The sequence below is a fragment of the Triticum urartu genome, chromosome 7 (genome assembly GCF_003073215.2).
Source record: "Triticum urartu cultivar G1812 chromosome 7, Tu2.1, whole genome shotgun sequence".
In the NCBI taxonomy this organism is placed as follows: Eukaryota; Viridiplantae; Streptophyta; class Magnoliopsida; order Poales; family Poaceae; genus Triticum; species Triticum urartu.
The window spans coordinates 475833351-475905439 of record NC_053028.1 but is presented as its reverse complement, the minus strand read 5'-3'; the positions used below and the strand labels follow the sequence as shown (position 1 = coordinate 475905439).

General features: G+C 47.5%; 1 protein-coding gene across 1 annotated transcript; it reads right to left on the bottom strand.

The window, feature by feature from the left end:
• Positions 1 to 46812: 46812 nt before the first annotated feature.
• On the bottom strand, positions 46813 to 48238 carry LOC125524539 (high mobility group B protein 7-like). The gene is made up of 6 exons (XM_048689577.1): positions 48040 to 48238; positions 47868 to 47950; positions 47619 to 47778; positions 47463 to 47520; positions 47255 to 47368; positions 46813 to 47142 (listed from the first exon to the last, which is right to left on the bottom strand). The coding sequence occupies exons 1-6, from the start codon at positions 48129 to 48131 to the stop codon at positions 46999 to 47001; spliced, it is 651 nt and encodes a 216-aa protein (XP_048545534.1). The 5' UTR covers positions 48132 to 48238; the 3' UTR covers positions 46813 to 46998.
• Between the last annotated feature and the right edge of the window lie 23851 nt (positions 48239 to 72089).

Genomic DNA, 72089 nt, shown 5'->3' with positions numbered 1-72089 from the left:
TGCGCTAACGCGCCCCCGCGAAGAAGAAGACAAAGTAGTTGCCGGGAGATCTGGCCCGACTGCTCAGCAGTCGGCCCGAATCTCGGGGGCTACACCCAGCGGGTGCGCTGGCGCGCCCCCGCGAAGATTGCAGACAAGAGAAGAGTTCTGTCCGGCTCCCCCAGCCGGCAAAAAAGAAGAAAAAGGACGTTGTAAGACGCCTCGCCGCCTGGCCGGTCGAGCCTGACCGGCCGAAACCCCCCTTCGAGCACCCGGGGGCTCAAAGGCTACACCCAGCGGGTGCGTCGACGCGCTCCGCGAGCGCCGAGTCGCGCCGGCTGTTTTCGACGACCGCGACTACACAAAAATCAATGTGAGCTCCTCACCCGCATATTTTTGCACCGTGAGAGTACGGATAACATCGAGCGATGCTCGGGGACTATCTCCGCATTTTATTACAGTTGCATCACTGTTTGCCCCGGCGCCAGCCAGAGTTGGCCCGGGGCTGGCCGCTTGGCCTGAGACGTTAGTTCCCGCAGACGGCTTAGTAGCGTGCGTGGTACCAAAGGCTCACTCTTAGTCACAGACCGCAGAGCGGCTGTCCGGCTAGCAAGGATGAATGCTGGAGGCCACCCACGCGAAAAACGTCCGGGAAGAAAAACGGTTCGGGCGACCCAGCCGTTTTCCTTTACAAGTATCTACTCGGTTGAATCGGCTCCTAGACTCTGAGTACTGTACACTCCACTTCACGGCCCACTCTTAGCCACAGACCGCAGAGCGGCTGTCCGGCAAGCAAGAGCACAGGCCAAAAAGCGGAGGGAACACGAAAAAGGTTAAGGGGGCTCAGACGAAACCGAGTCGGCACCCTCCGCATAAAACATGCAATGCTAGAAGCAAACATTTGATATATCCGCATGGACTAACTTTGTCTTTTTTCATGATCATTTCCATGAACACTCGCCAAAAAACATCCGCCCAACTTTGCCAAGTTGCCCGGAGGCTTGGGGGCTACTGTCGGAGTAATCGACCACGGGTACCCCGAGGACGGCAAGACGATATTTCAAGACATCGGGGCTAGCAAAGCCCCTCAGTCCGACTGTCCGACCGCTCCTGCCGGCTTCCCGTCCGACTGCTCTGCCCGGCCGACTGCCGGCTGCCGACTGCGCCAACCAGCCGACTGCCGACTGCGACAACCAGCCGGCTGCCGACTGCAGCACGACCCGACACCGACAAGACCCTGACACGATGGCCATACCGCGGACAAGACGGCTGTACCCGGACACTACTGAGCAATAGTGATACACTGTAGCGGGTGTGAGATGTCACATCGTTGTCTCCCAAATAGTGAAGTTGGTCACATGGGCCATCCCTTGTCCCCTGGGCTCCCCTTTATAAGGAGCACCAGGGGAGGCTCACGACCACGGGCGCCACTATGGCCTCTTGGCCATTCACTCCCACGCACGCATGCTAGCTAGCAAGATGGCTAGCTAGCTCATGCCCACATCCATCCATCCATTCATACATACATGGACTCACACACACTCACGCATGAGCACTCATATGCTCACGACCATGAGCATGGCCGGCCACTAGCATGCCTCACATACGCATATACCAGATCAGATGCACTTGGCACTGATCCCAGATACAGCTCCAGGAGCACTTTGTATTGCCCGATGTACACCCCAGATAGATACACTCAGACATGCAGCAGTAGGAGTATTATCTCTCCGGAGAGCTCCGAAGCTGGGTAAACCACCGCGTGCTACTCGCATACCCGCTCCCGGTCCTATCAGCAGCAGTCTTACCCACACACTAAGCCCTTGTGGCATCTGTCGACTCGCAAGCCCCCCGTGAGAATACCACGACAACTGCGGCACAACGACCAGGGTGACTCTCCCTTGGAGTCCTACGTGCATGGCAAGTGGACCAGGATGGTCGACGTCCCACATGTCGATGAACAAAAGTATTCTTTCCGATATCGAGGAGCAAGGAAACCGCGTGGTATAGTATCACTACTGATTTATATTTATTTTTTATTTCTGATGAATGCTAGCGTTTCAACTCTTACGACGATGGAGTGCCAAACACGGGACGTGCTAGATGTCCCACACGTCAGCGAAAAGAGTGGGACATGAACGGCGTGGTAGAGTGTCTCCACTTCTTGCACTTCTGGGTCGAAGACCACACGTAGTAGTACTAGTGGTATGAGCGATACAAAGTGTGACTCGGAGAGAAATACATGTCTAGTTGGAAGGTCTCGGGGCATACACGTAAACAAATATAAAACCTAATATGTGCCTCCAATTGATATAGCAGTAGTAGAGTACTTAGGCACGTACTCCATAACATCACCGTGCATTGCGCGTACAACATTTAGTGGTAGTAAGAGACAAATGCCTATATGCCACGCATGTTCATACTATTTGTGCCTTTCTACTTCACTTATTGCGCTACATTACTCAGGTTCGTACGTCCACTGCTAGGTACATGTCCGTCTCATAGTTCCAGTCCCACATGTTCTTCATAGATGGAACGATCCATACCTGTGGGCAACGGGAGTCCATATCATCATAGTTAGTGTGTCTCCCCACGATGGAGACTCATCCAAACTATGGCCAGCCTCGACGCGGAGCAGTCGCGTGCACCGAGAAGCGGCGCTCTCGCGGCCAGCGCGCTGCTTCAAAGCCGGCGCCATTGAGAGGTCGCCTCCGCTCTGGCCAGGCATTAATGTGGAACTGACGCTCCGGGGCGACGATGGCCATTTCACGCGGGAAGCGCATGCCGGCAAGGGGGGGGGGGTTCGGTCGGCCAGGGCAGTCAAACACGGGCGTGGTGGTGGTATTGGTTTTGAACCATTTCAGGTGTAGTACTGGTAGTTTGCAAAACTACTCAATTATTGCACTCAGTTTCCTAAGAAATTGTGGTAAAAACATTACTCCCCATCCCGCTTCCCTTCTCCTTCCTCTTCCACCGCCCGCGCACGTCCGCGGGAAGAGACCAATCAACCCTTATATAGGAGTGATATCACAAAAATATGCATGCATGACCATTAAAATTTCCAGATTAAAGCGCCACTCCGGCGGGAGTATGGCGTATGTCATTAGCTTTCGCCAGGCCATGGCTACCGGGCGACGGCGACCGGAGAAGAGGCGGCGGGAGGAGAATGAATGCAGCTACTGTTTGGGTTCGCCATCCGGCTTAAATAAATGCGCACCATCACGTGTACCCACGGGTGCACAAATTGTGACATACGTGTCCGCTTAAGGGGGCGTCACGTAACTGGTGTGTGTGTGTGAGAGAGAGAGAGAGATATTCTAAGAGATAGAGTGCGTGTGTGCGACTCTACTCTTCGGACATGTACTCGACCTTTTGCATCGGGATATAAGTATAATGGTATTACACTTTAGCTAGTGATTTTCGTGGCCATGTTAACGTGGTTGTGTAAAAAAATGTCACTTCCTGCTCGTGATTTTTTTTATATAATTACTAGCAAGATGCCCGTGCATTGCACGGGACATCACGATACATTTTTTTTACAAAAAACCTATTGTGATTGACCCATGCAAGAGTAATCCCATGTGTAAAAACTAATGATATCTCGAGAATTTATCGAAAAATGGTATCTTGAGAATTTCATCGCAAAAATGGTATCTAGATAAGGTGAGGAGGAGTGGAGCATGGTGGAGACTGGTGGTCTGACTGGGTGGAGGCATGGGGATGGACGGCGCCGGCAGGCGGCAGCGACCACCATGCTAGATTGTTCAAGAGACTTCCTTTTTTAATTGCTCAGCAATGAGGTTGTGGGAGATAAGGATGAACGAGGCAAGGCCTTATCTGTAAATGTGGAGAGAGGTGCGGGTATCTTTTGTAAAATTGTCATAGTTTGCTTTCTATCCGTCAGATATAGATCGGATGGTCTATATTACAAGATGGCAGGCACACCATCATCACCAACTCGGGTTTTTACAAGAGTAGAGATGATAAGTTTGCTAACTACTAACGTACAGTGGAATTTGTCCATGTTATACAAGTAAATTAAGGTGATTGTTTATCATACGGGTAAGGTTGGACGAAGGGTGGTAGGAACAAATGCTCCACCTAGAGCATGTGTGTGTGAGATGGAGTCTTAGTGTGTGGGTGGGTGGGTGGGCGGGTGGGTGCGGGTGTGCGTGTGTGTGATGGGGAGTCCTCGGTGGCGAATGTAATTTAAGTGTGCGTGGCTTCATCGTAGAGAGGTGATGTGTATGGCAGAGGCCACCAACGGGGGTTGCGAGAGAGAAAAGGCCCGTAGAGAGGGAAGGGAAGGCATGCACGCATGAGAGGGGTCGACATCGAGAGAACGTGTTTGTTCGAGAGACCCCGAGGAAGACTACTATATATCGATGGTGCATGTAGGAGGGAATTAAACAAAGGGATGTTCTTATTGGTTTCGGGGATATGGGGGAAGAGTGAGAGAGGGGATAGCTAAAAGGAGATTGTTAAGTGTGAGTGTGTGTTTTACCCATCCAGGCGGAAGTTATGTGCACACAAGAAGAGAACGATTCGATGTGGCGTTAGGGCTGACGGTAATTAACTATGTATGGACACATAGGAGACCTTGAACGTGCATGTGCGAGAGGTATACATGTATACGTGGGATGTGTGTGTGCGCGTGCGCATGATCAAGATAAAATAAAGAAGACATAAGTCATAAGATCAACGACATGGGAGAGATGGATCGGTATGACAATATGCATGCATGTGAGAGTGCAGGGAAGAAGGCCCGATAATTGAGCATGTGTTTTTGTCTTTAAGAGATAGTGGCGTGGGCTGGAGCATGCATCAAAGGCGAACAGAGGGAGCGAGACACATCAATTGTGCAAAAGAGATCAACCTAGCTATAGATGCATGTATGGAGGGACATATATAGTGCGCGTGATAGGAAGCAAGAGTGCGTGCGAGAAAGAAATGTTGACGGAGAAACTATAGATAGATACTGTTAGGACCCCGATTCCAAGTCACATCGATCTAGCCGGTAACACCTCATATCACTTTGTGGCCTCACGCACGGTATTCCCATGGGTGTCGCCTTACCATGGCCCGGGACCGTTTGCACCTTTTGGCTCACGTATATGATAGTGTCGCTAGCATCCATATGACAGAGAACCCGGGCCGACATGGCTAGTCGTGAACCCAAAGCGGCACCAACCTATGGGGACAGGCATACATGAATCACATCGAGCATGTCGGTCAGCAGCGTGTGAATCTGGGCTGTAGCACTGGGCTAACAGGACTCCGGGAACCTGGGCTGTAGCAGCTAGGCAGGACTCCGGATGTCACCGCATGACATTTCCCCGAAGGGACAGACACATGAATGAAGTGAAACACATGCCGGCCAGTCAAGTGCCCTAAGCAGTAGTGCTGGGCTAGCAGGACTCCGATGAACCAGGCTGTAGCGGACTACTATGGCTCATGGAAGCACTAGACTACATTTCCCCATAAGAGAGGCTGCCAGGGATAAACAACTAGATTCTCGGATCCCACACATACCAAGCATTTCAATCATACACACAATATGCTCGATATGTGTAAATACAACATGGCATCACAACATAACTCTATGACTCAAGTATTTATTCATTAGGCTCCGAGGAGCCAAGTATTACAAACATGGGTCTCATGACCCAACATACAGAGCATACAAACAACAAGCACATGCGGAAGCTTAACTTGTTTGAGTACAGACATCTACAAATGAAGAAGGCTGAGAAGCCTGACTATCTACTAGATCTTGCCGAGGGCACAAGATCGTAGCTGAGGTATCAAGCTAAACGTCGAAGTCCACACGGAACTACTAGCAAGACTGTAGTCTCTCTGCAAAAACATAAATTAAGCAAACGCGAGTACAAATGTACCCAGCAAGACTTACATCTGAACTAACTACATATGCATCAGTATCAACAAAGGGGGGTGGTGGAGTTTGACTGCAGCAAGCTAGCTTTGACTCAGTGTCTAACCTAAACTATGACTGCAAGTAACTCTTTTGAGGTGGCGCACACGAGTCCACATATTCACCATATCAATACACCACTATGGATCCGCTCCCATCTCCCTACGAGAACGCCATCCATAGCACTCACGCTTATCTTGCGGATTTTAGAGTATCCACTTTCACTTGTCTATGAACTGTATAGGCAACCAAGTAGTCCTTTACCGCGAACGCGGCTATTCGAATAGATGATGTTAACCCTGCAGGGGTGTACTTCTTCATACACGCTCTCACCACTTACCGTCGTTTACACGACTTGTACTCGGCAACCTTCAAGCAGAAGCCCAACGTGGGTGTCGGCCACGGCCTACCTAAACACTCAAGTCTCTAGTCCAAGTTTATCGCCTATCCAGGTTCCATCCGCAGGGAGTTCGGTCGAGGTTTCCACATACGGCCCCGAACGATGTGTATGGGGTTCCGAGACACCAAACGGGCGCCTGGCATGCCCGGCCACGGTGTATCTACCGCAACATAGCCCACCCCTGGGGTCAGTGCTATGCACGGCCGCCAACACATATCCTACAAACACCATAAACTAGTTGCAACTCCTGGACAGAGGACTAGGGTGGTTAAGAAGCCAAGAGGGTCAATTAAGGATCCCAATGCATGGTAGTAACTAGTTCATAAATCACACATACAGATCTCGGTGCTTAAGGACGGTTCCAATGAAACAACCCACCATGTACTCCTACATGGCCTCTCATCGATACCATTACCAAATTGTGTTCAACACACTTAGCTCACACACATTAGGACATGTTCACAACTTTCCAATTCATCCCCGATGAATCAGACCTGACACAACTCTAAGCACTAGCAGGCATGAAAAGCAAACATGAATGAGTAGGCACATCAGGGCTCAAACAACTCCTACTCATGCTAGTGGGTTTCATCAATTTACTGTGGCAACGACAGGTCATGCAGAGGAAAGGGGTTCAACTACCGCAACATGTAACAGTTGAAACGGTGTTGTCCTAATGCAGTAAAAGAGAGCAGGAGCAAGAGAGGGGGATTGCATCGGAATGAACAAGGGGGTTTTGCTTGCCTGGCACTTCTGAAGATAGTATAGCTCTTCATCGGTGTCATCGAACTCATCATCGAAACCACGTCTATCGAGAGGGGACAACTTCCGGCAATAAAAAGGAAACACAATCAATGCAATGCAACAATATGATGCATGATCATGACATGTCAACATGCTGAGATTTGAGCTAATGCAGCTAAGAACAGAAGGGTTTAAGTTGATTTGAACCAAAGGATCAAATTCAAATTCAAACTAAGAACTTATAAAGTGCATTATCATGTTTTGATCTAAACAGCAAGATTAAGTTGTTTAAACATGCATGAAACCAGTATAGATAGATAGATTAGATTTTTCTAATCATTTTTCATATATAAATTATTTGATTTGGAGCTATGGTTGAATTACTATGATTTTTAGAAGTTTTGGCTATTTTCTGGAATTTTCTGGTTATTAATAAATCCAGAAAATGTAATACTGCATCAGCATTCGGTCATGCCAACGTCAATAGGTCAATAGGCGCCAGTCCAGGTCAAACCTGACCAGTGGGACCCACTGGTCAGTGTCTCAATTAACTAACATGGTTAAATAGGATTAACTAATCAAATTAACAGGCACTGGGCCCACTGTTAGTGTCAGAAGTTGGGTAATTAGTCCTAAACTAAACGAGTCAGGGGAGGGGCCCACATGTATTGACCCCAGGGAGGTCAAACCCTGGGTCGAATGGGTCAAACTCGCCGGTGTTGAGTTCGGCACGCGGTTTGGCTCTTCAGGACGCTGGCGAAGCGGCGCATCGAACGACGATGGGCTCCGGGCCTGGGGTGGCCGGATACACCGACGGCGAGCAGTTAACACGTGAACGCGTTGCACACACGTGAACTAAAGCTCGGGGGCTGCTCTACATGAGGCTGCTAACGCGTTGCACACCGGCGCATGACCAAATGGTCACCGGAGTGTCGCCGGCGTCGAGCTTGTGCGGCGGAGCATCTCGGCTCCGGTGGAGGAGGCGGCTAGAGCTCAGAATCGGGCATGGAGTTAGGGGGAAATGAATCAAGGGCTCACATGGAGTCGGTAGGGCGGCTCAGCAAGCTCGGGGAGGTCCGGACGGCGGCGGAATCACGGCGGCGATCGTCGGGACCCGAGGATGAAGATGACATCGATGGTGGCACTCTGAGGCCTTCCAGTCGCGTGGATCAGCGGGGATGGCATAGCGGATGACGGCGGAGCTCGTGGGCCGGTCGGAGGAGCGAGGGGGATGCGCTGGACACGGCGGTAGCGAATGGCGGCGACGGCTACGCTCGGTGTGCTCGGGAGAGAGAAACAGAGGAGGGGAGGAGCACAGGGAGAGTGAGAGGGGTCGGGGGGTTGCATGGCATCGCGGAAGACGTCCAGGACGACGAGGGGACAACCAGGCAGGTAGCTGCCGACGTGGCACGCCGCGGCACCGTGGCTAGCTTCTCCTCTGCCTTCTGGCAGGAGGAAGAAGACGCCCCTGCCCTCGGTGGGCCGGCCAGGTGGCGGGCCTGCCAGGTGGGCTGGGCCTGCTGGATGAGCTGGGCCAGGTAAGTGGCGAGGTGAGTCTCTCTCTCTTTTATTTCTGTTTTCTAATTTGCAAATTTGTTTTTGATTTATTAGCAACACCAAATCACTTCTATGAATCCTGAAAATATTCTTGGACACTTGCTGAAACATTTCAGTGTCCCAAAAATAGTTCCAACATTATTTGAACATTTAAATTATTTATAGTATTTAAATGCCCAAAGTCAAATACAATAAGATTTAATTCAAAAATCCAGAATGGCCTAGAAATATGTGCATCATTTTTGGCAGAGGTTTTCACCTTTAACAAAAATCATGGACTTTTCTAAAGGGCATTTGGATTCATTGAAAATATTTTTATTGAACCTAGTTGAATTCATTTGGTGTTGGGGTTTCAACAATCCCCATTTCAATTTCAAAAGAATTTAAACATGATGCAACACATGACAAGCTAGCTCAGAGCATACTAGAACTAGGGATGTGACAGATACAGAGATAGAGATGCTAGCTAGAGGGACATCGTCTAGTCTGAGTGTTGGAGATGACTGCCGGGTGGTTCAGAGGGTGAACTTATCTGTGTGTGAGAGAAAGATAAAAAGAGGGGCCATGACTTCATGTAGAGAGAAATATATATAGTGTGTGTGATAGGAAGCAAGAGTGAGGGCGAGAAATAAGGTTGATGGTGAAACAAATAAATAGAAAGATAAAGATGTTAGCTAGTGTGTGTTAGAGATAGGAGTGGAGTGGATCAGAAGGTTAATTTATGCGTGTGGGTGTGAGAAAGATAGAGAGGGGGTGCATGTGAGTCACATACACAAAAATATCAGAGAGAAATGAGATCCCGAGAGACGGAGTTTTGTGTTTGCGAGAGAGAAAGATATTTCACGACGAGAGTGATTTCTAGAGAGACATATGAGGGAACACAAGATATCTCTAGGGAGAGAGAGTGTGTGTGAGTGACATACAAGGGAATGGTGGAGAGATATGAACCCCCGGGAGACAGAGTTTGTGTTTGTGTGTGGGAAAGAGATATTTACGAGGAAGAGTCGTAGCTTCTCATACCTAAGGAGAGAAAGACATCTCTGTGTGAGAGGGGGTGTGCGAGTGGCACACAGGGGAATAGTAGAGAGAAATGAGACCCCAGGAGACGAACTTTGTGTTTGTGTGAGAGAAAGATATTTCACATGGAGAATCATAGTTTGAGAGACATAGTAGGGAGCGAGATATACTTAAAGAGACATAGAGTGATGAAGGTCGAGGGCAAGAGTACCGTCAGTGTGTTACGAAGATAAAAGATCATTGTCGACATACAGGTAGCACGATAGATACCGGAGAGACGATGAACGCGTATAGGTCTAGAGAGATACTCCTATATAAGCATGAGTGATAGCTATATGAGACGAATATCTGGATTAAAGGGGATTCAAATATTTAAACTAGAGATCATGACATCGATAATATCATTACGCAAATTAGTGTATCAAACATGCATATTCATTTGAATTTGGGGACACGTGTAATGTTATATAGTTTATCAATATTAGTGATCCATAGATTCTTTAATTAGAGACAATGCATGGTTTATATATGTAATTAATCTCTAAACAGGATTACACTATATGTTGCATGTGTGAAACACATTATACATGTTTGAGAAGTAAAAAAACCCGCATGAAACACACATTAATTGGAGACAGTTACCAAGGAATGCATACATTGGATTTCAACATAAATTGGTTTCAAATATTTGAAAATACAAATTAAGATGGATACAGCCTTACGAATCTGAGATCATGCCATTTGTAAGCCATATTTATGTATAAAGGGTGTTTTGCTTTTGAAAGTATATATAAAAAATGATGTATATAGAATTTTATTCCAATCAAAAATGGATCCTTCCCATACAAAAATAGAATACAAACTAGATTCGAATTGAGTTGGCACGGTAAACGTGCACTCTTGCTCTGCAAAAATTTGAACGAAGCGGGGAAAGTCATAGTAACCGCCCGAAACCAAAATCTATGAGATGGAAATTACTGCCTATCCCTGACACGCAAAGCCTACCGGCTCGATTTCTATAGGTTTCGATAGGGGCAGGTTTGTAATTTCACTCAAACATGACATAACCACCTCTCACCCGGATTCATACACGGTGGGTGCCAAAACATAGTGTCTCCTCAGCCGAAATCGACTCCCTCCCCAATTCATACACGGTGGGCGCCAAAACAATCTCTTGTCAGCAAATATTCGGTGTATGCGAGATTACCGTCCTATCCCCAACCGACTAATATTGCCGTGATGTAGGAAAGTTTGAACAGGGACTAAGTTTGTAAATTTCCTCGCATTTGAGACAAGCGCGCCCTAAAGACATGGTTACCCCTTCCTCTCTCCCTCCATTTCCCCACTCGTACTCCGTGGGTGCTGAAACACCCTCTCCACCCCAGCCTCCTCCGTCCGCCACCCCATCCACCGCCGTTGAAGGAGTTCCAACAAAGAAAAATGAAGGTCAGAAAAGTGCTCTGATGCCATATGTTAGACAGAAGTTGAAAAGGCCCCTTGCTCCATTCAAGCCCATCAATGAGAATTTGCTAGCATCTGATGATATTTGGCCCATGGAATTAAGCGATGAAGAAAATCTGTAATATCCCCAGGAATCATTTCCCCTATTCCCTGCTGAGTATGGCACAAATTGTCCTACATTCTATCGGTGTTCTAGGAACCAGGGTACCCAGACTTGCATGCCTGCGGCCCATGGCGTGGCTCCATCGGTGGCCTAGTACGACCCATCTACAACAACAACAAGACAGGACCCTCGCGAGGGGCCAAGCCTCGCGAGGCGGTTGCCGCCAAGACCTCCCAAGGGAGCGGCCTCCCTAGGCTGCTCCTGAGGAGCGGAGATTTCTATGCAGGTGCCCAACCTCCTGACGTTGCGATGACGGAAGCCATGACGACCAAGGCCAGGCGGGCGCCAGCGGGCAAAGATGTCACATCCCTGCTTTTAGTCATGCATTAGGATTGGATGAACATGTGCATCATGTTTAAATTTCTTTTAAACTTGAAATGGGGCCTAATCAACCCCAACCCCCCCTGAAAATGCTAATTTCCAACAATTGGAATTTCAATGAACCCAAAATGCCCTTCATAAAAGCCCACCATTTTTGGTCTTGACTAAAACCTCTGCCAAAAATGGTCTTGCAATTTATGGAGCCATTCTGGATTTTTGAACAAGCCATAAGTATTTGAATTTGGGCATTTTAAATGCTATAAATATTTTAAAGTGCTCAAATAATCTTGGAAGCATTTTTAGGCAGTTGAGAATATTCTCAAATGTGCCTCTAAATATTTCCAGAGTTTTTGTAAATGAAATAGTATTTATTCAATTTCAATACACAGAGCAGGAAATAAATAAAAGAGAAAACAAAAAGGACCAGAGACTTACCTTGAAGCCCACCAGTCGGCCCACCTAGCTGGCCCGGCCCAGCAGCCGCTCCACGCAGCTGCTTCGCCTAGCCAGCGAGGCGAGCATAGGAGCTCGCCACGCCACCTCTCTGCCTGTCCGCCATCGCCCGCGCCAGCGCGATGCCTCGAAACGCCTCCGCGGCGCCGCCCCGACCCCCTGGACACCTCATTCCTCCCCCCTGCTCTCTCCCTCGCTCCCCCGAAGCCATGGCCGACGCTGCCGCAGCCACGCCACCGTAGTTCTCACGTCCACCGTCGTCCTCGCACCGCCCCGCCGTGTCCACGAGCTCCACCACCATCCTCTCCGTCGAGCAGCCCGAGCCCCGAGCGCTCGCGCACCCTGCTTCGTCTTCTTCGAGCTCGACTCCACCGAGCACCGCCGCAGATCCCCATCGCCGTCGCCGCCGCATCAGCTCGTCCCCGACCGCGTCGTCTGCTCCTACATCACCGCCGTGAGCTGCTGAACCTCCCCATCCTCCCCGCTTGCCTTCTTGTGCACCACAGCGACCACACCGAGCTCGCCCGCACGCGCCGCCGCCTCTGCACGTCGCCGTCATGACCACAGCCACGCTGGCTTGATTCCGAGCACGCCATCGCATTCGTCGCAGCCCAAGCAGCCCGTAGCACCTTTCCACGCGCCTCGCCGTGCCCCGCAGCCTTGGTTTCGACCTCGCCCGAACTCCGGCAGCCGCCAAGGTCGTCGCCGGCGACGTTTCCGGCCACCCTAGCTCCACCCACTGCCACCACTCGATGCGGCTCGCTCCCCGCGTCACATAGCTGCTCTCCGCGGTCGATTTGGTCGCCGGAGACGCAACCGAGCCCCTCCGCCGCGTCTGGCCTCGCCGGCAGCTATACGCCGGCGGGTTTGACCCGTGGACTTCACTGGGTGGGTCAGGTTGACTTCCCCCTGAGCCTATGACAGGTGGGGCTGGACTGTTAATTAGTTTAGGATTAGTTCTAACTAATTTTAGTTAGTTTAGGTCACTGACATGTGGGCCCAGGCCCCACTGACAGTTAGTACTAACTTAATTCTGTTAGTTAGCTGAGACACTAACAGACGGGGCCCACCAGTCAGGTTTGACTGGCCCTGGCGCCTTTGACTCGCTGACGTCACAGTGACGCAGTGCTGACGCAATTATTCATTTTCTAGATTTATTTTTATATAGGAAATTCTAGAAAATAGCCTAAACTTCTAAAAATCATAGAAAATCAACCATAGCTCCAAATCAAACAAATTATATATGAAAAATGATCAAAAAAATTCAATCTATCCATCTGTAATGGTTTCATGCATGACAAACCACTTTAACTTTGCTGTTTAGGTGAAACAAGCTAACACACTCATTATGCATAAGAACTTTAACCCTCATTTGAATCTTTGATTCAAATGGACCCATTTCAACTTGTTTCACATTGTATTAGGCAGGACACATCATTTTGCCATGTCATAGCATGCATCATATTGTTGCATATTGTCATGTGTTTATTATGTTCTGTGTGTCCTTTGTGGTAGGTCATGCCTCCGAGGATATCTTCGAGTATCCAACTGAAGGGCGGTACCCTACTACCACTCCATCAGGCAAGCAGCCCCATTGATCATATCGATACAATCCCATGTTCTCGCCTCTGCTCTCATTTACTGCATTAAGACAACATCGTTTCAAACTGTTGTGTGCTACGGTTGTTGAACCCTTATCCTCTGCATGACCTGTCATTGCCACAGTAACTAGATGAAACCCACTAGCATGTGTAGGAGTTGATTGAGCCATGTATGTGTTTCCTACCTTGCTATGTCGGCTATGCTTATAGTTGTGTCAGGTCTGGTTCATCTGGGTGATGGGCTAGAGTGAAATGATTATGTCGGTAATGTGAGGAATGTGTTGAACATGATTTGGTAAAGGTATCGATGAGAGGCCATGTAGGAGTACATGGTGGGTTGTTTCATTGAGGCCGTCCATAAGAACTGAGATCTGTATGTGTGACTTAAGATTCAGTTACTACCATACATTGGGCCCGAAACCAATGGACCCTCTCGGCTTCTTAATCACCCTAGTACTCTGTCCAGGAGTTGCAATTAGTTTCTGGTGTTTGTAGGTTACGTGTTGGCGGCCGTGCATAGTGCTGACCCTAGCGGTGGGCTATGTTGCGGTAGATACACCATGGCACGGTGTACCGAGTCACCCGTTTGGTGTCTCGGGAGCCCTGTTCACATCGTTCGGGGCCGTATGTGGAAACCTTGGCCGGACTCCCTGCGGATGGAACCTGGATAGGCGATAAACCTGGACTAGAGACTTGAGTGTTTAGGTAGGCCGTGGCCGACACCCTCGTTGGGCTTCCGCTTGAAGGTTGCCGAGTATATGTCGTGTAAACGACGGTAAGTGGTGAGAGCGTGTATGAAGAAGTACACCCCTGCGGGGTTAACATCATCTATTCGAATAGCCGCGTCCGCGGTAAAGGACTACTTGGTTGCCTATACAGTTCATAGACAGGTTAATGGATACTACTAAAAGACTCAAGATAAGTGTGAGTACCGAGGATGGCTCTCTCGTAGGATGACGAGGGAGGATCTCCGGTGGAGTATTGTGTTGGTGATTAGTGGACTCGTGTGCGAAAACTATTTGACTAGTGGTGTCCCGTAGGATAGCTTAGCCAATAGTCAAAGCTGGCTTGCTGCAATAACTCCACCACCTTCTTGAGAATGAGCATGTATAGTAGGTTCTCATGTAAGACTTGCTGAGTACCTTTGTACTCATGTTTGCTTAATTACTGTTTTCAAACGACAACACCGCCCCCTCCGATGGGTTTTATGTAGATCTCGATGTCGATGAGTGACTTGCCACCCAGGTGGTGATCCTGGCCATGGAGGGCCCTATGTAGATAGACAGGCTCCGAGAAGCCTTCTTTCTTTCTAGTGTCTGTACTCAGACTATTTGCTTCCGCATGTGCTTGTATGCTTGTATGACTTGAGTGTCGGGTCATGTGACCCCTACCTGTATGAACATGTTATGTATGGCTCTTTGGAGCCTTTAAATAAAGTACTTGAGTTGTAGAGTTTTGTTGTGATGCCATGTTGTATTTGCACATATCGAGCATATTGTGTGTATGATTGAAATGCTTGGTATGCGTGGGATCCGACAATCTAGTTGTTTATCCTTGGCAGCCTCTCTTATGGGGAAATGTAGTCTAGTGCTCCTTGAGCCATAGTAGTCCGCTACAGCCCGGTTCGCCGGAGTCCTGCTAGCCCAGCACTACTGCTCAGGACACTTGACTGGCCGGCATGTGTTTCACTTCGTTCCTATGTCTGTCCCTTCAGGGAAATGTCACGCGGTGACTTCCGGAGTCCTGCCTAGCCTGCTACAGCCCGGGTTCCTCGGAGTCCTGTTAGCCCAGTGCTACAGCCCGAATTCACTCGCTGATGACCGACATGCTCGATGTGGTTCATGTACGCCTGTCTCCATAGGTCTGTGCCGCTTTGGGTTCACGACTAGCCATGTCGGCATGGGTTCTCTGTCATATGGATGCTAGCGACACTATCATATACGTGAGCCAAAAGGCGCAAACGGTCCCGGGCCATGGTAAGGCGACACCCGTGGGGATACCGTGTGTGAGGCCGCAATGTTATATGAGGTGTTACCGGCTAGATTGATGTGACCTGGAATCGGGGTCCTGACAAAAGAGGAGCCAGTTTCCTCTTTGGTTCTAAGGAGGCAAGCGCAGGCGCGGGGTCTCGAGGAATTAGGGAAAGGTTTCCATTCTCGTGCAACGAGACCAAGACCGCCAGGCTGGATGTCATCGCTGAGCCCATGATAGTCACGACCATAGGCTTTGCAGGAGAAGACCACCTTTCATTAGGATAAGATGTACTACTTGTCCCCTTCCAAATTGGCCACTTTGAGGATGCCTTCCCGCCTACGTTTTGGAGGAAGAGGACCAATGCCACTATAAGTATAGGCTAGCCACCACCGAAGCAAAGGGTCCATCTCCCTTTCTCTCAGAAGATCCGATCCCCTTAGCTCATTCACTCACTAAGACTAGACCTCACAAGGTTGTTCTTCCCTTGTACTAGGTCATCCTCAGCCCCTCGTGAGGCTAATCTTCCCCAAAGCAGGAGTAGGGTCTTACACCGCAAGGTGGCCCGAACCTAAGTAAACTGTCGTGTCCATCTTCTTCCTTGTTCATCGAGCTAAGCCGTGGGGGCGATGAACTGTTGGCTGGAGAGGTTGAGTTCTTCGCACACGCCCCAGAGTTCGAACCTTTCTTGGGTTAGTGGAGCCTTGAATCTGACATTTGGCGCGCCGGGTAGGGGGCGTGTCGAAGGTCAGTCTCTTCATCAACTGTGCTCCACCCGTGCTGTGTGGTTCCCATGGCAAGCGCTGCCCCCCTCCGTTGGGCTGCGGGTGCGTTCGGAGGCATCGCGGGACTTCGAGCTTTATCCCCTGCCTTACGACTAGTGCAGTGGCCGTCGATGTTCAGGCCGGAGTTGCCCCGACGGTACATCGGTGCGGCGGAACCCACGAAGTTCCTCCGGGTGTACGCGGAGGCCATCTAGGCGGCGACCGGTGACGGCAAAGTCATGGCGAACTGGCTCCCTATGGCTCTCATGGGGGTGTCGCGCTCCTGGCTGCTCAACCTACCAGAATCTTTGGTGGCCTCTTGGGAGGATCTGTGTGATCCGTTCGTTGCGCGCTTCGCGCACCGGCGCCCCATGCTGTTGTGGCCATTCTCGGCGGGTCAAAGGCATCGACCTTAAGCCGCCACGTCAAGCAACTCTTCCGGCAGGTGGGGCCACCCAACCATGGCAGGGGGCTCCTCCAGGCCGGGGGGCGCCCGAGGTCGACATCACCTTCGATTCCATGGATCACCCCAAGACCACAACCGGCGCCGGTGCACTGCCCATGCTTTGCACGCCCACCATCTGCATTGTTGGAGTTACCAGGACCCTCATCGACGGTGGTGCCAGCCTCAACGTCCTCTCCGTGGAAAGTTTTGACCAGCTTCACGTGCCTTACGACCGGCTCCTCCCTGCCAAGCCCTTCTCAGGGGTGGTCGACGGCTCCACTGTTCCTCTAGGGCATATCCGCCTCCCTGTTACCTTTGGCACGCGCTACAACTACCGCACCGAGCTCATCGACTTTGATGTCGCCCGCATCAGCCTCCCGTACAACGCCATCCTCGGGTACCCGGCCCTTGCCAAGTTCATGGCGGCGACGCTGTCAGATCTGGGGTTCCGGCAGACCCTTGAGGTTCGAACACTAGGGTGCACGTGAAGGTTTTCTCCCTACCGATCCACGCCCTAGCTCTCTAAGATCTCGCAGACGAACACGACGAACTCTCAACACAGGAAGACACAAGATTTATACTGGTTCGAGCCACCGTTGTGGTGTAATACCCTACTCCAGTGTGGTGGTGGTGGATTGCCTCTTGGGCTAATAATGAACAATACAAGAGGAAGAACAACCTCCTGAGGTCGAGGTGTTCTTGTGTTTGGTGAGCTTGTGTGTGTGGGGATCGAAATCAGCTACCGACTTGTGAGGGTGTCGATCCGATGCCCCTCATTGTGGTGGCTAGTTCTACTTATATAGGCCCTGGTCCTCTCCCCAAATATTGAGCGGGAAAGGATACAACAACGGCCAATTCGAAAGGGGACAACTAGTACAGGCCATCCTGACAAAAGGTGGTCTTCGCCTACAAAAGGCTCTGGTGATGACGCCGTCTTGGGCTCCATGGTGACCTCCGTCTTGCCGTCCTTCTCGTCCAGGTCTCGTTGCACCAATATGGAAAGCTTTGCTTGATGCCTCGGTACTCCGCGCCTGCGCTTGCCCCCTTAGCACCAAAGAGGAAACAAGGACGCTGCGCGCGCTGGCGCCCGCCTGGCCTCGATCGTCATGGCTGATGCCACAAGGGGCCTCACGAGGTTTGCCTTGCCTTGATCTCTCTGTCCCTCGTGAGCCTGCCTGGCGAGGCCGCTCCTGAGGAGGTCTTGTGGCGTCCGCCCCGCGAGGCTTGGCCTCTAGCGAGTTCTTGAATGTCTTGTTGATGAAGATGGGTCGTACGAACCTGCCAGCCCAACCACACCGTGGGCCGCAGGCAGGCATGTCTAGGGACCCCCGTTCCCAAAACACCGACAGTAGCCCAAGGGCCCAAGGCGTGCTCGGGCTTAGCTTCGAGGCGAAGCCAAAGGGTCAAGCGCGTAGCACCACGAGCCCCAAAAGCCTGCGGCCTCGATTGCCGTGTGGCGGTTGATTGGACATGGGCATCTCCGCTTCCCCATGCTGCCTCGGCAACTGCCTGACTTGACAAGTCCCTGCAACATGCAAGGAAATCCATCATTACCTATGATCGTGGGGGTTCTGGTTGGCCTTCCTCTGCTATAAATGGGGAGGGGGGCAGAGCCCCCATCGTCCTTCTCTTCCATTCCGCCTGCTTCTTTGTAACACCCTCGATGCGGCTATATCTCCCACGTGTCGGAGCACGACTTAGAGGCATAACCGCATTGAAGGCAATGTCGCAAGAGGGGTAATCTTTACACATCCCATGTACAGAATAAGAAAGAGGTACAGAGTTGGCTTACAATCGCCACTTCACACAATACATGAATAAAGAATTACAATCATCCAGGTATAATCAAGGTCCGACTATGGAACCAAAATAAAAGAGGACTACCCCTAATGCTACAGATCCCCGATCGCCCCAAGTGGGCTCCACTACTGATCAACTGGAACGAAACTACACAATGAACAAGATCTTCATCGAGCTCCTCCTTGAGCTCGGTTGCGTCACCTGCACGGTATCAACGGCACCTGCAAACTGGTTTTGGAAGGAATCTGTGAGTCATGGGGACTCAACAATCGCACACCCTCACGATCAAGACTATTTAAGCTTATAGGTAGGGAAAAGGTATGAGGTGGAGCTGCAGCAAGCACTAGCATATATGGTGGCTAACATACGCAAATGAGAGCGGGGAGAGAAGGCAAAGCGCGGTCGAGTATCTATGATCAAGAAGTGATCCTAGACTACTTACGTCCAAGCATAACTCCAACACCGTGTTCACTTCCCGGACTCTGCCGAGAAGAGACCATCACGGCTACACACGCGGTTGATGCATTTTAATTAAGTTAAGTGTCAAGTTTTTACAACCGGACATTAACAAATTCCCATCTTCCCATAACTACGGGCATGGCTTTCGAAAGTTCAAAACCCTGCAGGGGTATCCCAACTTAGCCCATCACAAGCTCTCACGGTCAACGAAGGATATTCCTTCTCCCAGGATGACCCGATCAGAATCGGAATCCCGGTTACAAGACATTTCGACAATGGTAAAACAAGACCAGCAAAGCCGCCCGAATGTGCCGACAAATCCCGATAGGAGCTACACATATCTCGTTCTTAGGGCACACCGTACAAGAGCCGACGTAACCCAAGTTGCCAAGGGATGGCCCTACACGGTGCTCTAGTTTGGACCAACACTCAGAGGATCACTGGCACGGGGGTTTAAAATAAAGATGACCCTTGAGTCTGCAGAACCCAAGGGAAAAAGGCTTAGGTGGCAAATGGTAAAACCAAGGTAGGGCCTTGTTGGAGGAGTTTTATTCAAGGCGAACTGTCAAGGGGTTCCCATTATAACCCAACCGCGTAAGGAATGCAAAATCAAGGAACATAACACCGGTATGATGGAAACTAGGGCGGCAAGAGTGAAACAAAACACCAGGCATAAGGCCGAGCCTTCCACCCTTTACCAAGTATATAGATGCATTAATTAAATAAGAGATACTGTGATATCCCAACAAATATCCATGTTCCAACATCGAACCAAACTCCAATCTTCACCTGCAACTAGCAACGCTATAAGAGGTGCTGAGCAAAGCGGTAACATAGCCAAACAACGGTTTGCCAGGACAAGGTTGGTTAGAGGCTTGACATGGCAATATGGGAGGCATGATATAGCAAGTGGTAGGTATCGCAACAAAGGCATAGCAAAAGAGTGAGCATCTAGAAAGAAAAGATAGAAGTGATTTCGAGGGTATGGTCATCTTGCGTGAGATCCTGCAAGGAAGAAGAACGAGTCCATGAAGAAGACAAACGGACGAAGTCGAACGGATCCTCACAAACGCGTCGTTATCGGAACTAACCCGAAGAAGCAACACCGGAAAGAAGCAAAAAACATAGTAAACAACCACCACATAAACATGGCATGATGCACAATCAAGTATGATGCATGTCCAGTTTAAATATGCATGGCATGGCAAACTGCACAAACAAAACTACAAGTTATGTGGAGCCCAATATGCAACGGGTTGCATATTGACGGAACACCACATCAATTATTTAGTTCACTCCCGGTTATGTACTCAACAATATTAAAAGTTGATTAACATGACAAGAGGTGAAGCATAACTAAACTATACTATCTAATCAATTTAAATGGGGCCGGATATAACAAACAACAAATCCGGTAAATCCCCATATGCATTAGCAATTTAATGCAACAACAATTTTAAGCAATTTAATTGTTGTTATCATGAAGCAGATGACACGAACAAGTTTATGCAATTTTATTAAAAGTTGTTAAGAGCATTATGAAGCATTGGTCACCGTGGTGGAAAGAAAGGGTGCCACGGCGATGAAACGGAAATGTTACCATGGCAAAATTGCGGAGATCCGGCAACTCAAATGAGATGCTAGTGCAAAGGAACAAGTGTGGGTGCGCGAAACGTGCAAGAGTGACGGGGAGTGATCCCGGATACCGGGTGTCCCACTTGTCGGTGGCAAGGCAAAAGAGGGGCAACATGCACCGACAGTTCAGACTCGAGGCGAACAAGGGTGCACCTCATACAACATGCATTTATTTGTACACGGGCGTCGTCTCGGGGTTATACCTTTCGACGCTTGCATTGTCGGAACAGATGAAGTTCATAGAGGGAAGTAGGTGTTCTCGTGACGGCGGTAGTGGAAGTAGTCGTTCTCGTTTCGTAGATGTTCACACTCCGTAGGTGTTCGGGGTCAACAAGGAACTTGCCATCCACGGGTCTTCGAGGGTTGACGGTACATGTTCTGAAGACGTTCGGACGGGGGTAGCGGTACACGTTTTCATAGACGTTCGGGGTCGTGGGTAGTTGAGCATAGTCGTTGTTGGACTTGCCGGATCCGATGCCTTCGGGCGTAGTGGTACACGTTCACGGAGCAGGTCGTACACGTCGTTAGTAGATGTTCACTAGACGGCCTTCAACGGCGGTAGTTGTTCTCATTTCGTCATGGAAGTAGTTGCTGTCGGCGTTCTGGGAACGGGGGTCCCTAGACTTGCCTGCCTGCGGCCTGCGGCGTGGCTCAAAGGGGGGCCCAGCACGGCCCATCTTCACCAACACAAACTCAAGACCCTCACGAGGGGCCAAGCCTCGCGGAGCAGACGACACGGAGCTTCCTCAGGCACGGCCTCATCAGGCTGGCTCACGAGGAGGCGGAGAGATCAAGGCGGGGTACCTCGCGAGGTGCCCATGACGCAAGCCATGACGACTCAGGGCGCTAGGCGGGTGCCAGCCCGCGCAGCATCCTCCTTTCCTCTTTCGTGCAAAGGGGGCAAGCGCAGCCGCGGAGTACCAAGGCGTCAGGCAAAGGTTGCCATTTCGGTGCAACGAGACCAAGACCAGGAGGACTACGAGACGGAGGTCACCGTGGAGCCCAAGACGGCGTCATCACCAGAGCTTTGCGCAGGCGAAGACTACTTTTGTCAGGATAGCTGATACTTGCTGTCCCCCTTCAAATTAGCCCGCCATTGTTGGCTCCCTTCCCGCTCAATATTTGGGAAGAGGACCAGGGCCTCTATAAATAGGACCAGCCACCCACATGGCAAAGGATCGACCGGTTGGAAAGAGGGAGAGAGAGAGAAAGGTGGCTGAACTCCTCCCAGCAGTTCATCGCCCCAGCCAAGAACAGACCCTCGCGAGGCTGTTCTTCCTTGTATTGTTCATCATCATCAGCCCAAGAGGCAATCCACACACCACACACTGGAGTAGGGTATTACACCACAACGGTGGCCCGAACCAGTATAAACCCGGTGTCCCTTGTGTTGTTCTTTTCATAGTTTAGATCCTAGCATGGTGGGGGGTTCCTCCGCGCCGTCCGCTCCGCTGCACCACACCCCGCCCCGCGCAGGCGACGAGGCTCCGGCGGCGCCCTGGCCGCCTCCTCCTCAAGAAGATGCCATGGCTCCAAGACGCGTGGCCCCTGGGCGGAACCCACTCCGTCAGGTGCCAGCGCGGCAAGAGCAGAGCTGCCAAGAAGTTCCTCACCCGCCAAAAACTGCCCGGGCGCTCCTTGCTCCAGCACGTCGCGACCATCCTCCTGCTCCGGCGCGTGGGGACATGCAAGACCAAGCTCTCCATCACCCAAGGACTCCCGTGGCCACAGCAGGCTGCCGCGCCTACACCACCGAGCTGCGCAGCGTCGCGTGTCCAGGCAAGTTCAAGCCGGACCTGCCTCCTCGCTACGACGGCACGGCCGACCCTGCGGAGTTCCTCCAGCTCTACGAGCTGGGCATCGAAGCTGCCAACGGAGACGAAAAGGTCAGGGCGAACTGGTTTCCCATGGCGCTCAAGGACGGGGCCCGCGCTTGGCTCCTAAACCTGGCTCCAGGCACAATCTCCTCCTGGGAAGAGATGCGCACCCGCTTCATCGCCAACTTCCAAGGTACTCGCAACCGGCCACCCGCCGTGAGCGACATGCGCCGCATCAAGCAACAACCCGGGGAGACCCTGCAGAAGTACATCCAGCGCTTCAACAACGCACGCCCCAAGATCCCCAAGGTAACTAAAGAGGCCATCATCTCAGCCTTCTCCGACGGCGTGCACGACGTCAAGATGAAGGAGGAGCTGGCGATGCATGAAGACCTGTGCACTTCTTTGGAGCTGTTCAACTTGGCGAACAAGTGCGCCAGGGCTGAGGAAGGGCGTCTCTCCCTCCTTGAGCTGCCTGCCGTAGACCCAGAAGAGAAGAAGCTCAAGGCCAAGGAAGTGAAGCGCAAGGGGGCTGCCGTGCTTGCGGCAGAACCAGACACCAAGCGGGGCAGAGATCAACCCGAACCTCCCAAGGGCAGCCGGTACTGCGTGTACCACGACCTCCACACCCACAACACCAGCGAATGCCAAGAACTCCGAGCCGTGCAAGAAGGAAGGATCGGCCGTCGCCCTGACCGCGGTGACCGGGGCTACGGTCGAGGAGGAGGAAGGAACGCAGGGTGCTGGGAAGACCGTGGCCCGCGCCAGGGGTGACGCGACCAACCTCGCGAGGATCGCTGGCAAGACCCACCTCGCGAGGGAGGCTGGAGGGATCATCCTCGCGAGGATCGCCCGCAAGGCAACGCAGGCCTCCCACCGCTGCCGCCGCAGCCAAGGAGAAACGAGGACCGCCACTAGGACAAGGTGGCTGGGGGCTTCCAGGAGCCGCGCGCGATCGCCTGCGTCCTGGGCGGAGCTCAAGCCCCAGCCTCTCAACGCATCTTCAAGCAGTTCGCCCGCCAAGTGAATGCGGCCCTCCCCAGGCTCGAAGCCACGCGCCCTCTCAGGTGGTCGGCGTGCGCCATCACCTTCAGCTCAGCAGATCAACTCAAGTGTGCAGCTACCGCCAGAGTCCTCCCGATGCTTTGTTCCTCGATCATCAGCAACGTGGTGGTCACCAAGACCCTCGTCGATGGTGGGGCAGGGCTCAACGTCCTGTCCGTGGAGACATTCAACAACCTCCAAGTGCCCTATAGCCAGCTTCATCCAACCAAGCCCTTCTCCGGTATCACCGACGGCTCCACGGTCCCGATCGGGCAGGTCCGCCTCCCTGTCACCTTCGGGGCACGCGACAACTACCGCATCGAGCTCATCGACTTCGACGTCGCTCACATCCGCCTGCCGTACAACGCCATTCTTGGGTACTCGGCGCTGGCCAAGTTCATGGCCATGACTCACCACGGCTACAACGTCCTCAAGATGCCAGGAAGCGGTGGAGTCATCACGGTGCCCTGTGAAGAGAAGGACGCGGTGTGTTCCCTGGAGCGAGCCTTTCAGGCCGCATCACTGGAAGACCCGGATCACGGAAGTAGGAGGCTTCCCGAGGCCGCCCCCAAGAAGAAGAAGACATCGTCTGGCCTGGCCCCTCAGGAGGCAGGCCCCTATGGGCCCGTGCCTGCCTAGGGGGAGCCTCCTTCCATCGCATAGGAAAGCGCACCCAGCGCCCTCCTCAGGCAGGGCTCGGGGGCTCTCCCCTGGAGGGCCATTGACCTAGCCGGGGTCACGAGGGAGGCGCTGGGGCACCACATGGAGGCGTGTTTCGAAGCACGTTTCCCTCAAGAAGGGGCAAGGCAAGGAGATCCGGACCCACAGGAGTTCGTCAGCAAGGCCATTCAGGAGCTACAGGAGTCCAGAGTCATGAGAGGCGGCCGCCGCCTACCAGCAGTGGCTCCCCATCCAGGCGAGGATGGCGGGTTGCGCGTCTGCGTCGACGTACCAGGGCTCAACCAAGTAGCCTCCCTGAAGCGCCTCTGGCCCTCGCGAGTGGGGCGCTGCGGAGGTCCACCCCACAGCTACGTTCGCATGCCTTACGGCTTGCCGAGCGCGGCTGACGCGTACCAGTGCCTCATGAGGGGCATCACGGAGGCACACGAGGCCAGGTGCTCTACAGCCTTGGCGGAGATGAAGATGGCCCGCGAGGAACCGCCAGCGCCTCCGGAGCCTCCCGAGGCCCCTGGGCCTGGGGGCTCATGAGGATCGGCTCCCGCAGCCCACCGAGCCTGCTACACCAACACCCCTTCGTCTTCAGCATCATCAGGTGACATCTTTCAAGTTTCACTTCTGGCTGGGAACGCCCCCAGGGCTGCGTTATTCCCAGGCCGCGTGGGTCCGTCCCTGCGGTGTGTATCCCTTTTATTTCGCGTTGTTGGCTTACCTTGTTGGGGGCGCCCCTCGGGCAGCATGATCCCCAAGTTGCTCGGGCCTGACCCAGTGATCTCCGCATCTATTTGAACGAATCCATTCCTTCGTGGCTAATGTGCTTTACCTAGTTGCCTGCTCAGCTGACGCCAACTAACGGAGCTGCTCCCAAACGGCCCGACGCTTGCGCATGGGTCCGTCCCTGCAACGCCGACGAACCTAGATGGCTGAGCTCTGGCCGCGGCAGCCCCGCATAGCGTCACCTCGTCAAGCCTTCAGTGCCTCACTACCCTTCAGAAGCAACCAACGGCTGACCGTCAATTGTTATGGCAACCCCTTGCTTTTTCTATGATGGACCTGCAGGACCTCCTGAAGGAGCCGTGTCAGGCGAGGCTCTTGCTGTGTCTCCTTCGCTCTCGTCCGCGTGAACCTCTTGCACGTTAAAGGGGGGGTACCAGAGCATCGTGACTCAGGGCTCTTACTGGCCCTCCATCCCTCACCCTCTGGCCTTGACCACGGCATCGCGACCTGGCATACCAGCGATGGCTAAGACTCGCTCGAGGGCCGGGATCCATGGACGTAGAGCAGAAAGGGGAGCAAAGGCAAGAGGGGAGAGACACGCGAGGACTTCGCCAAGCAACCTCGCGCCTGCCGATGCACGGACCCGGCCACACACCAGAGAGCGGCCCCTGATCCTCGAGATAAGTTATCGCCCGGAAGCGCCAGCTACCGTGGCACCATCCCTGCACCTAATGCTACCCCATGTTAGCAACGTCGCTCCCCTTTCTCACCGAACGACGGCTGCTTGGGCGCCAAAGGGGACCTCCTGAGCATCTCGACTCAGGGGCTCTTACCGGACTCCGGGTCGCTCACCTCGTGGCCTTGACCACGGCATCGCGACCTGGCATACCAGCGACGGCTGAAGCCGCCTTGGGACTGGGACCTGTCGGCGCAGAGCACCAAGCCCTTGTGAGGTTCAAAAGGGAGGATCGAGCTAAGACGGGATGAGCAACTCTCGCAAATCCACGACAAGGATTATATTAACAAAACAGGATCACAGCCACCTTACAAGCCCCCACGGGGCGCGTTTTTGGTTCCTTGCAGGGAACAGATCCTAAAGAGACACAAACTACGTGCATCGCTACAAAAGACGCCATCATCAAAAGTGGGCCGTCAAGCACCGACGCCAACCCCATCCAGATCAGAGTCGGCGGCGGCTTGACGAGCCTGCCCTGCTCCGGGAGCGGCGCCGGCTCGGGGGTTCGTAGCTATCGTCGCTCGTCTCCGGAGTCGCGAAGGGCTCGCCGGAGTCGCTGGAGCCTCCGACGTCTCCACCGCCTGAGGAGCCGCCAAGGGAGCGATTGGCGAGCCCGGTCCTCGTCACAGCAGGGCCCTGGCCGCCTTCACCGGGGCAGCACTCCACCCGGCGCCCGTCCGCGTCGAAGACCTTGAGGAGCATCACTGAAGCACCGTCGTAGTCCAAGTGGATCGCGAAGACGCCCCTTGTCCTGCAAACCCGGGCAATCTCTCTCCAGCCCCGGGTCATGTAGACCTCGCCCGGGGCGACGACCGCGACCTCTGCCTCGGTCGCGAGGGTGCTGCAGCCGGCGTGCTGCAGCCAGAGCTCCAGGGGCTCCCCTGCAGGATGACAGAGGCGAAGAAGGGAGGAAGATGGATCCAAGACTGAAGAGGAATGGCGACGTGGAGCACGAACTCTTGGGAGGAGCCCTCGGTGTGGACCCCAGGGGGGACGACCCACACCTTCATGACCCGTCGGTGCCGACGGCGGCGCCGCCCGTGGCGGTCAGCATCAGCTCCTTCGGGGTCCCCGACATGGGCGTACAATGGAAGCGGGAACCCCGGCGGCGCCCGCTCTCCCCAAGGCCTCGACACCACCTGAAGGGCCCCCTCGTCCGGGCCATGGTGGACATGCCGTTTCTTCGACGAAAGTGGGTCTGGTCCCTCTCGGGGAGCCTTTCCCTTCTCTGTCGTCAAGAACCGGCGGATCGGAGCCATCGCAGCAAGACGGAGCAAGAATCGGGAAGAAGGAGAAGCAAGGAGGGATGGACCGAAAGGGCGCGCGACGTTCCGTACTTATAGCCGGCGGAGGCCAACCGCCGACCTCCACGATCGCAGGTAATCATGACCGGTTTTGCATGCGGGGACTTGTCCGATCCGTGCAGTTGCCGAGGCGCCGTGGGGAAGTGGAGGTGCCCACGTCCAGTCAACCGCCATGCGACGCCCAAGGCCGCAGGCTGTTAGGGCCCCCGGCGCTTCGCTCTTGCCCTTCTGCCTCCTTGCACGGCCAAGTCCGGGCGCGCCTTGGGCCCGGGGGCTACTGTCGCCTTGGGCCCGGGGGCTACTGTCCCCAGACTTGCCTGCCTGCGGCCTGCGGCGTGGCTCAAAGGGGGGCCCAGCACGGCCCATCTTCACCAACACAAACTCAAGACCCTCGCGAGGGGCCAAGCCTCGCGGGGCGGACGACACGGAGCTTCCTCAGGCACGGCCTCGTCAGGCTGGCTCACGAGGAGGCGGAGAGATCAAGGCGGGGTACCTCGCGAGGTGCCCGTGACGCAAGCCATGACGACTCAGGGCGCCAGGCGGGTGCCAGCCCGCGCAGCGTCCTCCTTTCCACTTTGGTGCAAAGGGGGCAAGCGCAGCCGCAGAGTACCGAGGCGTCAGGCAAAGCTTGCCATTTCGGTGCAACGAGACCAAGACCAGGAGGACTACGAGACGGAGGTCACCGTGGAGCCCAAGACGGCGTCATCACCAGAGCTTTGCGCAGGCGAAGACTACTTTTGTCAAGATAGCTGATACTTGCTGTCCCCTCTCAAATTAGCCCGCCATTGTTGGCTCCCTTCCCGCTCAATATTTGGGAAGAGGACCAGGGCCTCTATAAATAGGACCAGCCACCCACATGGCAAAGGATCGACCGGTTGGAAAGAGGGAGAGAGAGAGAAAGGTGGCTGAACTCCTCCCAGCAGTTCATCGCCCCAGCCAAGAACAGACCCTCGCGAGGCTGTTCTTCCTTGTATTGTTCATCATCATCAGCCCAAGAGGCAATCCACACACCACACACTGGAGTAGGGTATTACACCACAACGGTGGCCCGAACCAGTATAAACCCTATGTCCCTTGTGTTGTTCTTTTCATAGTTTAGATCCTAGCATGGCGGGGGGTGCAGGTAAGTAGGAGTCGAAATCTCCGTGCGCACCCCAGTGTTCGAACCTCAAGGGTCTGCCGGAACCCGAAATCCGACAGTTGCACATCTCATAGTGGTACTTGACGATGTCGGAGACGGCGGAAGACGAACTTGGCGGTCCTCGTCGTCCTGGTACTTGGGTCCTCTCGGCCTTGACGGTGATGAAATGGATTGTGATGGACGTGGTACTTGATGAATCCAGGGAGCGATAGTCGTACACGCATTGGAGAGGAACTTGGCGCACCACTGGACTTGGCGATCTTGATGAAATGAAAGGGAATCGAGGGACTTGCACGACTCTGCCTCGGGAGGTCACCGGAGATGAATGGAGGCAGCTCGAGCTGCTGGTTGTTTGTGCGTGGTCGAGCCGCAGCTATAAGATGTGACTGGCATCGGCCTTGGGCTGAAGCAGGGAAGCGGCGGCGCACACACTGAAGACTGGCGAGGAGCAGGAGATGGCCGTGGTGCCTTGGCGTGAGACGAGGGAAGGGGAACTCGCGGTAGCCGCGCACTGCAGCAGAAGAAGCAAAGGAAGGCGCGGCAGAGGCTATGGAGGGATGGAGCAGAGCCAGGAGGAGGAGGTCGCGGGCGACGAAGCAAGGTGGTGGCGGGGTCGAGGTACGGGGACTCATGGTCGCCGGCGGGGCAGGAGCAGAGAAGCAGCCGCGGCGAGACTCGCTCCTCGAAGAAGAGCAGCAGCAGCGGGTGGCTCCAGGAGAGGGCGTAGAGAAGGAGCTCTGGTGCGGTTTCCCGTTCGTCTTGGTCGCCGGGCGGCACCGCATGAAGGAGCAGGGGGAGTGGCGATCAGGGACGGGGCAAGGGCGCGGGGAGCTCCTCTCCCTAGCGATGTGTGTGGCGGCGGCAGGAGGATGGAGGGGATTGAGGAGGAAAGGCTAGCAAGCAGGGGGGTAAGAGGAGATCGGGCAGGCCTCTTGGGCTGGCTAGGTCAGGCCGCAGCTGGGCTTAAATGGATTTCCCCCTCCGTTCTCTACTAACTTTATTTAACAAATTCTCCAAGGAGAAAAAAATAGCAAGTAAAGCCCAGGGATATAGGAGAGGAGTATTTTGGATCATCCGATCAAAATTGGACGGTCGGAGATGAATGGGTTAGGGAGTCCAAACAAGGAAACGGTGATGTTTTGTAGATGTTTGGGGATGATCCGGACCCAACGGTGACGACTGTCCGGGTCGGGTCCGGGGCAGCTTTTCGGACGCGCGTGCGAGGAGGGCCGCGGGCTGACGAGAGAGGTTAGGGTGGGCCTGGCGGTGGGATGTAGTGCAGAAGACAATGGGCTCAGAAGAGAGAAGAGAGAGAGACCCGGCGACTGTTTCCGGAGACCGAAAACGTCCGACGTTTGACCGACTATATTGTCTCTATAGTTAATCGTTGGGGCGTCAAACGAACTCCTAATGCGATGAAATTTGGCAGGCGGCCTACTGGCAACATAACAACACCGCACGCCAACTTTCATCCCATTCCGAGAACATTTTTTGGCCTCTTATAAAATACTATTTCGGACATGCCGCGGGCGCGTGCAAGTGATGGTCTTCAGTGCATGACTGGCGCCTGTCCCGAGTACCGTTGTTATGCATGTTCCATTGCATCCAGTTGGTTAAATGCTTGCATGATGACATTGTTGATATGTTCTTGCATGATATTTATTGTTGATGCTAGTGGTCATGCTATGTTGCTGAGAAGTATGTACTTTTGATGTTCATGCTAGTCAGTATGCCATGCTCAGTGGGATATGATTCATTGTTGATAGGGAAAACTTTTTTTGCCACTCTAGTTTTTGCCAACTTTGCTTATGCCACTCTAGAATTTGACATTTCACTTTTGCCACTCTTAGCTTTTGACAATATATCACTTTTGCCATTCCGTGGCAAAAGCAAAAAAAATAGAGTGGCAATTGTGATACATGTCAAAAGCTAAGAGTGGCAAAAGTGAAATGAAAAATTATAGTTTTTGCCACGGAATGGTATTTGTGATGTATTGTCAAAAGCTAAGAGTGGCAAAATTGAGATGTCAAATTCTAGAGTGGCATAAGCAAAGTTGGCAAAAACTAGAGTGGCAAAAAAAAAGTTTTCCCTTGTTGATTTGGTGGATAGTTATGTTGTACCCTCATGATTACGTTGATATGATGCTCATGCATTGTAATTGCATCATGTTATTTTATCATGACTCGGCATATTGCATTCAAGTTTAACCGGATTAAATTGAACTTGAATAATTGTTGGCTGAGTCATGGTGCCACCATATCGAGCTGACCAGTGCAACCACACTTACCTTTATGGGAAGGTCCTGGGTCTATTTCCGTGCCTCCCGCCGGTGCCTCCGACGAGGAAAGGTTATGGGCGTGCAGTACCCTGGCCTGGTAGGCAGACATAACCTTGTGTGCCCGTTGTTGTTCTACCCGGATTGTCCCCGTTTGGGACCGTTTTTCCACGATGATGGCTGTTTTGCCACGATGGTGGCCGTTGGTGCCTTTGGTAGGCACGGGGTGCTACCTCTTTGCTACCTCTTGAGCACTGCGTTGGTTTTCCCGTGAAGAGGAAAGGGTGATGCAGCAAAGTAGCGTAAGTATTTCCCTCAGTTCTTGAGAACCAAGGTATCAATCCAGTAGGAGGCCACGCACGAGTCGCTCGCACCTACACAAACAAATAAAATCCTCACAACCAACGCAATAAAGGGGTTGTCAGTCCCTTCACGATCACTTACGAAAGTGATATCTGATAGATATGATAAGATAATATTTTTGGTATTTTTATGATAAAGATGCAAAGTAAACAAAGCAAAATAAACAGAAAAGGAAATAGCTTGTTGACGGAAGATTAATATGATGGAAAATAGACCCGGGGGCATAGGTTTCACTAGTGGCTTCTCTCGAGAGCATAAGTATTACGATGGGTAAACAAATTACTGTTGAGCAATTGACAGAATTGAGCATAGTTATGAGAATATCTAGGTATGATCATGTATATAGGCATCACGTCCGAGACAAGTAGACCGACTCCTGCATGCATCTACTACTATTACTCCACACATCGACCGCTATCCAGCATGCATCTAGAGTATTAAGTTCAAAAGAACAGAGTAACGCTTTAAGCAAGATGACATGATGTAGAGGGATAAACTCATGCAATATGATATAAACCCCATCTTGTTATCCTCGATGGCAACAATACAATACGTGCCTTGCTGCCCCTACTGTCACTGGGAAAGGACACCGCAAGATTGAACCCAAAGCTAAGCACTTCTCCCATTGCAAGAAAGATCAATCTAGTAGGCCAAACCAAACTGATAATTCGAAGAGACTTGCAAAGATAACCAATCATACATAAAAGAATTTAGAGAAGATTCAAATATTGTTCATAGATAAACTTGATCATAAACCCACAATTCATCTGTCTCAACAAACACACCGCAAAAAGGAGATTACATCGAATAGATCTCCACAAGAGAGGGGGAGAATTTTGTATTGAGATCCAAAAAGAGAGAAGAAGACATCTAGCTAATAACTATGGACCCGAAGGTCTGAAGTAAACTACTCACACTTCATCGGAGAGGCTATGGTGTTGATGTATAAGCCCTCCATGATCGATGCCCCTCCGACAGAGCTCCGGAAAAGGCCCCAAGATGGGATCTCATGGGAACAGAAAGTTACGGCGGTGGAATTATGGTTTTGGCTCCGTATATGGTAGTTTGGGGGTACGTAGGTATATATAGGAGGAAGAAGTACGTCGGTGGAGCAACGTGGGCCCCACGAGGGTGGAGGGCGCGCCTGGGGGGTAGGCGCGCCCCCCTACCTCGTGCCCTCCTGGTTGCTTTCTTGACGTAGGGTCCAAGTCCTCTGGATCATGTTCGTTCCAAAAATCACGTTCCCGAAGGTTTCATTCCGTTTGATATTCTTTTTCTGTGAAACTCTAAAATAGGCAAAAAAAACAGCAATTCTGGGTTGGGCCTCCGGTTAATATGTTAGTCCCAAAAATAATATAAAAGTGTATAATAAAGCCCAATAATGTCCAAAACAGGATATAATATAGCATGGAACAATCAAAAATTATAGATACATTGGAGACGTATCAAAGCATCCCCAAGCTTAATTCCTTCTCGTCCTCGAGTAGGTAAATGATAAAAACAGAATTTTTGATGTGGAATGCTACTTGGCATAATTTCAATGTAATTATCTTAATTGTGGTATGAATATTCAGATCCGAAAGATTCAAGACAAAAGTTCAACATTGACATAGAAATAATAATACTTCAAGCATACTAACTAAGCAATTATGTCTCTTCAAAATAACATGGCCAAAGAAAGTTATCCCTACAAAATCATATAGTCTGGCTATGCTCCATCTTCACCAGACAAAGTATTTAAATCATGTACAACCCTGATGACAAGCCAAGAAATTGTTTCATACTTTTGGTGTTCTCAAACTTTTTCAATCTTCACGCAATACATGGGCGTGAGCCATGGACATAGCACTATATGTGGAATGGAATGGTGGTTGTGGAGAAGACGAAAAGGGAGAAGATAGTCTCACATCAACTAGGCGTATTAACGGGCTATGGAGATGCGCATTGTCGGTGTCAAAACTGGCGGATCTCGGGTAGGGGGTCCCGAACTGTGCATCTAAGGCGGATGGTAACAGGAGGCAGGGGACACGATGTTTTACCCAGGTTCGGGCCCTCTTGATGGAAGTAAAACCCTATGTCCTGCTTGATTAATATTGATGATATGGGTAGTACAAGAGTAGATCTACCACGAGATCAAGGAGGCTAAACCCTAGAAGCTAGCCTATGGTATGATTGTATGTTGTATATGATCTATCGACTAGCCTGGCCTTGGTTTATATAATGCACCAGAGGCCTAGGATAACAAGAGTCCTAGCCGAATATGCCGGTGGGGAGAAGTCCTTGTCTTGATCGCCAAGTCTTGTGGAATCTTCCTTGTATGCGGCAGCTGTCCGAACTGGCCCATGAGTATACGGCTATGGGGGTCCTCGGCCCAATCTAACAGATCGGGAGATGAAGTGGTGAGTACCCCCTAGTCCAGGACACCGTCAGTAGCCCCCTGAACCGGTCTTCAAGTTAGGGACGCTCTTCGATTCTTCTGAACTGTTCTTCATCTTCGGTTGTCGGTCTTGAAAACTGGTTCAACAAATCTCCTCATCTTCGATCTTGAGGATCGCCGAAATGCATTCGACGAGTTTACACATCGGGTATCCGAGGAGCCCCTGTAAGTTTCCGGCCTTTATCAATGCCTTGTTATTTTTATGCCACACCTCGAGTTTGAAATTGTTCCCGGGCGGCAGCGTCCTCTTGCGTCCGAGCTCCAACGCCGAACTGCATTGGAGGTATCTTTTGCAGCCGAGCACCAACGTCGGACTGCTTCCAAGCTCTAATGCCGGAATGTATCTGAGCTCCAATGCCGGACTATGTATCCGAACTCCAAAGCCGGACTATATCCGAGCTCCAACGCCGGACTGTATCCGAGCTCCAACGCCGGACTGTATCCGAGGTGTCGTAAATCACCTTGGTTCAAAGAAGTTTGAAGGAGTTTAGCCGAGCTTAATGCCGGAAATGCCCTCTATGGAGCCAGCCACTAGCGCCCGAGCTTTATGCCGGACTGCTTCCGAGGTGGTGCACCACCCCGAATGTGGGCCGATTTTTGTCAATATTTTTTATTGGTGCAATTTATTCTCTGGCGAGATATATAGCCAGTAGCTCTCAAGGTGGGTATCAATCTAAAACCCGAGATGCACCTGAAGGATGATGTAAGACCGCTGATCCCAATAGCCGCTGAGACTTAGGTTGATTTGCAAAATCGGCCTGAGGATCAAGTCCTAGCTCGGCAGAATACTTCGGGACACTAAAAGCGGCGTGCTCAGTCCTCGAGACTCAGGTTGGGTGCGGCCGACCAACCTGAGGATCAAAATCTCCTCGAAAACTATATTGCACATAAAATTTTCCGCATTGGACAGGCAATGCAGTAGCCCCCAAGACACTGGTCGGGTGGCAACACCAGATCAGGGGATCGATGTGCCCCTTTAATATTTGTAAATAATAAGCCCGAAGCCCGGTAGCCCCCGAGCCTTAATGCGGGCACGGTGGCCGAATTAAGTATTGATATCCATAGTAAAATCACAAATTATGTGTAATGACTCTATGTATCCAAGTACTTTACGTCATTTAATGCTCAGATCCGCATTGTACAAAACTTTGTTGACCGACCATCGGCTTCCACCTCCTCGGCCAGTAGCCGAGGAGTGTTTGTCTTACTTTATAAAGCCTTTATGAGGGCAAAGATTTACGACAAACAAGGCAATCTGGCCATACGGTTTTATAAACAAAGGTACGCAGAGAGATATGTTATATTACTGTTTAACAGAAGAAATGTCTTCCAAAGAAAATAGTCCCGCTATCAGTTCCTTTCTTTGGGTTGTCATGCTAAGCATGATCATGAAACCTCAGCTCCAATGTAAGAGCAAAATATCGAGGATTTAGTTTGGGAGGCCAGTTAATAGTCCCAGGTAGTGTTCGGCGACAGTCGAGGTCAAGCCGTAAACACTTCGGCCATTGTTATGAATGGCCCGTCATTTAACACCGTCATCGGATCGCTGACCAGTTTACGCTTATTGTGACAGTCAATTTTCGGCTTTCTCCACTGAGGTGCTTAACCATGTGAGCTGGAAGCACAATCGCAGTGGTTCTCCCTTTGCACACCTAGCCGAACAAAGCGGAAGTAGGAGGCAAGTGAAGGAGCCGGGCAACCCAACTATTGACCGAAGACACAATTCGAAACCGATGCATATATAGCAATATCCGGGAATGTTTTTGCCGAATCTCTAAAGGTGTCCGGCGTTGCACTGCGAGACTTGTGTTGAAAACACACAAATAGTTTAAAAGTGTCATAAGCTTGGAAAACCAAAAAAACGTTAGTAAAAACTTGACGTCCGAACAAGATCAAGTGTTCGGTGCCAATCCGAAAATTGGCCTTAGCAAAAGAAGTGCTTCTGTCGTGCTTTAACATGATACATCCTATCTCAAGACTTCAAGCGGGTCAGCCTATGGCTTCAACCTCCTATCCCAAGGGCGGAGTACTTCTCATTAGGCCAGTTTAGCAAACTAAACTCTAGCGGCTTTGAGAGAGAAATTAGGCTCTCCGGCTAGTGACCACACACTCGTGTCGAAAAAAGGAGTGATAGATAATAATAATAATAATAATAATAATAATAATAATAATAATAATAATAATAATAAGACTTTGCAACGACTAAGAAGAAGAACGGCTCATATAAATTTAAGAGCCCCCAAGTGACTTGGGTAAAAGAATGATTGCATGTACCGAAATACTTATATCATATCTATGTTCAACCAAACTTTAAACGTGTCTTAACCGACCGTCGACTTCTCCCTCTTCGGTCAAGGACCGAAAAGTGTTATGTACTCCATCTGTCGAGAATATCAATGGTGTTTCCAATAACCAGGCAATCAGGCCATAAGGCTGTAACAGACAAAGCGCGCTCAGGGAACTTATGCTATATTACTGCGAAGTGTAAGAAGCATCTTCGAAGAAAATAGTACCCCCACCGATACCTTTCTTCGGTGCTCATTGTTATTATGAGACTTGCGCAATAGATTTTTTGTACTCATGAGTTCCATTGTGTGCCGACCATCATTGAAAACTATAAGAGCGCTAGCTTTCGGCTTCACCCAGTCTGAGGTCCGGCTCGGATGACCCGATCGTGACAATCGCAGAGGTGCTCCCTTTACTCCCTAGCCGAACAATCGAGAACGTAGGGGTAAACACAGGAGCGAGGCAACCCAGCTTGCAAATCGCTTAAGTCAATATGGTGCATATTGTGGCGTAATACACGAACAAGGAACGAAGCCGTACAAGTATAATCATATGCAAGAGGAAAATCTTCATGAAGGAAGCCCCCAAATTAATTGGGTATTTGAATTTATGCGTCACAAACAAAGTTTTGACAAGGAAAAAAAATTACAAGCAACTTTTTTCCAAAAAAGTATAATTCTTGGTCGAACCGAACACAAGTTAGAAATTAAAGCTTTGAGCATGAAAGCGACTTAGCTGGTTAATGTGTTCGGTATTGATGACGCGGTCCGAGCTTGATGCGGGACAAGGTTCCATCCCCCAAGCCGGTCCCGAGGTGGCGGAGCGGAGAGCTCGACACGCCGAAGTGGTGACATAGCACGGTCAATGCAGACCGGCAGAGTGACGCCGAAGTCCCTGGATCATTTTCCTGTGCACAAAAAATACTGCAAACTGAAGATAATAGTAATAATGATAATTAAAAAATCGTTGCATAATAAATAATTTATGCAAAGTGAGTAATAAAAGAAATATGGCCTGACGCCGAAGTCAATGTCGATGCAGGGCGTCGGCGTGATGCGGTAAAGGCGTGGCAAAGCCTGAATTCACAGGTCGGTCCGAGTTCCGGATGCGGCGTTCGCCGGACTATGTATGGAAACTGACCGAACCACCATGCGACTGTCGTTAATGCGGCCACCATTTGATAGACCTATGTACATATGATGGACAAACCAGAGTAATAATTCCTTGGGAAAAATGAACCCAAATAAGCAAAAAATACTAGGATTAATAGCACCTGGTTTATTTGTTGTAGCAATCCGAAGGAAGGTGATTCCCAAAATTGGGACTCGATCCACACACCCATTTCCTAATGGGCGATAAAACGACGCCATGGCAATGCTGGCAAAGGTTGGCTCGCCGAGGCAAAGCCCTCGGTCCAGCTAACGTGATGGAGCTGGTCGGCTACTGACGCCGAAGTGTCCGGAGTAGGTTGATGAAGAGATGGCGAAGCCCCCGGTTCAGCCGAGATGTCGAAGCCTCGATGTCAGCCGATGAGTCGAAGTAGGTGGGCGTGATGGACACCAGCTTGAAGAAGCAATAGTGCGGCCCTGCCGATGCAGGTCGTGACATGGTCGATGCCGGCTTGATGAAGCGACCGTGTGGCGATGCTGGTATGCCCGCTCCGTGTAATCCGTGAGGCGGCGATGTTGGTGATGATTTATCCTTTGTGATGCCGGACTCTTGTTCGGCTTGCTGAGATGATGATCCGAAAAAGTTGAGCTCGGCTCAACAAAGTGACGACGTGTCTAGCGCAGGTCGGCAGTCGTGGAGCAATATTGCCGGACTAGTTTGACACCAGCATGATGTTAAAGATCATGTTCAAAAGTTCTTAAAGTTACTGGGATGTGTTCGGGAACAAAACACAATACCCCATACAAAAATTCCTTCAAAAGGGATGTCCGAAATCTTGTTCATAAAAAAGATGAACTCGGGTCGGATTCGTTTTCGCGCAGAAAACAGATCCGAAAAGTGATGCACTAATCGGAAGGTTTCCAGAGTTTGGACGGTCGGATCGAGATGAAATTTTGAGAGGTGGTAGATATAGGAATTCCACAACTAATCAACGGTTGGATCTTCCAAAGGACGTCCGAGCTAGAAGCTGGACACCACGCCCTAAACTCATCCAGATTCTCGTCCAGATTTGACAGGGCTCCGGTATATCGTGGATTGCCAGAGATTCCTCCATCGGAACTCGACGAAATTTTCCAGAGTTGTTGTAGACTCAATTCCGCACAATTCCACCAAAGCAATCGTTAAAAAGACACTTGAGGAGGCGGTGACGACGGACACGAGTTTGCTGTCTAGAAAAACAGCACGGTCGCCCGAGGGCAATGTTGACGTTGAGCCCCCGGGCTCCCTGGATGATTCCTCCATGATTTTGATAGAGATCGGAGTTGATGTTTATAAAGGCCCTCATCCGAACATGATGATCGGAGGTAGGGCACAGTCCTTTGTCAAACCAAGGTGACCAGTCAAGCTGGTGATGAAGATGCCGAAGTCGCAGTTGATCTGCAGGCGATCCATCAACCTTTTGTCGAACGCACAGCGGAACTCTCAATGAAAGCACCAATGTCGGTGTCAAAACCGGCGGATCTCGGGTATGGGTTCCCGAACTATGCATCTAAGGCGGATGGTAACAGGAGGCACGGGACACGATGTTTCATCCAGGTTCGGGCCCTCTTGATGGAGGTAAAACCCTACGTCCTGCTTGATTAATATTGATGATATGGGTAGTACAAGAGTAGATCTACCACGAGATCAAGGAGGCTAAACCCTAGAAGCTAGCCTATGATATGATTGTATGTTGTATATGATCTACCGACTAGCCTGGCCTCGGTTTATATAATGCACCAGAGGCCTAGGATAACAAGAGTACTAGCCGAATACGCCGGTGGGGAGAAGTCCTTGTCTTGATCGCCAAGTCTTGTGGAATCTTCTTTGTATGCGGCAGCTGTCCGAACTGGCCCATGAGTATACGGCCATGGGGGTCCTCGGCCCAATCTAACAGATCGGGAGATGACGTGGTGAGTACCCCCTAGTTCAGGACACCATCACCCATTAATAGATATCAATGTGAGTGAGTAGGGATTGCCATGCAACGGATGCACTAGAGCTATAAGTGTATGAAAGCTCAACAAAAGAAACTAGTGGGTGTGCATCCAACTTGCTTGCTCACAAAGACCTACGGCATTATGAGGAAGCCCATCATTGGAATATACAAGACAAGTTCTATAATTAAAGATTTCCACTAGTATATGAAAGTGACAATATAGGAGACTCTTTATCATGAAGATCATGGTGCTACTTTGAAGCACAAGTGTGGTAAAAGGATAGTAGTATGGTCCCTTTTTATTATTATTATATTTTTTAGGGCCTTCTTTTTTTTATTTGGCCTTTCTCTTTTTTGGGGGACAATACTCTATGAATGATGATCATCACACTTCTATTTATTTACAACTCAATGATTACAACTCGATACTAGAACAAAGTATGACTCTATATGAATGCCTCCGGCGGTATACCGGGATAGCAATGATGCATGAGTGACTTGTACGAAAGAATTATGAACGGTGGCTTTGCCACAACTAAAATGTCAAGTACATGATCATGCAAAGCAATATGACAATGATGGAGCGTGTCATAGTAAACGGAACGGTGGAAAGTTGCATGGCAATATATCTCGTAATGGCTATGGAAATGTCATGATAGGTAGGTATGGTGGCTGTTTTGAGGAAGGTATATGGTGGGTGTATGATACCGGCGAAAGGTGCGCGATATTAGAGAAGCTAGCAATGGTGGAAGGATGAGAGTGCGTATAATTCATGGACTCAACATTAGTCATAAATAACTCACATACTTATTGCAAAAATCTATTAGTTATTGAAGCAAAGTACTACGCGCATGCTCCTAGGGGGATATATTGATAGGAAAAGACCATCGCTCGTCCCCGACCGCCACTCATAAGGAAGACAATCAATAAATAATTCATGCTCCAACTTCTTCACATAACGGTTCACCATACGTGCATTCTATGGGAATCACAAACTTCAACACAAGCATTTCTCAAATTCACAATTAATCAGCTAGCACGACTGTAATATCACCATCTCCATATCTCAAAACAATTATCAAGTATCAAACTTCTTATAGTATTCAACACACTCATAAGAAGAAGAAAATTATTAATCTTGAATGCCTAACATAATTAAAGAAAATTACCATGCTGTTTTGTAGGACTCTCAAAATAATCTAAGTGAATCATGATAGAAAAATAATTTCTATAAAACAAATTCACCACCGTGCCCTAAAAGATATAAGTGAAGCACTAGAGCAAAAACTATATAACTCAAAAAATATAAGTGAAGCACATAGAGTATTCTAACAATTTCTGAATCATGTGTGTCTCTCTCAAAAGGTGTGTACAGCAAGGATGATTCTAAAAAACTAACAAATAAAGACTCAAATAATACAAGACACTCCAAGCAAAACACATATCATGTGGTAAATAAAAATATAGCTCCAAGTGAAGTTACCGATGGAAGTAGACGAAAGAGGGGATGCCTTCCGGGGCATCCCCAAGCTTGGGCTTTTAGGTGTCCTTATATTATCTTGGGGTGCCATGGGCATCCCCAAGATTAGGCTCTTGCCACTCCTTGTTCCATAATTCATCAAATCTTTTACCCAAAACTTGAAAACTTCACAACACAAAACTTAAAGTAGAAAATCTCGTGAGCTCCGTTAGCGAAAGAAAACAAAACACCACTTCAAGGTACTGTAATGAACTCATTCTTTATTTATATTGGTGTTAAACCTACTATATTCCAACTTCTTTATGGTTTATAAACTATTTTACTAGCCATAGATTCATCAAAATAAGCAAACAACACACGAAAAACAGAATCTGACAAAAACAGAACAGTTTGTAATAATCTGTAGCTAACGCAAGTTCTGGAACCCCAAAAATTCTAAAATAAATTTCTGGACATGACGAATTTATCTATTAATAATCTTCAAAACGAATTAACTAAATATAACTTTCCAAATAAAAATGGCAGCAATTCTCGTGAGTGCTAAAGTTTCTGTTTTTTACAGCAAGATTAAAAAGACTTTCCCCAAGTCTTCCCAACGGCTCTACTTGGCACAAACACTAATTAAACACAAAAAACACAACCAAAACAGAGGATAGATAAATTATTTATTACTAAACAGGAGCAAAAGGTAAGGAATAAAAATAAAATTGGGTTGCCTCCCAACAAGCGCTTTTCTTTAGAGCCTTATAGCTAGGCCTAAGATTTCAACGATGCTCACATGAAAGACAAGAATTGAAGCACAAAGAGAGCATCATAAAACACGTGACAAACACATCTAAGTCTAACATACTTCCTATGCATAGGAGTCTTATAGGCAAACAAATTATCAAGGTAAGAAAAAACTAGCATATGCAAGGAAGCAGAAAAAAACAATAGCAATCTCAGCATAACGAGAGGTAATTTAGTAACATGAAAATTTCTACCACCATATTTTCCTCTCTCATAATAATTACATGTAGGATCATAAGAAAATTCAACAAAATAGCTATCACATAAAATATTTTCAACACGATCCACATGCATGCAAAGTTGACACTCTTCCAAAATAGTGGGATTAACATTAACTAAAGTCATGACTTCTACAAACCCACTTTTATCAAAAACTTCATAAGATTGAACATTTTTTAAATATGTGGGATCTAAAGTTGACACTCTTCCAAACCCACTTTCAATAATATTGCAAACACTATTATCAGTCTCATATTCATCATGGGGCTTAAATAAATTTTCAAGATCAAAAGAAGAATCACCCCAATCATGATCATTGCAACAAATAATAGTCATAGCAAAACTAGCATCCCCAAGCTTAGGGTTTTGCATATCATTAACACAATTTACATTAAGAGAATTTATAATAACATCATTGCAATCATTCTTTTCATCGAAGGAACTATCAAGTATGGGTGCAATAGCAACGATCTCATGTTTAACATAAGGAACTATAGCAAATTCATCTTCATAAATATTGGCATCATGGCCACAAGTATAGAAAGCATCATGTTCATCAAGGGATATTTCAATCAAATCATCGGAATCATAATTATCTATAGATTCATGCATATCATTATTTTCTTCCGAAGCAACGGTCATTCTTTCAATAAATTCTTTGACATGGACATTATGAGCATAGTTTTCATAGCAATATTTAAGTATGTCAAAAATTTCAGATTCGTAGAGAGTAATATCATACTTTTCAATCAAATAAGCAACTTCATAAGCACCCTTAAAAGCAACAAATTCTTTAATTCGTTCGATATCGTAGTAACTATAAACACCCTTTGCATAAGAAGATAAGATTTCAATATCATTAAACTCACATAGGTAGGGGAGGTGTTTTTTAGGGTTCTTAGAGCAACAAGTAAAATCAAAACTTTCACAAAGATTCCAAGCATAACACAGCAATCTGTTTATTTGATTCCATAAGAGTCTCCCTTTTTCAGACAAACGGTGACGCACAAAATGAGCATGCTCATCTAAAGATTTCCCATCAACTAGGCTAGTTGGGGTTTCAGCACGAGCGCATAAGGATCGAAGATGATCTAAGTACAACACTTTAAGTGGATCCATATCAATAGATTTTAGCAAGCAAAGATGCAAGCAAATAGAAGGCACATGGAAACACAAACAAGGATACATACGGGAAGAAGGCAAACAAAAGAAGAGGCAAATAAAACGGCAAGGGTGAAGTGGGGGAGAGGAAAATGAGAGGCAAATGGCAAATAATGTAATGCGGGAGATAAGGGTTTGTGATGGATACTTGCTATTTTGACTTTTGCGAAGACTCCCCAGCAACGGCGCCAGAAATCCTTCTTGCTACCTCTTGAGCACTGCGTTGGTTTTCCCTTGAAGAGGAAAGGGCGATGCAGCAAAGTAGCGTAAGTATTTCCCTTAATTTTTTAGAACCAAGGTATCAATCCAGTAGGAGGCCACGCACGAGTCCCTCGCACCTACACAAATAAATAAAATCCTCGCAACCAACGCAATAAAGGGGTTGGCAATCCCTTCACGATCACTTACGAAAGTGAGATCTGATAGATATGATAAGATAATATTTTTGGTATTTTTATGATAAAGATGCAAAGTAAAGAAAGCAAAATAAACGTAAAATGAAATAGCTTGTTGACGGAAGATTAATATGATGGAAAATAGACCCGGGGGCCATAGGTTTCACTAGTGGCTTCTCTCGAGAGCATAAGTATTACGATGGGTAAACAAATTACTGTTGAGCAATTGATAGAATTGAGCATAGTTATGAGAATATCTAGGTATGATCACGTATATAGGCATCACGTCCGAGACAAGTAGACCGACTCCTCCCTGCATCTACTACTATTACTCCACACATCGACCGCTATCCAGCATGCATCTAGAGTATTAAGTTCAAAAGAACAGAGTAACGCTTTAATCAAGATGACATGATGTAGAGGGATAAAATCATGCAATATGATATAAACCCCATCTTGTTATCCTCAATGGCAACAATACAATACGTGCCTTGCTGCCCCTACTGTCACTGGGAAAGGACACCGCAAGATTGAACCCAAAGCTAAGCACTTCTCCCATTGCAAGAAAGATCAATCTAGTAGGCCAAACCAAACTGATAATTCGAAGAGACTTGCAAAGATAACCAATCATACATAAAAGAATTCAGAGAAGATTCAAATATTGTTCATACATAAACTTGATCATAAACCCACAATTCATCGGTCTCAACAAACACACCGCAAAAAGAAGATTACATCGAGTAGATCTCCACAAGAGAGGGGGAGAACTTTGTATTGAGATCCAAAAAGAGAGAAGAAGCCATCTATCTAATAACTATGGACCCGTAGGTCTGAAGTAAACTACTCACACTTCATCGGAGAGGCTATGGTGTTGATGTAGAAGCCCTCCGTGATCGATGCCCCCTCCGGCGGAGCTCCGGAAAAGGCCCCAAGATGGGATCTCACTGGTACAGAAAGTTACGGCGGTGGAATTAGGGTTTTGGCTCCGTATCTAGTAGTTTGGGGGTACGTAGGTATATATAGGAGGAAGAAGTGCGTCGATGGAGCAACGTGGGCCCCACGAGGGTGGAGGGCGCGCCTGGGGGTGTAGGCGTGCCCCCCTACCTCGTGCCCTCCTGGTTGCTTTCTTGACGTAGGGTCCAAGTCCTCTGGATCATGCTCGTTCCGAAAATCACGTTCCCGAAGGTTTCATTCCCTTTGGACTCCGTTTGATATTCTTTTTCTGCGAAACTCTGAAATAGACAAAAAACAGCAATTCTGGGCTGAGCCTCCGGTTAATAGGTTAGTCCCAAAAATAATATAATAATGTATAATAAAGCCCAATAATGTCCAAAACAGGATATAATATAGCATGGAACAATCAAAAATTATAGATACGTTGGAGACGTATCACGGGGCCACCCAAGACCTGGCCAGAGGGGAGTTGGTCGGAGTGGCCGGGAGAGTGTCATCGCAGTTGATCGGTTTTGTCGGAATGTCGTTGGTCCACCCGAATGGGAGCGAGAGGCCATGGGTTCCGTGGTGTGGGTACAGTGTACTAACCTCTGCAGAGTGTATATTAAATCTATCGATAGTCGTGCCCGCGGATAAGGGCCCAGTTCGTGTCGGTCACACTATGGGTCAACAGTAATAATAATAACTTGCTTAATAACAACCCCGGTTCGATGATGAGATAAGTTGGTGATGTGATCCATGAATGATCACTGTTTGGTTACGAGGTAACCCGTTGAGCCCAGAGTGGTTCCGTTTGTGATCCGTGAATGATCATCGTTGGGTTACGACGTAACCCGTTGAGCCTAGAGTGGTTCCGTTTGTGATCCGTGAATGATCACCGTGGTATCGAGGATACCAAGTTGATAAGTATTCGTGATGTTGTGCGAGAATCGTGGGTAAAGATCAAGCTCCTTGTGGTCATTTAATGATTACTACGGTATTGCTTATACCAAGCTTGATTTGATCCTGAGATGATCGTGTAATGTCTAAGGTGGGTAAGTGATGCATGTGATGGTTACGAGGTAACCCGAACAGAATAAGTGGTGCATGTAGTGTCATCATGTTGCATTCTAGTATCATCAGATTTATATGTTCATGCCATGCTCCTATTGTTCTAGTGATATTATGTTCATGTTGTTCATGCCATGTTATCTTGATGATCTCATGATAATTCCTGATTAACCTGTAATTGCCATGCTGTTATTTGTCTTGAATGCTTCTGGTTATTATGAGCTTGCAAGTACATTCAATGTACTGACCTGGCGTGTCATGCCAGCTTGCATGTCGTGCCTGGATTTCTTGCTTGTTTGGTGTTGTTCCTGTGTTCGCGAGTTAGGATAAACGTTCCAGCCAGAGTCCCTGCGGATTGGAGTCCATCGTCGCCATATGTTGTTCCGCTGCCAATAGTTGTTTTGCTGCCTCGATTTGTTATGCTGCTTGTATAGAACAAGCGTGGTTGGTGTGGTGTCGCCGTGCCGATATTATTCATTATAATATCGGAGACCTTATATTCATATTCGTGTTGTGATAGAAAGCTGGTTTGTTCTATGCTAAGCACTGCCGTATTCCAGAAAACGTCACCTCGATCTCTGGGCTGGAATATGGGGCGTTTCGGTTTTCTGTGAGCCGGGGTGCCACAAGGCTCTCTCTAACCAGGCTTGGATGGCTGCTCTGTACCACGTCAATTCGTTAACCTATGGATTAGGTTTCGTCAGGTTCAGTTGCAGACGGAACGCAAGGACACGGTCAATTGGAATCTATGTGCCTCCTAGGTTTACTCTGCCAAAATCTGCATATTTGAGCCAATTCCATGGATCATTCACCAGCACAAGCTACTCTAAGGTTTGGCAGTCCAAGGTTGGCCCAAGTGCAGTTTCTTCGCTTTGTTATGCTTGGCCGGGAGAATTTTCACCGATGACAAGCTGGCCAAAAGAGGGCTGCCACACAATGATCTATGTGTCCTCTGTGATCAGGAGAGGGGGACCTTGCATCTCCTCCTCAAATATTATCTCTTCGGATCCATCCGGTACCTGATTACCCAATGGCTGAACTCCAACACGTTGTGCGCCTCTGTTGATCAGACCGAGTCCTTATGCCATTGGTGGAACCTTTCTGGCCAACTGGACAACAAGACTATACCCGCTACCATATACAGCTGTTGGAACCTTTGGAAGGAGCGCAACTGCAGAGTTTTCGGGTCCTCGGATATTGATGGAAACAGCATTTTCCATCTCACAATGCAATGGATTTCATATTGTGAGAATGACCTCCACCTGAGCCGGATTAAGATTGTTCTTCTTTCTCTTTGCTTTGGCTGAGGCAATTGCTTATTGCCTACAGCATTAACTTGTATCAGACGGTTTGTTATTTTATTCCCTCTTAATATATCGGCAGCAATCTGCCAAATCCTCAAAAAGAAGAATTTTTAGTGATCAAAGGATTTTGGGAAGGGCTAGAGATGCTGCAGGTGCGGCCAGACTGCCAGCTGATAACTCGCCTGTCGCTGGTGCTATGCTGGATCCTGCAATTAGGCTGCTCCTGAACTGAAGGCGATTCAGAAATTCCCTCAAGTATGAGTAAAACTGAAAGCCCCGGGTCTCTATTCTGAAGTAACATTTCACTCACATGGCACTCCCAGATCCCTGTTCTGAACTCTGTATCCAGCCAAAAATATAAGCAAGCAGGGTGCTTTGACATATTCTACCAATGAACATCAGGGCAAGTCTACTACTGTAGGTTCTAAATAATAAAGTTCAGTCTGGCCTTTTCTACACAAGTCAACTAAGTAGCTGCAAAGTAAACATTGACTGATACAGCTTTGGTTATCTTGACATCAGATATCAGTGATATGCAAAATTGCAGAACCCTGAAGCAGAGGATGCCAAAAAGTTGGTACTTGCCGCCCCATATACCATGGAGGCCTTAGACTAGGCCAGGACAATTGTTGCAACTTGTCGCAAAATATCCTATCAAGGCCACTCACAGCACTGAAATTTTCAGCCGAAACAGCCTAGGTACTACTTGGCATAAGGTTGTATTGTTATTTCAGTAATGATGGGTAACTATTCTTGATCTCAACTTTGTACTAGCTTTAATACAAAGTTGTACTAAAGCTGAGACATTTATTTTGGGAGAGGTAGTTTCACACATATTGCAAATGAAATGCAGTGGCAGAAAGATTCAGTCATTCATCAACCACCACATCAACCCTGCTTTCCTTCCATTGCATAACAATGATAAACAGACTGCAACCAGCCACAACATTCACTACTGCTGCTACTAGAGTTTAGGCCAAGATTCAGGTTGCCCAGGACAGATAGGTAGAACACCTGCCATTTACAAAACAGAAACTAGCACCCTTCTTCAGTCCCGTCTAGATGTCATCATCCAGCTCGTTCTTCTCCTCTTCCTCCTCCTCGTCCTCTGGGGCATCTTCTGGCTTATCCACCTCCTGTTCCGCATCCTCCACCTCTTCTGCGTCAGCATCTGCCTTCTCCTCATCTCCCACATTGTTCTCCTGCATCAACATCAAACACAAACGAACAGTCAAGCCAAGACTCACCAATAGCAATGTCAAAGCAATTCAGAAGAATTGATTGATTTATCTAGTATGGAACCCAGGGAATTACCGCGCTGCCCTCGCCATTGGCAAACTGGGCCTTGAGCTCCTTGGCCTGGTCATTGTAGGGCTTCTTCTCCTCTTCAGTCATGGATTTCCACTTCTCCCCTGCTGCCTTGCCAACCTGCATTTCACCACCAGACACACGCACGGAGAGTCAGAGACACAACACAGCACACAAACAAACCATTCATAAAGTAGGGATGAACAGGACGTACGGCGGCAACACCCTTCTCATCGGGGTGGGAGGCCTTGAACTCCACCCTGAAGTCCTTCCTGCGACGCAAATCGAATCAGGTCTTGTCAGGTCACAAACAACAAAGATTTCGGACCAATTGACATGGCACGACAAGGAGAAATGAAGGGAGGATTACATGAAGAGGAAGAAGGCAGTTGGTGGGCGCTTTGCCTTTGGCTTCTTGGCACCATCTCCGTCTGCCTTGCTCTTCTTCTTCCCCTTGCCTCCGGCGGCAGCGGAGGGCGCCTTCCTCTTCTTCTCCTGGATCTCCACGGCCTTCTCCACCACCTGCGACTCTGAAATCAAAAACGAGAGTAGTGGGGTTAGCGCGGCAGTACGCAGACGCGGCCTAGATGTGTCAAAGAGGGGAGGAACCGAAACGCACCGAGGCTGAGGCGTATCTTGGAGTCGAGGCTGCAGCTGTGCAGGTCGATGAGGACGATGGCTACGTCCTTGTTGCACGCCTCGCTGAAACCAACCAAACAAACCAGTCATTCACTCAATCACTCATCGGAGAAGCATCGGAGAAGGAGAAGGGAGGGGGGAACGGAAGTTACCAGCGGGTGAAGGCGCTTCCGTCGCGCGCGCGCTTGAGGACGGTGGCCTCGACGCGCTTGCGGGAGCGGGGGGCGTTGCCGGCGGTGGCCATGGAACTGGACGGATCTGGCTGGATCTCTCTTGCTGCGGGGGAGGAGTGGAGAGGAAGGGAGGTGATTGGATCTTGATTCCTTGCTGCTGTGGGCAATGGCGATTTGGGGGAAATAAATAGCAGTGGCAGCGCGGCGGGCGGGGCGGGGCGAGGCGCGAATGAGGAGGGGGGAACGAAACGATTTGGGATTTTTGGCTCCGCGGCGCGGCGGCGGGGGATACGGGGAATTTGGCTGGAACGGTTGGCGGGAAGGCCAGGCGGCAGGCGATCTCGTCCGTGGATGGTTGCGGGTGCGGGAGTGGACGGTCGAGACCTGGTTCGCTCGTTCCCGCCGCGGCAGTCGAGTTTGGGTTTGGTTTCGGCAGCAGCCGCCCAGGCAGTGGCGCCTGTTTCGGCACCAGGCTCTTGATTTTGTTGATGGGGTGCGATGCTACTCGCTAGACATGAAAAGAAATCCAAGAAAGAACAGCGAAGGAAAAACGTGACAAGAAAAGTGTTTTCTCGACTCGAGATGTTAGAAGGTGCTAAATCAATAGGTGCCGGAGCTGCTACAATTGCTTTAGCCGGAGCTGCTGAAAACATCATATCTTTTCCCTCCTGACCCCTATAAAAATCTAGTGGAAGTCCGGTCGCGTCGGAGACATCTTTATCTGATTTTGAGGCTTCGTCGTCCGGCTCCTCCAAAATTATGTTAGGATCGGCTGGCTCATCCTCCTTATCTCTCCAGCGAATTAAATTAGCTAAAGGTGTGCGTTCATGAGCCCATGCTAAAGTCTCAATTAATTTCTGCCAATACCCCCGCCAGGAAATTAAGAACATAAATCCAGTAGCGCAATTCGCAGAGTTACAAGCCTTTGCACAATTCGCCTCTGCTCTCGATAAAACAAGTCAGAATCAATTGGCAAGGGGGCGACGATTAAGGGAATTGCTTAAACAATCCCAGGCAAATCCTCTCCCAGTGGAAGAGCAGATAGCTACTATTTATACCGGAACAAGAGGATATCTTGATTCGTTAGAAATTGAACAGGTAAATAAATTTGATTCCCTTTCGGTTTGGACACTACCATGTGTTGATCGACCGATGCCAGCCAACAATCGGTCGCCTCCCGAGCCGTTCGATCAGGCTGCCAGCAGCCATACCATAGCTCGTTTCCCCACCTTTGTTAGATGTCCCACACTGCTCTACGTCGTCCCATCTTACGCAGCGCTTGCACAACATGTGGGTGGGGGCACTACATTCCCTGGTCCACTGGCCGCCTGCGTCGCTCACAACACCACAGGTGAGCTGGCGGTACTTGCAAGCTCCCACCTCATGTAGTCATCGTGCACACAATGTCGCTCGGTTGCCGTCGCAACTCGTAACACTTGTGATCATTGTCGTCGCTCCCTCACACCAGTGCTCCGTCCTCCTTGACTCATGCATGGCCGCTCTAGCTTCCAGCACCGCTCGATGCCATTCGCAACACATGGGGTCACCGCTCGTAGTGCTAGTGGTCGTCATTTGCAGGCCTCCCTATATCGGAACGCTCTGATTTTTGCTCCTTTATTATTATTATTTTCCCTGAATTTGGCTCTCGTCTTTTTCTTCGGTGATCATTGGATTTTCATTTCATCTTTGTTAGATGTTGCTAGTCTAGTGGCGATCCTTCTCCTATACCATTGAGATATTCTTCACAAGATCCTTGCCACCAAAAAAATTCTCCATATTGATTTTTGCCTCTCAAACCCTATTTCCAACTATTGAGGAATTAAGCCAATACAAAGGAACCTCAATTTACTTTAGTTGGCAAATTCTACTAAAATTCCCCGTGACTTTCATAACCCTGCAAGCTCTAGGTATGCAAAAAGAATTGTATGTCATGTGCAATATTTTTCATTTTTTTTTCTTTTACTACCATATGAGGAATTAAATCCTCGGAAATGCTTATAGATCTCCAAATATTATGAAAATATTTGGAGATGGTCATTGCACATATATTCACGTCTAGTATCAATCTTGGACCAATTTGATCAATTTAACCCCATCTTTCCTTCGCAAATTCAACGTTCCATTTTTTGGCCCTTTTCTGAAGGAACTACCATATAATTTCTGTAGCTTAATATAGCTATTAGAAGCTCAAGATCCATCAAAACATGAGGCCGCCAAGTTCAACTTTTGAGTGTAGGTTCCAACTCATGAATTCCCCCAATTTGAAGCCTTGTGAAGGAAGTATTATATAGACTTATCCATTTGATCTAGATTATTTGCCTTTCACTAGAGGCTAACGTGCGCTTCGCCGCGCCGTTCTTCACTCATGGGATCAAGTTTGTGACGCTCGGATAATTAAGCTACAGTGAACCTCCACTAATGATGCCATGTCATCATGATTACTAATTGTTAAACTCGCGTTGGTTCGATTCCGGTCCAAATTCAAATTTAAAATAAAGTCAAACAATAAAAGTTTTCAAATGTCAAAACTAAAATGTGCTAAATGTGACAACTAATCCATAGGTAATATTTGTGGAGAAACCACATTTCTATAAGATGTTTAAATGCTTTAAAATAAATAAAACAACAACAAAGGCAATTATTCAAATACCTTTTATAGTTAGTAAAATGTTAAACTACTCCCTCTGTCACGGTTTAGAAGGCACAGTTAAATTTGCGTGCGTTTCCACAATAGACAAGGTTTAGGGCGCATTGCATTTATTTCTAATAGCTAATTAGTACTCCGATATACTATTTCTATATGCATGCGTAGTGTGAATGCTATTTTTTAGCCTATCCCACAACCAATAAATAATCACCTAGGTCCCAGAGAATTTCCAAGCGCGCCTTCTAAACCGTGACGGAGGGAGTAAATTATTTGAGGATTAAACTTTTTATGGCACTGGTATGATCAGAAGCATTAATTCAGGTGCCAATAATATATTCTACAAAACTAAAACAAAAATGGAAAACAAATTAAAATAGAAAAGAAAATAGGTAAACTGAAAAAATAGAAGGAAACCTAATCTACTGGGCACTATGGCCCATTAGGCAAAATGACCCAGCCCAGCCCAGCCTCTCCTTCCTCCAGTTCACGGGAGGGCGTGGCGCTCATCCACCGGCGCCATAGCCGGCGATGTGCACGCGTCGGCGATCCCTTGGTCGCGTGGATGGATAAGGCCACCCACCCCCCCACCCCCGAGAACCCTGGCCTCGCCACTTTTCCTCCCGCTCGCTGCCTCCTTCTTCCTCGCGCACTACCGAGCCATCGACGCCATGGTTCTCCTCGTTCGCATGCTCTCTGTCATCCCCGCGGGCTGGGACCTGTCCAGCAGTGCCTTCGCTGACCGCCGCGTCGACTACGCCGCCGGATCGAGGCCGACAAGCCACCACATCGGCACACACATCATCAACCCCGTCGGCCTCCGCCTCGGTCGCCTCATCGATTCGCCACCCCCTGTCCACCCCGGCTCCCCTGAGCTCCCCTCTGACCTCCACTGTGAGCTCGCGCACCTCCCCTCTCTTCCTGTTGTTCGCATGCGACCCCATAGCATCGATCCCCTCCACGGCCATGCTCATCATCGTCGTTTACCTCACCACCGCGGCCACCGCACGTGAAGCTCGCGTCTGAGCCCCACGCCCCCAAGAGGCCAACGCCGCCCCCAGCGCCGCCTACCGTGCTCCGTCGCCTCGGGTTCACTCCTGTCGAGCTTCCGCCATCGCAGACTGCCCGCACCGTCAGCTGACGCTGCCCGCTGCCCTTGCCGCGGCTTCGCCTGGCCTCCGCTCCCTCTGCCTCCGGCCGCTCATGCCGCCCGCGTTGTGCTTGCTGCTGCTACGACATCTACGGTTGCCGTTGTCCGCCTACGCCGTTGCCGGCCACGCCCACTGCTTCGCGGCCTCGCTCGCCTGTTGCATCGTGGCCCGTCGCTGCCGCAGTCGCCCACCGCCCCGCTATGCGCGCCCGCCGCCTCCCGCTTCGCCCGGTGCCTCCCTACCTGGCCCGCTCGCGTGTGGACGCGCGCGCCCACGTCGTCGGTAGCTCCCCCGCCTGCCTCCGCGCGCGCCACCTTCCCCTGCTGCCTCCGCCGCCTGCCCGCGCGACGCGCCGCTCGCGCCGCCCGCCCGCACCGGCCACCGCTCGCCGGGCCACGCCCCTCGCCCCGCGTCACCCGCTGGCCCCTGCGCCGGCGCCCCGTCGGCCTAGTCCGCCCGGGCACTCGCGCCCGGTGCCCATGCCCGCGCCCAATCTCCGTTTGTGGCCTGGGCCTATGACAACGGGCCCCACTCCCCTTTTCCAAAAAAGGAAATAATGAAATCAATTATTTGATTAATTAACCAATTAATTAGCTTAATTAACTTTGTTTCGTTTACCTAATTAACTTGATTAGTTAATTAAAACTGTTAGTTAGTTACTAGTCAATGACAGACGGGCCCCACTGCCCGGTTTGACCATTCAACGGTTAGTGTTGACCGCTGACGTCACGATGAGATCATGTTGATGCAATAACTCTGTTTTAGCTCTAATAATAAATTCAGAAATTGTTTAAATCTTTGAAAAATCATAGAAAATAATCCGTAACTTGGATGAAAAAGTTTTATACATGAAAGTTGCTCAGAACGACGAGACGAATCCGGATGCGCAGCCCGTTCGTCCGCCATGCATCCCTAGCATAGCGAACACGCAATTTTCCCCCTCCGATTCATTTGTCCGAAAACACGAAACACCGGGGATATTTTCCCGGATGTTTCCCCCTTCACCGGTATCACCTCATACTGTGTTAGGTCACCCCTAGTATCGCGCATTGCCGTGTTATGCTTTGTGTTGCTTTGTTTGCTCTGTTATTTATTGTGTTCCCCCTCCGTTACTTCTTTCCGGTAGACCCCGAGGCCGCTGACGGTACCCCCGATCGACTACGGTGTTGACGACCCCTCCTTGCCAGAGCAACCAGGCAAGCCCCCCCCCTTGATCACCAGATATCGCCTACTTTTCTCTATATTGCTTGCGTTAGAGTAGTGTAGCATGTTACTGCTTTCCGTTAATCCTATTCTGATGCATAGCCTGTCATTGTTGCTACAACTGTTGATACCTTACCTGCAATCCTAAATGCTTAGTATAGGATGCTAGATTATCATCAGTTGCCCTACATTCTTGTCAGACTGTCATGCTATACTATCAGGCCGTGATCACGTCGGGTGTTGATCATGCACTACAAGAAATATGTCAACTTATGACCACCACTATTGGTCACTGAAAGGTCACAAATTTCCATTTATGACCTTTTTGTGACCAAAAACATAAGGTCAAAAGCTGGGCGTCGTAAACTGACTATAGCGACCTTTCTTCTGGAATGGTCGCAAACGTTTATGACCAAAATAAGTCCACTGTGGCGTTTTGGTCACTAGCAACCTCCCCAGGCCACGTAGGCATCCAGCGTGGCAAGCTGATGTGGCACAAGATTCAACCCGGTCCAATTCGGTTTTCTACATGGGCCTAGCCCAAGAATTCGGCCTTTCTATATTTTTTTTCATGTGAATTTTTTGTCAGCTTCATGGACCAAGCCCAACATTGCAGCCTTTTTATTTTTGGCCCATGGCCTTTTTATCTCAACAGTTTCATTTTTTTCTTTTTTTATAAATTGGGTTCACTAGTCAGGTGGGTCCCCATTGTCAGGTTCTAGTACTGGGTCCTAGCCATCAGGGCAATATTCTTCATTTTTTATTTCACGCAAATAAATACCTGGTATTTAAATTGGCACACAAAAAACACACGAAATACTTCAAATATTATCAACCATCAAAGTGCTACATCATATAACACACATACAAATGTGATCAGCATCAAGTTTACAATCAGATAACAAGCTCCACAAGTGTACAATCACATGAGCCAGGTTCTACTACATCATACACACATACAAATAGGAGCAGCATAAAGGGCTTCATTAATGCAAAACTTGACACTTGACAGCAATGTTAGAACTATGCTTCCTCCGACTTCTTTGTCCTGATGCTCACGAAGAAACATGAAAGCCCAGCATCTGCATGTTACAGAACAAAATGTTTAGGAACAAAATAGAAGTAAATCTAACAACATATTTAACAATAAATAACAGAATAATGAAGTTAACGAGACATTTTAAAATCAACTTGACAGTTGACAGCAATGTTTGCATTGGACACATCCAAAACTAAAATTATACATAAATGCCTAAATTCCAATGCCCAATGCCTCAGTTTAGTAAACACTAAGCATGGTACATAGTAAAGATTGGACACAACCAAAACTGAAATCATTTACTCTATCAAGCAACAATGATGCAACACACAAGAAAAGAGAGATGCACAACGGAGCAGCATCATATATCACACAATATGGACACTGCCAGCTCACCGAAGAACTTGTGGTCGCCGCCGTACACAGCCACCATAACGCCGGTCACCTCGTTGATCTTGTCCTGGAAGTTCTCTAACTCCAGGTTGTTCCACTGCAGCTCGGTATTTTCTCAACCGTATGTGTACATGCATCATGTCATACATAAAATATTCTAGTCAATATTCTCAGCTAACTTTGATGTAATGAAAATAATTACTTAAGGACTTGGGGTAAAAATTGATATTAGACATCAAAATTAGCAGCGCTCATTTCAACCATGTTCAGACTAACTTGAGGTAAATTAGCAGTAATGATATTAGTTACAAGCTAGGTGTGTAACTGCTGTCAACACCACCACCACCAGAGACACGCAAGATAAGCATCAACACCACCATGATTTTGATATCAGCCACTCCATATCACCAGAGCATCACAGGGGCACATATGTAAAGCAAGTACATGTGGGCAGCTACTGACAGACCCTAGAACCACATGAATTTATCACCAGAGAGCTCCAGTAGGAGTTGATGCTTGGTTACAGCATCTAGCAGCAACTAGTACAGCCCCACGTCCAACCCAAATCATGGCCAAGGCCATGCAGGAGCTACATCAGAGAAGAAGGAATGGGGAGGAGCTCACTAGAGGGACATTGTAGCCGTAGCAGAGGCTCAGCCACACCACGGCTGTGGTGTGACCATCACCACATCCAGGAGAGGGTCTGGAAGCCGCTGAAGCACCACCGCGGTGACCAGGGCAAGCGTCGGGCACAGTGGCTCCACCCCAGGGACATCACCGCATGGACATCACCGGCCTCGCCCTGTTTCAAGAAATGTTCAGAACAACTTTGTCAGACTCGATCAATTCTGAAGAAACCAACTTCGTCGTCAGACACATACATACATACAGGAAGCAAAAGAAGAAGAAACAGAGCTCTACATAATGTTTATATCAAATGAGCAAGACACGGGAAGCAAGACACGGGAAGCAAGACACAGAAGAATTTTAGCTTTACATAATGTTTACAAGAACAGGACACCAATATAGGATTTAACTTGTCCTCAACACTGTTAACAAGGTACTGAAAGTAGCTATGTGCATCAGCCACACCAACTCTTATCATGAATTGGTTGCTTTCACGGTGCAGAGCCTGGAGGAGCGGTAGCAAATGAAGCACTATAAATAGCCATTACATGTGTATCTACTAGAAAGTAATCAAACCACTACACAAGACATAGCAAGCACCGATTCCTATATCACCAAGACAGAAACATAAACCACAGTAGTTAAATGGAGATATATGAGCTCAAGTAGTGCATAATTCTAGGATAGCATCTCCCATGCCTATATGCATAACACCGACAAAACAGCAGCAGCACAAATAGTAGTATAGAAACTTAAAATAGTAACATCCCCTACATAGTAGTAACCAGGGAATTAATTGACAGTTGGTAGAGGAAAACAAAATCACAAACACTACTGGTAGTAGCACGTGCATCAGTTTTTGACTGTATAGAAGATTACTTATATTGAAATAACACAGACTAAGAACTAAGATTACTTTGTTGTAACTCATGAGCTCTCTGTCATGTTATGACAGGTGAAATGTGACATCACAATACCACCAAACTATTCAGCAATAAGAGCATACACCTACAGCAAAGCAGAGCAGAATTCATTTCTAATCTGCATGACTGAAACTGCTCCTATTTTTGGTTTTAATATGTATACAACACGGAGCATATGATATAATATGGTTTCACTATAATCTTTTTAGTGCAATTGTTGCTGGTTTTCAATTATCATGAGACTACTGAAACTACTCATGCAACAATTAGCATGAGATACAAGCAGCACTAAGCACCAAGATTACTACACCAAGTCAAATTTAAGCTACTGAAAAATGGTGGAAGATTCATGACAAGAATAACAGTAGCAGAAGCTTCATGTGCTAAAATACTGAAGCTTCATGTGCAAAAATACTCAAGCTTTATGTGCAAAATTAACTGTAGGTGCTGAAGCTATTCCAAAATTATCACAAAATTTAAGCTACCATCATGCTGCAGAAATAGCCACCGTCCAGGCCCCCGTCATCTGCCAGGCTGCCGCCAAGCTCCAGCCCCTCCAGCGGTGACCACAAGGGCCTCCTGTACAACATCATGAGAACAGTCAAGGACTGCAACATCCAGGTAACAACAAAGTTCAGCACAATAAAATAGAGCAACAGATCCATGCTATCAGACTGAGAGTCTATCACACTAACAGCACATGCTATCTTCATGCCCTATCATAACAGTTCATAATAAGTATGAAATGCAAGAATACATAATATTGCAATTTATTCCGCTATAGCCTATCATGTTCAAACAGTAGCTCCCAAGAGTCCAGGTTCTTAGTTCATTGATCTGATGGGAGGGTAAGATCAATGCCATGTCAGTATGTCACCTTGTCTGCTAAGCAGATATGCATCTCCCTTCAACTAGAGTGGACAAACGAACAGCGAGATGATGGCACATGGCAGTGCCAGGAGGTGCAACATTTATTGCAAATGGTGGAAATGAAAAAAAATTGGCATTGTCCTGTGCAAGATTAAGTAATTCTTTGACAAAACAGGTGCAGGTTGAGTAATCCTATCACAAAACAGGATTCAAATCTTCAACAGAGGCACCAGTCGCAACATTTTGAGTGTATTCATTTTGAAATTCAAAACAATATGTGAAGGCAATAACCGAAGCTGGTTAGCGAAAACACATAGATTTGGTTCCAGTTATTGAGAATAAGCTATCGGGCAGGGTACAGACACCTCTAAGAGACAAATAAATACATGATTAACTAGAACACCTAGCTATCGGTACTAACTAGTCAACTAGCAAGAGTATCGCCAGGAACCCCATCTGATTCACCACAGCATACTACCATTCCCAGCGACCAAACCAATTTACCGAAATGCAAAGTCTTAAACAGAAGGCAACAGATCAACTTATCGGGCGCCCATGAAGGCGAGCTGAGCTCTCCCGTGCGTGCGATGGTTGCAGGCAGGAGGTCGTTCATGTGGGGGAGGGGATAGAACGCAAATCCTCCAGACGGGTGCTGGTGGTTGGCGATGGAGGAGGTCGTCGGGTGCCTCGTGCGTCCAGGCGACGACGGCAACCTTGGTGAGCCACCATCACCAGCGTGCATGGACCTATGCCCATCAGCCGCGCGAGTGCGCTGGAGGTCGCAGCCAGATCGAGGGCTTGATGACGACCTGCGTGAGGAAGAAAAACAAATCGGGCATGTGTGAGCAACATCCAGATCGAATCAAAAGGAGAAGAGAGGAGGGCGAGAGAAGACCTTGTTGACGAGTTCCATGGTGTCGAGCGCGCGTGACGAGGGCGCGGATCCGGAAGCAACGCGGCGGATCTGCGCCCTTCCCCGCCGAGGCCCTGCACGCGCGTAAAAACAACGAACACCTGTCAGCCTCCGCCACCATACCGCCGCATGCAGATTCGAGGGGCGTGAGGCACCGCTCACCTTGGAGAAGGGTGCGGTGTAAAGGAGCGCCGCCGCGAGCGCCGCCGCCACGGCCAGCAGTGCCAGTCCCCATCCGGGCGTGGCCGGCGACGGGAAGCTGTGGCGGCATCAATCTGGATCGCATCGAGATCTAAGGGAGGGAGAGGGCGGCGGCTGTGGGTGTGCGGAATCCGGGAGAGTGAGTGGAAGGGGAGCTGGAGGAGGTGGGGATCCGACTCATGGAGGAGAGCGAGTGGAGGGGGACGGCGGTGTTGGGCGGAATCGATGGGGGCGGCGGCTCATGGAGGAGAGCGAGTGGAGGAGGGCGTGGCTAGGGTTTGGACGAGTGGAGAGGGAGCTGCGCTGATTCGGGAGGGCGATGAGAGGGATGAGGGGTAGAGGGGGTGGGGGAAGAGGGCTGCCGTCGGATCCGGGCCTATCCAACGGTGGTCGGGCATGATCCGCGTGAGGTGCTCGTGGACCAATCAGAATGCAATAAAGGCCTTGATGACTTTATGACCATATAAATAGGTCGTAATTAATTAAAAATAAGTTTTTTTGGAGGAGAAAAGCATTTTTCATTGTTGAGGTATAAAAATAGTTTTGTTATGACGAACCTACCAATTCTATGTATTAGACCAAATTTTATGTATAATTGACCAAATGATTTTATGTAAAATGCTTTTGATCCACGAAAAAATCATTTTCCATTTTTTGAGTGCCCAAAATGAGCTTTTTTGTGAGGAACCTACCAATTTTTTTTTTGCAAAATTGGACTAAATCAATTTTATAAAATACTGGGACATATTTAATGCACAATTGAGAAAATTGTTGGGTGTAAAAAGTTTTGATCCACCTCTCGTGAAAAAGACAAATTTCCGCCGATTCAGCTAGAAGCGGGTCAAATTTGAACTGCAGTTGCCTCATAGTTTGCTATTTATTTTTTCCAAAAATCATTTCTAGGTACATAAGTATCTATTTAATCAGAGAAACACCAAAAAATTCCAAGATTCAACCACTATCTAGGAACAGTCATTCCCGCCGTTTTGACCGCATTTTGAAACGAGCATAAAAAATTCAAAAAATTGGGAAACCTTCGCATTGTGTCATCATATGTGGCCAAGTTCCTAGTAAGAAATAACAAACTTGTAATACGGCAATTATTTTAAAACAGTGTTCTCAGAAGCGAGCTATCATGTGTGGAGATCAATGGCTTTCAAGCTAAATGATCAATCTTATGGCCACATTCATGGTATAGTTTGTTCAAATGATCTCATATTGTGCACAAGGGTGCATATTGTAATGGCAAACAATGTTGCCTAAGGAAGTTTTCATTTTCGTTGGACGAAAAAACCATTTTCCATTTTTCGAGTGCCCGAAAGGAGGTTTTTTTGTGAAGTAACTACCAAATAATTGTTGCAAAATTGGACCAAATCATTTTTATAAAATACTAGGCCATATTTAATGCACAATTGACAAAATGGTTGGGTGTAAAATTTTTTGATCCACCTCTCGTGAAAAAGACAAATTTCCGCCGATTCAGCTGGAAGCGGGTCAAATTTGAACTGCAGTTGCCTCATAGTTTGCTATTTATTTTTTCCAAAAATCATTTCTAGGTACATAAGTATCTATTTAATCAGAGAAACACCAAAAAAATTCCAAGATTCAACCACTAGCTAGGAACAGTCATTCCCGCCGTTTTGACCGCATTTTGAAACGGGCATAAAAAATTCAAAAAAAATCAAAAAATTGGGAAAACTTCGCATTGTGTCATCATATGTGGCCAAGTTCCTAGGAAAAATAACAAACTTGTAATACGGTAATTATTTTTAAAAAGTGTTCTCAGAAACGAGCTATCACGTGTGGAGATCAATGGCTTTCAAGCCAAATGATCAATCTTATGGCCACATTCATGGCATAGTTTTTTCAAATAATCTCATATTATGCACAAGGGTGCATATTGGAATGGAAAACAATGTTGCCTAAGGAGGTTTTCTTTTTCTTTGGACGAAAGAACCATTTTCCATTTTTCGAGTGCCCAAAAGGAGGTTTTTTTTGTGAAGGACCTCCCAAATAATTGTTGCAAAATTGGACCAAATCATTTTTATAAAATACTAGGACATATATAATGCACAATTGACAAAATGGTTGGGTGAAAAAAGTTTTGATCCACCTCTGGTGAAAAAGACAAATTGTCGTCGATTCAGTTGGAAACAGGTCAAATTTGAACTGTAGCTGCCTCATAGTTTGCTCTTTATTTTTTACAAAAATCATTTCTAGGTACATAAGTATCTATTTAATCAGAGAAACACCAAAAAAATTCCAAGATTCAACCACTAGCTAGGAACGGTCATGCCCGCCGTTTTGACCGCATTTTGAAACGGGCATAAAAAATTCAAAAAAAATCAAAAAAATGGAAAACCTTCGCATTGTGTCATTATATGTGACCAAGTTTCCAGGAAAAATAATAAACTTGTAATACGGTAATTACTTTAAAAAAGTGTTCTCAGAAACGAGCTATCATGTGTGAAGATTCATGTATTTCAACCCAAACGATCAATTTTATGGCCACATTCATGGCATAGTTTGTTCAAATGATCTCATACTGTGCACAAGGGTTCATCTTGGAATTCCAAACAATGTTGCCAAAGGGAGATTTCATTTTCTTTGCACGGAAAATTCATTTTCCATTTTTTGAGTGTCCGAAAGGAGGTTTTTTTGTGAAGGAACTACCAAATAATTGTTGCAAAATTGGACCAAATCATTTTTATAAAATACTAGGCCATATTTAATGCACAATTGACAAAATGGTTGGGTGTCAAAAGTTTTGATCCACCTCTGGTGAAAAAGACAAATTCCCGCCGATTCAGTTGGAAGCGGGTCAAATTTGAACTGCAGCTGCCTCATAGTTTGCTATTTATTTTTTCCAAAAATCATTTATAGGTACATAAGGACATATTTAATCAGAGAAACACCAAAAAAATTCCAAGATTCAACCACTAGCTAGGAACGGTCATTCCCGCCGTTTTGACCGCACTTTGAAACGGGCATAAAAAATTTAAGAAAAATCAAAAAATTGGGAAACCTTCGCATTGTGTCATCATATGTGGCCAAGTTCCCAGGAAAAATAACAAACTTGTAATACGGTAATTATTTTAAAAAAGTGTTCTCAGAAACGAGCTATCATGTGTGGAGATCAATGGCTTTCAAGCCAAATGATCAATCTTATGGCCACATTCATGGCATAGTTTGTTCAAATGATCTCATATTGTGCACAAGAGTGCATATTGTAATGGCAAACAATGTTGTCTAAGGAAGTTTTCATTTTCGTTGGACGAAAAAACCATTTTCCATTTTTCGAGTGCCCGAAAGGAGGTTTTTTTGTGAAGGAACTACCAAATAATTGTTGCAAAATTGGACCAAATCATTTTTATAAAATACTAGGCCATATTTAATGCACAATTGATAAAATGGTTGGGTGTAAATTTTTTTGATCCACCTCTCGTGAAAAAGACAAATTTCCGCCGATTTAGTTGGAAGCGGGTCAAATTTGAACTGCAGCTGCCTCATAGTTTGCTATTTATTTTTTCCAAAAATCATTTCTAGTTACATAAGGACCTATTTAATCATAAATACATGGTTTGGTGGCGATACGTCGAGGTTTGAGCGGTGGCCGAGGGCCCCAACTCTAGAGCGCGTAAACTCGCATGCCCGTCGCGTGGTCACCGCGTGACCGTAATGTTGCCATGTATTCTGGGCGGACTAGGCATGTCTAGTGGGTTGGGCACTCCCCAGGTTGGTGCTAGGAAGAAAATTACAACATAAGATTCTCACGAGAAGACCGATCGATGCTCAAACATGAATTAGCAGCCAAGTGTTTGATTAGCGGTACGGGAAATGCACATGGCCAATGGGCATGAGTTTTGGCTGAGGATGATCATATACTAAGGAGAATGTCTTCACAAATTTTTAGCTCAAAAGGAGGATCCTAGGTGGTACTTGCTTTGCAAAGTACCACGCTGGACAAAAATATGAATGTTGAAGCTGGGCTCAAAATAATGAATGGATTGAGCTGAAATTTTGTGGAGGATGGTTATTTGGGCATAGGAAAGCATTGTAGAAAATTGATACCATTTGGACATGCCAAAGTAGTACTTCCTTCACAATGCTCTTCTATGGACAGAAACTTGGGAAAACTAGTGAGAGAGATTGGATGAATGAAATGAGCTTAAAATTGGTGTAGGTAAGTTACTTAGGTATGGTCATGCAATGGTCAATTTTCAGATCATTTGGGTAAGCCTAGCTAGTACTTACTTCACAAAGCTTCTCTCGAGGTAGAAACTTTGGAAATTTCCCGAGAAAGATTTACTAGGAAAATTGAGCTAAATATTATCATGTGGCAATGATTTGGGTATGGAAGAGTGCCCAAAAAGTTTGAGGGTAATAGGAGGGGTCTATATAACACTTGCTTTGCAACGTGCCAATTTGGCCATAAAATATAAATTGAACCTGGGCTCACATAGATGATTTGACTGAGCTGCAATTTGGAGGAGGGTGATAATTTGGGCATATGAAGAAACTGTATAAATTTCATGTCATTTAGAGATATAAAAAAGGTACTTCCTTCACAATGCTTCTAGGTGGACAAAAACTTTGGAAATTTGCCGAGGAAGATTTGCTAGTCAAATGGAGCTGAATTTTGTCATGCGGTAATGATTTGGATAGGAAAGAGTGCCCAAAAATTCGTAGGGCAATCAAGAATATATAAATAGCACTTCCTTCATAAACTGTTGTTGTGAACATAATAGGAAAATGAATATTGTTGAATTAGTTTTGAACTAGGCAAGGAAGGATTTTTACATATTTGATGAAGATATGACCCAAAGAATTTATGAGATTTTTTTGGGAATTTTGGGAATGATAGAAATATAGGTTGCTTCACAACCTAGGGCAAAAACTGCCACATGGACATGACACATAGGCAAAACTGATGAGATGGCGCCTAGTCATCACAACCCACCACAATCTACAAGGCTGTGACCATCTATATTGGTCATTAACAACTAGAAATAAGGCAGCGTACTAGCACTGTTTACTTTGTGACCATGAAATTACGACCTTTCTGACCAAAATGGTCGCAATGGTTTAGGGTTTGAAGCCCCCTGAACAGCTTTTGACCAATTGGTCTAAAATGGTCATAAATTCATGACCAATTCTTCGAGGGTCACTGACAGAAGGTCATAAGTTGACATATTTCTTGTAGTGATGGGTATATACTATACATACATACTATACATGTTGTGACTAAAGTCGGGTCGGCTCGTTGAGTGCCCGCAAGTGATTCTGACTTTGGCGGCTGAAGGGGCAGGTGGTTCCACCCAGGTAGTGGTGGGCCTGGGTTCCCGACGGCCCTCGACTGTTACTTTGTGGCGAAGCGACAGGACAGGCGGAGACCGCCTAGGTGAGAGGTGGGCCTAGCCCTGGTCGGCGTTCGCGGTTACTTCAAATTAACACGCTTAACGAGATCTGGGTATTTGGTCTAAGTCTGGCTACTGGCCTATACACACTAACCAACTACGCGGGAACAGTTATGGGCACTTGACGTCGTGGTATCAACCGAAGCCTTCGTGACGTCAGCGACTGAGCGGCGCGCATCGGGTTGGACCGCGTAACGCAACTTCCTTTGTAATGGAGGTTGCTAGGTCTGCTCTCCGGCCGCCCTCGCAACGTGCAGGTGTGCAATGGGCGATGGGCCCAGACCCCTGCACGCATAGGAGTTAGACCGGCGTGCTGACCTCTCTGTTGTGCCTAGGTAGGGCTGCGACGTGTTGATCTTCCGAGGCCGGGCATGACCCAGGAAAGTGTGTCCGGACAAAGGGGATCGAGCGTGTTGGGAAATGTGGTGCACCCGTGCAGGGAAGTTAATCTATTTGAATAGTCATGATCTTCGGTAACAGGACGACTTGGAGTTGTACCTTGACCTTATGACAACTAGAATCGGATACTTAATAAAACACATCCTTCCAAGTGCTAGATACAATCGGTGGTCGCTCTCTCACAGGGCGACGAGGGGAGGATCACCGGGTAGGATTATGCTATGCGATGATACTTGGTGAACTTACCATCTACTCTCTTCTTCTACTGCAAGATGGAGGTTACTAGAAGTGTAGTCTTCGATAGGACTAGCTATTCCCCCTCTTATTCTGGCATTCTGCAGTTCTGTCCACATATGTTACCCCTTTTCCATTTGATACCAATGCATACATATGTAGTGTAGCTCCTTGCTTGCGAGTACTTTGGATGAGTACTCACGGTTGCTTTGCTCCCCCTTTTCCCCCCTTCCTATACCCGATTCCTGCGACCAGACGTTGGAGTCCAGGAACCAGGCGCCACTGTCGATGACGACTGCTACTACTCGGGAGGAGCCTACTACTACGTGCAGGCCGCTGACGACGACCAGGAGTAGTTTAGGAGGATCCCAGGCAGGAGGCATGCGCCTCTTTCGATATGTATCCTAGTTTGTGCTAGCCTTTTTTTACGGTTAACGACAGTGGGAGAGGCTCCCACTGACTTTGTATTACTCACAAGAGAACAATTACATCAGTGTTACAGATGGGTTTTTAGTGGCCCCCCGGCCAAACTCAAAAGAAGCAAAGCTAGGCAAGTGTTACAAAAGAAGTTACAAGCTTTGTACGTAAGAGTTTAGGTAGGGATGGAGGTCCTCTCTACAGTTATGCAATAAAAGACTCAGCAAATTTTTGATTCTAGCAAGCCATGAGTCAAATGAATGGTGGATCCCTCTGAAGTAGACATTATTCCTCTCCATCCACAGACTCCAGGCTGCCATCAAAAATATGTCCATAAACAAAGGCTGACGCCAGTTTTCTTTGCCTCCATGGATCAAGGAGATTTTGTCTCCCATCCCTGGCCAAAGCATGCCAACTTTGGCCCAGCAGCGCCGACTAAATGGGCAGGCGAAGAACAGGTGCTCAACCGTTTCCTCAGGTGGGTTTTGACAAAGCATGCAGGTATAAACGTTGTTAGCCACACTATAGTGTCTACGTTCCAGCATGTTTCTTGTGTTCAGGCGATCAACCAGCAACAGCCATCCGAACATTTTGAATTTGATTGGGCATTTAGATTTCCAAAGCCACAGAAAGGCTTTGTCCGCGACAACCTCTCTGAAACAGTGGTCATAAAATTTCTTCGAGGAGTAGGTTCCACTGAGGGTGCACTCCCAGGTATCATATTGATCAGTATCCAAGCTCATTTGTGCTAGCCTTCCTAAGGCAAACTTGTTTAACTTATGTCTGTACTCAGATATTGTTGCTTCTGCTGACTCGTCTATGATCGAGCTCTTGTATTCGAGCCCTCGAGCCCCTGGCTTGTAATATGATGCCTGTATGACTTATTTTATTTTTAGAGTTGTGTTGTGATATCTTCCCGTGAGACCCTGATCTTGATCATACATGTTTGCGTGCATGATTAGTGTACGATTGAATCGGGGGCGTCACAAGTTGGTATCAGAGCCGACTGCCTATAGGAATCCCCCTTCCACACTCCTTGGCCGAAGTTGAGTCTAGTCGATGAAAATCGTTTTACTAACTTGGCTATGCGGCCCATGGGCCCACGTCGCCATTGGGTGGTATTAGGATCTTTTATTCCCCGTCTATACTCTGGGACTCTGATCTCTCTTCTATTCAGGTTTAATGAATTTTGCTAAAACTAACATTAGGATCTCGTGATCACTTTCACCCGGAGAACACCTTATTACCGATGATCGTCTGCTGCACCAGAAGATTCCGAGGTTACTCTTCGATGTTCTCCCGAGACACTTGTACCCACCGCCTTTGCAAATTCCATACCAGTGTTATTTCCTTATTGATAACTGCATACACCTGTCATTCTTACATTCAATCCCATTGATCTTGTTATTACAAGATGCCCCGAACTGCTCTTTGTTGTTCCAAGAATCCTTTGAGCTTACTGCCTTGCAGTTCTTGCCACATGAATACCCCTACGGATAATTTTGTGCAACCTATCGAGTATCGGCTCATCCTCAGTTGATTCATGTACTTCCCAAAAGTCTTCGTAATACCATTTGTTCTTCTGAAAATCCTCAACAACCTATTGTTGTTGAATTTCTTGCTTTCTTGCATTATGGTTAATACCATAAGTCTAGTAATCTTATTCCTTTGTCATTATCATTTTGAGTCCGTTGATACAATATGTTGTGAATGCTCGCAATCCTCAATCAGATCCTAGAATTCATCCTTCGGCTCAGAAGTCATTTTAACATGAGCTGGATCTCAACCAATCAAATTGCCATCGATTGTACCCCTAAGGTTATTCAACTTATCCATCCCTGATCAGAGCATTGCTTCTGATCCCTTGTCTTGGAATTCATAATTCCTTTGCATTTGAGCTTTGAGTTAGTCAGTTGTTTCTATAATATGATCTCCTTGCATTATTTCTTCCTATGGTTGAGTACCGATGCTCACATCGGATCCCTTGTGGACCACCAGACCCTTTGTCGGATTTTATCCAACAACGTCCTTCATATTCAATAAGCTTGTGAGCCTTTCCTTGGATACATAATGCCTTTGGTAAATTGTATTCTCTGCTTTCTCAAGCATGCTCTACTATTGAGCTTGTGTTATTTACTCCGAAGTTTGTGGTATATATTCCTAAGATGCCCTGATGGGTTGAACCTACGCCTTCCCTAATCCGTGTGAACCCGAAAGATTTCACAGGTCATACTTATATGGTATTGCACCAGGTAAAAACTTTCAACAACTAAATAATTTTTATTTAGAGCAGTGAATGAATGGTCATGCATTGGAGAAGTGGGAGTTGACCTTGAACTTGTGTTCATGCCCATGGAAGCGATGTAGATCTTATCATTAAAGCTTCTCTTAAATTAATTATTCTCCTGGTATAAGTTCATCTTATATCTGGAATCTACCTTTTGCAATCATGGTTCCGACCATGTACTCCTTTAAATACCATTTCTTGTGCAAGTTTAAGCACTTGCCTTCCGCGGAGCACTACCCCAGTCCGACCTCTACTTTGATCTGTCATTGAGTAGTACCCCCTGGTACCTTCTTATGAGCTCTTCATCAAGTACTACATTCGCACTGATTCCAATTTTTGATGAGCTCCGAGTTGTTAAACACTCAAAGACATCGATAACTGAATCGAGTCCGCGCCGCGATTAAACGACTCTTGGTAACCTTCATTACTTACGAGTTTGAACTCGATCACGTCATTCCTAGCCTGCTCGGCTATATCATTATTGTGCTAAATTTTACTGTGCTACCTGGTCCTTCTTCCTGGAGCACAATTTTCGAAGATGAGCTAAGCTTACGTCGATTTTCCTCGTCATATCATTTCGCCTTGAACATCAAGCTTGATTTCGATTTTGTGTCGTACCCTTGGTTCCAATAACCTTTCGCTTCATCATTCCTTTGACTTGATGTCATTGCCAATTGATTACATCTTCATGAAATCTCTCGACAATGTGTCGTGATCATCATCAGCATTCTGAGCTCTTCCAGGATATCAATTGAATTCATGATGAGAAATACCATCCTTGCCCTTGATGATTTGTGTTGTCATCGACCACTTTATTGCCTCCCCTCCAACACAAACTTGTTCGTGTTCTGTGTTATACCTTGAGTTCCTTGCTATCCAGCATTTGTTCTTCTTTACCTTGGAGTATTACCATCTTTTATGTCAAGAATGTCGTGAGGGTTACTCCACCTCTTAAGAATTCTTGGTATAGTGATACTTCTCACCATCACCATTCTTTCTTGGTCCCCGTGTTTTTTCTAACCGGAATACTGAAAAATGGACTGTGGTGTGTAAAATTCAAAACTTCTAGCAACCCTATTGCTTAGAAGTTAATGGTCGATATTTCATTCTTAGACCATTGGTTATCGAATCACCATTCTATCATTTATCATGCTACCTAAGCCCATATTTCGGGTGCACCTTTCAACCAATGTTTAATTCTGTGTGTTTTCCTCGAGCATACTTGATACGTCTCCGTCGTATCTACTTTTCCAAACACTTTTGCCCTTGTTTTGGACTCTAACTTGTATGATTTGAATGGAACTAACCCGGACTAACGCTGTTTTCAGCAGAATTACCATGGTGTTGTTTTATGTGCAGAAAACAAATATTCTCGGAATGACCTGAAACTCCATGGAACATCTTAGAAAAAATAAAAAAAATCCTCGCCAAAGATGAAGACCAGGGGGCCCATGCCCTTCTCACAAGGGTGGGGGGCGCCCCCCCTAGGGCGCGCCCCCCTACCTCGTGGGCCCCCTGGATGCCCTCCGACGCCAACTCCAACTCTATATATTTACTTTCGGAGAGAAAAAATCAGAGAGAAGAAATCATCGTGTTTTACGATATGGAGCCGCCGCCAAGCCCTAAAACCTCTCGGGAGGGCTGATCTGGAGTCCGTTCGGGGCTCCGGAGAGGGGGATTCGTCGTCGTCGTCATCTCAACCATCCTCCATCACCAATTTCATGACGCTCACCACCGTGCGTGAGTAATTCCATCGTAGGCTTGCTGGACGGTGATGGGTTGGATGAGATTTATCATGTAATCGACTTAGTTTTGTTAGGGTTTGATCCCTAGTATCCACTATGTTCTGAGATTGATGTTGCTATGACTTTGCTATGCTTAATGCTTGTCACTAGGGCCCGAGTGCCATGATTTCAGATCTGAACCTATTATGTTTTCATGAATATATGTGAGTTCTTGATCCTATCTTGCAAGTCTATAGTCACCTACTATGTGTTATGATCCGGCAACCCCGAAGTGACAATAATCGGGACCACTCCCGGTGATGACCATAGTTTGAGGAGTTCATGTATTCACTATGTGCTAATGCTTTGTTCCGGTTCTCTATTAAAAGGAGGCCTTAATATCCCTTAGTTTCCAATAGGACCCCGCTGCCACGGGAGGGTAGGACAAAAGATGTCATGCAAGTTCTTTTCCATAAGCGCATATGACTATATACGGAATACATGCCTACATTACATTGATGAATTGGAGCTAGTTCTGTGTCACCCTATGTTATGACTGTTACATGATGAACCGCATCCGGCATAATTATCCATCGCTGATCCGGTGCCTACGAGTTTTCCATATACTGGTTTACGCTTATTTTCTTTCCCGCTGCTGCTGTTACAATCACTACAAAATACCAAAAACATTACTTTTGTTGTCTTTACTTTTGTTGCTGCTACTACCACTATCATATTACTTTGCTACTAAACACTTTGCTGCAGATACTAAGGTTCCAGGTGTGGTTGAATTGACAACTCAGCTGCTAATACTTGGGAATATTCTTTGGCTCCCCTTGTGTCGAATCAATAAATTTGGGTTGAATACTCTACCCTCAAAAGCTGTTGCGATCCCCTATACTTGTGGGTTATCAAGACTAATTTCTAGCGCCGTTGCCGGGGAGCATAGCTCTATTCTTTGAGTCACTTGGGATTTATATCTGCTTATCACTATGAAGAACTTGAGAGATCCAAAAACCAAGATATATCCCTCAACTACGAGGGGAGGTAAGGAACTGCCATCTAGCTCTGCACTTGATTCGCCTTCTGTTATGAGTAAGTTAGCGACACCTACACCTGCTTCTGCTATTCGTTCTGATATGTTGCATGTTATTGATGATGCCACTTCTGCTATGCATGATACTTATGATGAAACTGCTTCTATGCCTGATACTACTGTGCCCCTTGGTGAATTTCTTGATGAACAAATTGCTAGGGCTAGAGAAAAAGAAATTATTGAATCTGAATACGATGATGATAGTGATGATGAAAATATGCATGTTATTCCTGAGGGTTATCTTTTTGATATGGAATCTTCTGCCGCTATTTTAGCTTGCAAACATAGATATGAGCTTAAGAGGTTATTAATTAAATGGAACAAAGAATCACTTAGAGATAAAATGAAACCCGACCCTGCTTTTGCTACTTCACCTATATGTGTTCCTGATAAGGATTATGAATTCTCTGTTGATTCTGATATAATTACTTTGGTTGAATCTGATCCGTTTTATGGCTATGAATTTGAAACTGTTGTGGCACATCTTACTAAGTTAAATGATATAGTTGCCCTGTTCACTAATGATGATAGATCGTGTTACTTTTATATACTCAAAATATTTCCATTCTCATTAAAGGGTGATGCTAAGATATGGTTTAATTCTCTTGATCCTGGTTGTGTGCGTAGTCCCCAGGATATGATTTATTACTTCTCTGCTAAATATTTCCCTACTCATAAGAAACACGTTGCTTTGAGGGAAATATACAACTTCGTGCAAATTAAAGAAGAGAGTCTCCCACAAGCTTGGGGGAGGCTTCTCAAGTTACTTAATGCTTTGCCTGATCATCCTCTTAAGAAATCTGAAATACTTGATATCTTTTATAATGGACTAACTAATGCTTCCAGAGATTACCTGGATAGTTGTGCTGGTTCTCTTTTCAGGGAAAGAACACCGGATGAAGCTGAAATTCTATTGAATAATATGTTGACAAATGAAAATAATTGGGCACCTCTTGAGCCAGCTCCTGAGCCAACTCCTGCTCCAATTACTGAGCCTATTCTTAAACGAACTCTGAAGAAGAGAGGTGTTCTATTTCTCAGTCCCGAAGATATGCAAGAGGCAAAGAAATCTATGAAAGAAAAAGGTATTAAAGCTGAAGACGTTAAGAATTTACCTCCTATTGAAGAAATACATGGTCTTAATTCACCGCATGTTGAAGAAACATATGATCTTAATTCTTTATTTACTGAAGAACCTCCTGATCCCAATATCCCGACACAGGTAGTAAAGGTAAATTCTCTCTATAGATACGATAAAGCTGAAGTCCCTCCCACTAAAATTGCTAGTCAGTGCTTGGATGAGTTTGATAACTTTATGTTTAAGCAAGACGACTTCAATGCTTATTTTGGTAGACAATTAAAAGAAAATGCTTATATGATTAGACGCTTGGGTGATTATATGGCTGATATTAAAGGTGAACTTAAACTTGTTAGCAAACATGCTTCTATGGTTACCACTCAAGTAGAACAAGTACTTAAGGCTCAAAAAGAAGTGCTTGATGAAATAAATAGTAAGAAAAATGATTATGATGTTAGAGTGGCTACTAGAACCGGTAGAATGACTCAGGAACCTTTGTATCCTGAAGGCCACCCTAAGAGAATCGAGCAAGATTCTCAAAGAAATAATATTGATGTTCCTAGTTCTTTTAAAAAGAAGAAGAAGAAAATGATAGAACTGTGCAAACTTCTAGTGAACCTATTGCTGAACCACCTGATAATCCAAATGATATATCTATGTCTGATGCTGAAACACAATCTGGTAATGAACATGAACCTAGTAAAAATATTAATGATGATGTTCATGATGATGCTCAACCTAGTAATGATAATGATGTAGAAATTGAACCTGCTGTTGATCTTGATAACCCACAATCAAAGAATCAACGTTATGATAAAAGAGACTTTGTTGCTAGGAAACATGGTAAAGAAAGGGAACCTTGGGTTCAGAAACCCATGCCTTTTCCTCCGAAACCATCCAAGAAAAAGGATAATGAGGATTTTGAGCGCTTTGCTGAAATGATTAGGCCTATCTTTTTGCGTATGCGATTAACTGATGTGCTCAAAACAAATCCTTATGCTAAATATATGAAGGATATCATTACTAATAAAAGAAAGATACCGGAAGCTGAAATTTCCATCATGCTTGCTAATTATACTTTTAAGGGTGGAATACCAAAGAAACTTGGAGACCCCGGAGTACCTACTATACCTTGCTCCATTAAAAGAAATTATATTAAAACTGCTTTATGTGATCTTGGAGCCGGTGTTAGTGTTATGCCTCTCTCTTTATATCGTAGACTTGACTTGAATAAGCTGCCACCTACTGAAATATCTTTGTAAATGGCTGATAAATCAACTGCTATACCTGTCGGTATCTGTGAGGATGTGCCTGTTGTGGTTGCAAACGTTACTATTTTAACGGACTTTGTTATTCTTGATATTCCCGAGGATGATAGTATGTCTATTATTCTTGGAAGACCTTTTCTTAATA

What these genes read in the sequence shown, in the direction of transcription:
- LOC125524539 (XM_048689577.1), bottom strand. Translation starts at nt 48,131, where the DNA reads ATGGCCACCGCCGGCAACGCCCCCCGCTCCCGCAAGCGCGTCGAGGCC. An exon ending in GGAAGCGCCTTCACCCGCTG is followed by an intron (nt 47,951 to 48,039) that starts GTAACTTCCGTT and finishes GGTTGGTTTCAG; the next exon opens with CGAGGCGTGCAACAAGGACG. An exon ending in ACTGCCTTCTTCCTCTTCAT is followed by an intron (nt 47,521 to 47,618) that starts GTAATCCTCCCT and finishes TTTGCGTCGCAG; the next exon opens with GAAGGACTTCAGGGTGGAGT.